A 72,089-nucleotide genomic window follows, 5' to 3' on the forward strand; every position below is an offset into this window, starting at 1 on the left:
GTGGGGAGACATGGACTGAATGCAGTTTTTGTCCCAGAAAAGTGATCCGGGCAGAAGATTCATTCTTCAACAGCACGTATAATCAGGTAATGGCCTACTTCTTCTTCTGACTATATAATCATACAACTGTGAGTTGAAGTGTTTGAGGGCTAACTTTAAACGTTTGAATCACATACAATTTGGAAGAATTAACAGATATCCTCGTGGGGAAACGAGAGACCGTTTAATCAAAAGGGTCCTTGCGCAACTGTCATTTCAATTTGGTACGAAGGGCCTTGAAAACACTTCTTCAATGGGTTTTGAGGAGAAAGAATATTTAATACAATGGCCAAGTACACGTCACGCTAGCAGAAACACAATGATGGCATTTTACTAAATGACAAAACCGCTAGACCTAGGAATCTTTGAAGGTGACAAAGCCTGTCTCTGTCCAAAATGAGTTTACAGTGTAGAGGGGAAGATTGTACCCTTGTAGCATTGGGCAATATGAGCCCACATATTCAAAATTCAGGGACAGCACAGGACTCTGGGTTTCAAGAACATTATAACAGAATTGTTGGACACATTTCCTGCCCACAATGAGTTTACAGTCCGGAAGGGCAGAGACATTAAAATGAATTATGGCTAAGTACATAAATGCTGTGGGCTGAATAAAGGGTACAAACCCAGATGCAAGGGTGAGGCAGATGGGAGAAAGAGTTGGGGAACTGAGGGCTTAAGCCATGGAAGGCCTCTTGGAAGAGACAGTAATAATAAAAATGGCAATTTGTTAAGCGCTTACTATGTGTCAATGACTGTTCTAAGTGCTGGGGGGGATACAAGGTAATCAGGTTGTCCCACATGGGCCTCAGTCTTAATCCCCATTTGACAGATAAGGTAACTGAGGCAGAGAAGTGAAGTGACTTGCCCAAAGTCACACAACTGACAAGTGGCGGAGCCGGAATTAGAACCCGTGACCTCTGATTCCCAAGCTCGTGCTCTTTCCCCTGAGCCACACTGCTTCATCGGCTTTAATAAGGGTTTGAAGGTCATCTGTCAGATATGAAGGGGGACTTCCAAGCCAGAGGTGGGATGTGGGCGAGGGGTGGGAGGCAAGATGGAGGTACAGAAGAAGGTTGGTGTTAGAGGGTGGGAGTGCGGGGCTGTAGTAAATCAACAAGGTAAGATAGGAGGGGTCAGAGTGATTGTTTTAAAGCATTCAATGGTAAGGCGTTTCTCTTTGATGTGGAGGTGGATGGGCAACCTCATGTAACCCGTTAGCCTGCTGTCACTCGGCAGCATTGTGTTGAACCTGCTATGTGGTTAATCACTCACCTCTCCAGTGTTTCATTCATTCATTCAATCGTATTTATTGAGTGTGGTGTGCAGAGCACTGTACTAAGAGCTTGGGAAGTACAAGTTGGCAACATACAGAGACAGTCCCTACCCAACAGTGGGCTCACAGTCTAGAAGGGGGAGACAGAGAACAAAACAAAACGTATTAACAAAATAAAATAGAATATGTACAAATAAACCAGAGTAATAAATACGTACAAACATATATACAGGTGCTGTGGGGAGGGGAAGGAGGTAAGGCGGGTGGAATGGGGAGGGGAAGGCTCAGTCTTGGAAGGCCTCCTGGAGGAGGTGAGCTCTCAGTAGGGCCTTGAAGGGAGGAAGAGAGCTAGCTTGGCGGATGGGCAGAGGGAGGGCATTCCAGGCCAGGGGTCGACAGCGGGACAGGAGAGAACAAGGCACCGTGAGGAGATTAGCGGCAGAAGAGCGGAGGGTGCTGCTGGGCTGGAGAAGGAGAGAAGGGAGGTGAGGTAGGAGGGGGCCAGGTGATGGACAGCCTTGAAGCCCAGGGTGAGGAGTTTTTGCCTGATGTATAGGTTGATTGGTAGCCACTGGAGATTTTTGAGGAGGGGAATAAAACCAGTGCAGTCTTGGCACAAAGCTCCTAGATAATGACCTGCAGGAGTTTCAGTGATGCTCTTAACCCAGAGGCAGGCCAGAAACCCACGATGAAGCAAGTTGAAGACCTGCACACAAACCCTCTCAGTAGTGTCAGTGAGAGACAGTTACATCTGGAGGAAACAACATGGGATTGAGGGCTAGCGATCTAGTCCCAACTCTGCAACGTGCTTGCCGTGTGATCTTAACCAAGTCACCTAAATCTCCTTTTGCCCCAGTTTCCTCCTTTATACCGTTTTGATAAAATATCTGTTCTCCCTTTTAGATGGTGAATCATATGAGAGACAGGGAATATAACCAATCTGATTACCTTGTATCGACTCCAGCGCTTGGCAAGTAGCAGGTGCTTACTTAATACCACAATAACAACTCTGGTATTGTACGCTTACTACGGGCCAAGCAATGTTCTAAGCGCTGGGGGGATACAAGGTAACCGGGTTGTCCCACATGGGGCTCACAATCTTAATCCCCATTTTACAGATGAAGGGACTGCGGCACAGAAAAGTGACTTGCCCCAAGTCACACAGCTGACAAGTGGCGGAGCCTGGATTCGACCCACGACCTCTGACTCCCAAGCCTGGGCTCTTTCCACTGAGCCATTCTGTTTCTTTAAGAAACGCCTCTCTTTCAACCTACACACAAGCAGTGTGGCCTTATGAATAGAGCTTGGGCATCTACCATTTATTAACTGAAGAAGGTGGGTACGACTAGAGTGCTGGAATCCATTCACAGGACCAGGCCCCATTTCCTTAGGACTTCGGGGAAACTGGGTACGAGTCACGTAATAACAATAACAGAATTTATTACTGAATTAATTATCGTGAAGCAGCGTGGCTCAGTGGAAAGAGCACAGGCTTTGGAGTCAGAGATCATGGGTTCAAATCCCAACTCCGCCAGTTGTCAGCTGTGTGACTTTGGGCAAGTCACTTAACTTCTCTGGGCCTCAGTTACCTCATCTGTAAAATGGGGATGAAGACTGTGAGCCCCCAGTGGGACAACCTGATCACCTTGTAACCTCCCCAGCGCTTACAACAGTGCTTGGCACATACTAAGCGCTTACTAAATGCCATCATTATTATTATTACTTGCTAAGCACTTACTATGTGTCAGGCACTGTACTAAGAACTGGGATAGACACAAGATAATTGGGTTGGACACAGTTCTTGTCTCACATGGTGCTCTCAGTCTTAATCTCCATTTTAAAGATGAAGGAACTGAAGCCCATAGAAGAGAACTGACTTTTCCAAGGTCACTCAGCAGACACGTGGCAGAGCCAGAAACAGAACCCAGATCCTCCTGACATCCAGGCCCGTACATAGGACAGCATCATTCCTAATCAAGGCTGAAGAGAGCTAGGGGTGTCTGGAAAGGAGTAAGTGAGCTGGTTACAATTCTGCCCAGCTGGCCGATTTCAAAAATACCTGCAAGGATAGGCACTTTACTCCACGGGGCGAAAAGAGGTGAATGCCCCACAGCCTTGCCCGTTCCACCTCTGACAAGACCCGAGGGCTTCTGATCAGGACTAAGATGTTTCTGTTTGTTGTTGTATTATACTCACCCAAGTGCTCTGTACAGTACTCTGCACACAGTAAGTGCTCAATAAATACAACTGAATCATCATCAATCGTATTTATTGAGCGCTTACTGTGTGCACAGCACTGTACTAAGCACTTGGGAAGGACAAGTTGGCAACATATAGAGACAGTCCCTACTCAACAGTGGGTTCACAGTCTAAAAGAGTGGGCTCACAGTCTAAAAGGATGAAAGAAGATCCAAATTGGTGGTCTTCTGACTATTGGCGGAGTGAAGCCTTTCCCTTCCCACTCCAAATACCCACAAAAATACTCTGCCCTTCTCTCTCCCCCAGCCCCCAGTGAAAAGCGGGCACTGTCTGAAAGTCTAAATTAAGTCTATCATTTTACTGGGATGTAAGATGTAGCGTTTTGAAGCGGTTTACTATTCCAGATGTTACTGTCACAATTCCCTTACAGCAAGAGCATTCAAAGATGAATGCACATTTTACAAACCCCACTCAGCTTTCCAAATCTTACATTCGTTGAAGATTCATAAGAAGGAGTCCTGTTCAAGACCCTAAGAAAACTTAGCAGTCATGAAGAAATAAAAGAAAGGAACGGTGAGCTTAAAAATATCCCTCACTTCAGGGTTGAAGCATCTGAATTTTATTTCTAACAAACACCACTCTATGCTCGACTGACAGACTTTTATTTACATTTGTCTACAGCATTAGTTCTTCACGAAATGAACTAGTACAGTTTAGTTAAACCAATGAAACCAATCAGAAGTCTTTGTGATGTACTATTTGCAAAATTTATAAACTCGCACCTAAGTACAGCAAAAGTTTTAAGTTCACAAAGCACAAGAATAAACCAAGGGAAACATGTAGAATCTAGAAGAGCATCAAATCCCCACAATTTAGAATGCAGACTTTCAAGAAGTCGAGGCACAGTTACAAGAGACTAAATGTTCTTGTGCAAGCTATACTACACCTAGCAAAGAAAATTAACATAAAACATTGCAGATGTTTAGTTTTCTGCAGAAGGATTATCAAAGTAGTTCTACTTAAATTGTTTTGGTCAGTTTTATACTGCTCCAGAGGAAAATTTAAAACATTTCTCACTTTATTCAAATAAAGAATTGCATTTTCATCAACGTCAATTAGCTCCGCTTGTCTTTTGCAAATTAACGTTTAAAACTCTTCTTATTCAAATTGCTGTCTGACTAAAAAAAACAACCATCCAACCTACAAAAAAGCAATGGTTGATTTCCCTTTATACTTACCTTGTGCTGCCACTGAAGATACTGTTAAGAGAAACCCTTTTTTAAAAACCCAATAGACTAAACGGAGCTCAAACGACCAATTTTTTTGGGGGGGAAAAAATCCAAAAAATTCCTAAAAAAGCACTTTAAGCCATAAGCATATGCAAATGAAAAGGGGACACAAAGAACCATTCACTTGAACCTCAGAAGGACACTCCGTGCAGAGTGTCTGATCAGGGCTCCACGCTTGGCAAATTTCCCCTGAAGCTGATGGCCAGCAGTCAGGAGGCCATGCCTCCTAAATCTGCATGGTTGCAAGTTAGGCAGCAAGGACACTTTGGTTTAGCCAGAAGCATCCCTCTCAGAGACTAATATAATTCACATACGGGCAACTCAAGTTGCCACCTTGTCAAGAGTCAGTTGCCGTTCCCATTGGTAGCAATGGGAAATCCGGTTCCATCTCCAAACACCCTCCACAATAATGGAGAATAATGGAAAAGAGATGAACCTTGTTCAGTTAATCCTCTACACCCCAGTACCAACTAAGGGAGAAAGCGAGACAGTCCTGTCCCTTAGCAATTAGAACAAAGCCTATATACTATCCTGTTAGGTGAGAAAAGTTTTTTTTTTGTTTTTTGTTTTTGTTTTTAAAGCTAGCTCCCTCTACACAAAAGAAAAAGAACAGACTCCAGACGCTCCTCTGTAAAGAGTTTCAGAACAGAGTATCCTGTTTCTGAGCAGCTAGGGAAGTGATGCTATGCAGCAAAGCCTTGGCAGTGTGACCTTCATATTCGTAAAGGGAAATAGGCTGCCTGGTCTTTAGTAAGCTCATGAGGGGCCACCGGTGATGCTAGCCCATTGTTTAGCAGCAAGTTCAAGCTAGGACAGTCATAGATGACTTTGTTGACTGGAGCCCCCCCAATCCAAGTACTCACTTCCCAAGAGATACATTCTGAATAGAGGAAAAAATAGGGTCATACGTTGAAATGAAATTTGTTGGTAAACCAGAAAGAGACAGAACAAATATTTTCATTAATGAAACAAACATAACTATTCTGGGCATCTTATGGCTTAAAATGCTACTGTACTTTTACTTTCAAGAATGAACATGGCTGCAGCTTCTCAGAAAGCAACAATAGACATGCATTTCTATTAGCAGATTTAGCACTTCTGACCAAGACACCGATTTCTCAAAAATATGCTTCATGCACTATATCGGAATACTTTTTTTTTAAGTGTGAATTTTAATGCATTATTTCTTTTTAGAACTTGAACGGGAACCAGAATGGGATGATCCAGAAGATGACCTGCGGCGCCTGAAAGATAAAAACGGAGAAAGCGTGCGCGCTAGTAAGTTGCGGCTAACTTCAGGCATTCACTCACAAGACTCTAGTGGCATTAAAAAACGAAAAGCCTTGTGAATTGTAACAAAAGGCATTGTCTGGACCTCGAACTTTCAATTACAGTTCGGTTCCAATACAATTTTACCTATTTGGTAATTTGAGAATAGTTTTCCACTTCAAAATAGAGCTAACTCTTGATTATTCAGGATGATGGTGAAAAAGCCTCGGGATAGATTAGCAAAAACACAGATAATGTATCATTTGGAAGCATTATCAGAAAGAACAGCGTGACAGGCTACTAGGCAATATTCAACCTGGCCTTGTAAAAAAAAAAAAAAGGCCACAGAGGCCACTGCCCATAGATAGGACAGTGTGACAGGCATATAGAGATGTGACAAATGTAAATGATAGATATGCATCTTTACTTAAGTCAAGTTGACTGGTTGGAAGGTCATACGCCAAGAGTTATCAAAGGTTCAATGCCAAACTGAGACAAATGGTTATCTCATGGGGTCTCCTTAGTCCACCTTAGTCCCCTTGCTGTCCCACGATTCCATCAAGGACTGGATAAGGAACACACTGTTGACTAAACTAAATAATTTGCTCAATACAGTAACAGATAACCGGTATGTACATACGAGTTGGAAAAATGGTCAAAAGCAAAAATAATAGAGCTCAGTACGGTAAAGCTCAGGGCGGTCCTTCAATGGATAAAATCCAAATTCATTCATTCAATCGTATTTATTGAGCGCTTACTGTATGCAGAGCACTGTACTAAGTGATTGGATTGTACACAGTTAAGAAGATAAAGACGTCTGGGCGAGCTAAGGTTGCTGCAAGAAGTAGGCATAGTAATCGGGTAACAAACTAATGTTGAAAAAAAAAAAGTGTGATCAAAACAGAAGGACAGGGTGGCACCCAGGAATAACACTACAGAGTATTAATCATTAGAAAACTGTATCTAATTTGAGGCTCCACAATTGAAGATGGTTGTAGAAAGTTTGAAAAGTTTTCAGCTGCTACCTGTAACAGTGGCTAGTTTGGACTAAACCCAATGAAGACCTGGATATTTAGCCTAGAAAAGGCAAGGGTGAGGTAACTTAAACCTTTCCAAGTTTACGAAAGGATATTATATACAGCCTTAAGTTCTTCATCTCTACTGAGGACAGAGCAAGAGGAAATGGGTTTAACTGAAAGATGAGGGATCAGGTTCAATCCCTAAGATTGTAAATATTTCCAACAGTTCCTTGAGGACAGAGGCCGTGGCTTACTCTCCTCAAGTGCCCACTATAGTTATCTTTTCCTAGTACGCATTTAAAAACTATAGACAATAAAGATATTCAAAGAAATACATCATTGGGGAACACTGTGTAATTCCAAGAGTATTTTATGAATAGATTTGAGGAGCACTCAATAGATACTATTCGCAGCGTGGCTCAGTGGAAAGAGCACAGGCTTTGGAGTCAGAGGTCATGGGTTCAAATCCCACCTCTGCTAATTGCCAGCTGTGTGACTTTGTGCAAGTCACTTAACTTCTCTGTGCCTCGGTTACCTCACCTGTACAATGGGGACTGACTGCGAGCCCTCCGTGGGACAACCTGATCACTTTGTAGCCTCCCTTGTGCTTAGAACAGTGCTTTCCATATAGTAAGCGCTTAATAAATGCCAACATTATTATTATTATTATTATTATTATTTTTTAGCTCTGGCTCTACCTAGAGGCTTGGAGACAGACCTGAGAGCTAAGATCTCTTGAAACCCTATAATTAGTACAACATCTATTTAAAATCACTTACATTCGTAAGTGTAGAAATCAGCACCAGTGTGCACTACGGCCTGTAGAAACCTGCCGCACAAAACAGTCTTTGGCCCCCAATGGGGGTGGATTTCTCTATACCCTGCCTGACACCTTTAGTGATGCAGTTTACTAGCTGCTGTCGATATCCATGGACTATACCTAAATCCGCTAGTAGTAAGAGCCCGACAGGGGCCTGGCCTGCTGTGCCAGTCCCAAGCCCTCAAGGCCCGGCTGGACTAATACAGAGCCCAAATCGGAAAAATCCAGGTGCTCTTCCAGTTCCATCCCAGGCCATTCCAGTTTGGGCTGGGAGAGAGAGGCCACGTAGCAGAGCCCAGGGTCCGGCTGGCCCGGAGGTCGGCTTGAGCTGAATCTGAAGTGTTTGAGGCTTCGTTCCTAACGGATTCATGCTCTGCGTATCTGATGGTTTGACATAAATGACACTGCTCCCTGGCTCCTTTCACTTTGTCCCAGATGCATACTGAATGCCATCTAGCCAGGCATCTAGCCCATTTAGAGAGACCACTGGCCCAGGCCCAAGAACCAGCTGCCCAGGAGAGCAATTTAACGGAGATGAAATCCCAAATGTCCCATCTCTGGTCTAACCCCAGCTTCCTCCACCCTTCCCTGAAGTCCAGAGTGGTGAATCAGTTAAAGGAGCTGAGATGTCTCACCCATCCTCTCCTCACATGACAACTGGAAAGGATGTCACCATGCCACAGCTTAGGAACCACTGTCTCAAGAAATCCTTAGAGGGTCAAATTTATTTGCTGTTGTGCAAAGACTAATGCTCTGCTCAGAAGGCAGCACGTGAAAATTACTGGGCTTCCTCTCTCTTCCTCTCCCTAATAATCACGTGCAAGGTGTGGACAGTGAAATGGACAAACAGGCAGGAAGAGCAACAGGGAGCAGAAGCGAAGGACCCCAAATAACCGAGAGTCAGCTGCAATAATAATGAGGCATAATGCCTCACACAGAATATAAATGGCATGCTCAAAACTGGATTGACACCAAGGGCTGACCTTTCTCGAGCAATATCAAAAATTAGAGAATAGAATTGCACAGCCTTTAAAACAGAATTTTCATTAAGAATAATTGAAAAAAGGGAAGGGTGCATGGGGAAACAACAGTCCGTGTGTGTTGAAACAAAGTGATTCAACCCTTCCCCAGATCTCTAGTCAAAACATTTATAAAAACTTAAAATATACACCCATTCTTATTTCTACAGAAACCCAAACCTTTCGGGTGACCGTGATCTTGTTCGTCTTTTTTTGCGATCACCAGGGGAAGAAGATCTAGAATGACTTCGTTTTCTGGCTCTCTCGGGAGAAGATGATGAACGCGAACTTGAATAAGATCTTTTTCTTGGGGAGGAAGACCCCCTGTGGGACCTGGAGCTGGATCTTTATTGATTGAGAAATAAATCAAATATTTAATCAAATGACATACAAAGGGTAGTTTATTTAGCTTTTTGATCCAAGAATGTTCAAAAAGTATGTAAGACTGTTAAGTCTTACAAGACAAATTAAAAAAAATAATAATAATACTTACAGCTTACTCAAACAGAAGTCGTCTGGTTCAACCATGAAAATACTCAATTTAATGTAATGTACTTAAAATTTGGGTATTGCATTTTTTCAATTGATTTTAAATGTGCATTTCATACCTTTTCCTTTAGCTAATATTCCTCCTTTCAATTTCTATTAAAAATGAAATGAGGAGAGTGGCAGGGAAAAATGGAATGTACAAATAAACACTCTTAGGGAAAAGGACAATTGTACATTTCCATATCATCAGGATTTTTTGAACACCCTACGAGCAACCAAAAAATGAAAGCCTGACAGTTGAAACCTCAATATAACCAATTGAGTAACAACCTCAATATACCATGAGGAAATGAAGGTAGGAGGACAAAGGCCCTATATAACAAGATTTTTGGGGGATTTGATAAACTCACATTATATCAAGGTTTCACTTATGCTTCCCAGGAATAATAAATTCCATAAACTCACATGGAGAAAAAACGGGAAAGAAGAGGCAAGGAATGACAGAAAATAAATATATTGCTTATGTAATCACTAAATTTCATTTCAAAAATACAAAAACACTCTGCGAAATCGTTCTTCCATGAACGTCCACTAACGATTACTTTTACATAGTGACATTCAAATGAGAAAGTCCAAGTTTTGAAAAACCGCAGTTTTATTTTTTCATTCCTCACTCGCATAGTACGGCTGATGCAATTCAGCTCAAACTTCCCAAAAAATTCACCTTTGGGCTGTGACCAAGCATAGAAAGCCCAAAAGGAGAATTCTTTGGAAAGTTATGAGCAACCAAAAAAACAGGGGAAGTTGCTCTGTAACTTTAACAGTACTTGCTACTTGAATGCAACTTTATGGATTCTTCGTCACCACGCTAACCTAAAAAGATACTGACAAAAGGACTTTCGAACTATAACACTTGAGCAAGGAGCATACCACATCATTCAAAAACAACAGATTTGATTTTGAATGATTTAACTTCACACAGGTCTGCAATTCAGTCTTCTTACTGCGGTAGTTTTCAGTGTACTCTAAGAAATACTACTGGTTAGGCAGTAATGCCCATTTGAACAGTCACTGCATTCAAAAGTCTACGCTATACTTCAATTTTTGCAACACTGCACAAATACTGATTTCAACAGTTCTCAAAAAAACCTCGGGTGTCTTTGTGGGTTGGGGGGGGCTCAAGCTATTTAAACAGTTGAAAAGACAAAACAATCGGTTTTAGTACTTTACGTACTCGTTACCACAAATTTCCCATACGATAAAGGACCTTGTACAACTGTTTACAATGATCAACTCTCATTAAGCTACACAGGATGGACAGAAAAAAGTTTATAATTTTAATACTCTTAAGCTCTCTCTGGACCAGCTATCTCGCGTGAATTCTCCCCCCCCAAAACAATGAATTAAAGTATCGAACAGTTCTAGTAGGATTTTCGATTCGATCTCTGTAGTGCAGAGGTGTGCCTTCTGGCCTAAACTGTGTAATGTGATGACTTGGTACAGTTATTAAGGCCAAATCCAAACGTGGTCTCCGAATAGGAAAGATCTGGGGCTGGAACTGGCCACACGACTTATCTTGTTATCAACCAAAACAGTCTTGCGTGTTCCAAGTTAAAGCTGCTGTTTAAATTCAATCAGGGGAACTCTGTGGCACACTGAAAGCAATGGTAACACTTTGGGGTGAGAAAATCAAGCTCGGGCAAGAGTATTAGTTTTAGAATGCTAAAATAAATTTGACAAGGGGCCAAAAAAAAAAAAAAAAAAAAGGCAGCAAGTGCCCTCCGATGCCTTATATTTTCTCTCTCAGTAGAGAGAATGCTACCTCATTCACCTTGATTTCGACCCACGAGATCTCGAAAGTTCTCTGGAACTGGAACGAGATCTTGATCGGGAACTGGAAGAACTTCTTGTTCGGGACCTGAAACAACATGGAAGAATTTTTTTTCCAGTACCACTTGAATGACTTCACTGCATATGAACAATGCAGGAAGGATACGTATAAAAAATAAAACAGCACCTGGAAGATAATCTGCAAGGTTACCTTTCCCACAAGATCTGCAGCACAGTAATAACCCAAGGACAGTGTGTGAGTAGGTGTGCGCGCATATATTCACACATGACTGACGGTGAAGTTCACCATTAAGTACGCCTGTGGCTACCCAAAGACTACTGTGTAATCACAACGCGCTAATCATAAATTCTCTGACAATCAAAAAACAGGATGACTTCCCAATAGCAATAAAAACATTGAAAAACTTGGTTAAAATTACAAGGACATGGTAGAAATTACAGGTATAATTTTCCATAAATGTACAACGATGCTATCGTAGTATTTAACCAGACCTTCAGCAAGTGTGAACAACTGTTCTCACGAAGAAAAAACAGTCATCTTGGGATGATACAGTGTAAGAATAGGATTGTATTGTGCCCTTGTTTTATGAATTCTTTTGCTTGTCTTCCTAACCCCCATCCCTCCCCCACACTTTTTCTTTTTTTACATGAGAAATGGAAGGAAAATTAAAATGAGCTTTTTCTTTGAAGCTAAAATAAGGCAGGGAATCAAACAATTCAAACTGCCTTCTTACAGGTGATGACATTAAAATTATCAAATGGAAATAAGAAATGCCAATTATCTAAATTTAAAAATGTATAACAAAACCTCATAATTTGTACTTAAAATGAGTCACAGAACTCTAACATTACAATTTCTAAACTGTAAACTCATTATGGACAGGAAATGTGTCTGCTGATTCTGTTGCACTGTACTCTCCCAAGCACTTAATACAGTGCTCTGCACATAGTAAGTGCTCAATAAATATCACTGATTGATTATTTTTAAGAGCTGTGCATTCCAAGAATAACAGGCTTTTACTATGAAGAATCAGTCATTAACAAAACAACACATCAGTGAGATGGGTTTCCAACAAAGTAATTCATTAAGCACACTGAAGTCTTCAGAGGAAAATATACTAATTTACGGTGAGTTATTTTTCTACAGTACATTGAAATTATATTTTCAAATTAAAAAAAAATAATTGACACCTTATCTTCCACTAAAAAGCACCTGAATAACTCAGAACTGATTTAAACAAAATTACTTGAACGCTATATACTGGCAGTTATATGATTACATTCAGATTTCAACGGAAAGAATTTCTGCACCAAACAGCAAATTTTAGATGGAGATTTTCCTTTACATTTTTAGCTTTCTTAAAACGAATTCAAGCCAAATCCTTATTATTTGAATGAACCTTCCTTTTGTTTTGCTTGAAACTCAAAATGTATGCCTATTAAGAAGATATTACAACAGAACACTGTACCTGGAAATGATAAAAGCCATTCGATAAACACATCAGAATAAATATGCATCAAAACTGTGTCAAAATGCAGTAGTTATCACTTTGGGTTTTAGTGAAACATTTAATACATCCATGCAGATAAGGACAAAAAGATTTACTAGACCGTTCCACGTTTTAACCTGCCTATCTCCCTTGAATCAGTACCCAGGTAAATGATAAGGGTATTTATAATAATGATATGTGGACAGCACTGCACTAAGTGCTAGGACACAGCAATTAGGTCAGACATAGTTCCCATCCCACATGGGGCTCCCAATTTAGGGGGAAGGTATACGGGATTATACTCATAATCTCTGGATATACTGGATAATCCTCATTTTACAGAGAATGAAATGGAGCCACAGAAGTGACTTGCCCAAAGTAACACAATGGACTAGTGGCAGGCCCTTGACCTCTAGGCCCATGCTCTTTCTAGGGCACACCGATTCTTGAAAACTGTCAATAGCTTTTCATTCCACCCAGGATAATAATTATGGTGATGACTATGTTATCCGTTAAGTGCTTACTGTGAGTCAAGCACTGCACTACAAGATAAATCAGGTTAAATTTGATCCCTGGCCCACGTGGTGCTCACAGTCCCAGTCTAATGAGGAGTCATTATTGGCCCCAGACAGGCAAACTTAACAGATCTGTGTGGAGTTGATTCAAGACCCTCTTGTATGTCTCAGCAACTTCAATTTAAGAACACTGGAAAAACTTTTGGAACATTAAACTAAATGCTTAAGACGCAAGGACAATTTTTTCTGGAAAAAAAAATTCCCAAAATTGTAACAAGTAAGCCAAGCTTAAATAGCAATAGTGGAAAAAAGAGCCCATGGTCTACCCAAATAACTACACTAAATCACCTAGTGAAAAAACATGATGTGTCTTAAAAAGGCAAATAAATATACTTTCAAATAGGCTGTATTTTGAAACTTAAAATTACATTTAATGTTCCTATTTTTCTCCAGATGCGTAATTCTGGAGGGCGAAGACCAAAATATGAAAAATGAGGATTGGAAATCTTCCCAGTTAAGGCTCTTTATAATTCTGTGGTAAACCTTTAGGGTGATATGTACTCACAGTAACAGCACAAGAAATAATAGAATAAAACTAGAGACACGCATGATCTCAACGAAATGATTTGTTATAGTAGAAATAAGAAATCTTCAAGGAAATTGAAATCTTAATTCAGTCACGAAAAACCCCCAAATTTGTAAATGAAGAAGTTAGATACTGACATTTTGCCTGGTGTTACCCTTGACCTGGACCCGTTTACCTGGACCTAGACCTTGAGCTTGAGTGGGAAGATGAGCGAGATGAAGACCGTGAATGGGACGATCGAGATTTGGACCGACTGCGCCTGGTGGATTTCTTTTTATTACCATCTTCCTCTTCACTGGCATCAAGATTATATTTTGAGAGGTCAGCATCATCTTCATCTTCATCCTAATTCAAAAGGTCAAGAAACAATTATACTCCAGGCACCTGAGAATTACCACCTGTGCCTCACCTGGCTACTCTTCTACTCAGAACCGCGCACTGTGCTCCTCTAAAGCTAACCTTCTCACTGGACCTCGATCTCGTCTATCTCAATGCCGGCCCCTTGCCCACATCCTGCCTCTGGACTAGAACACCCTCCCTCCTCAAAACCGACAGAAAATTACTCCCCCGCCCCATTTAAAGACCTACTGAAGGCCTTCCCTCATTAAGCCCTCCTCTCCTCTTCTCCCACTCCCTTCTGCATCATCCTGACTTGCTCTCTTTATTCATCCCGACCCACGGCACATACATACATATCTGTAATTTTATTTATTTAATGTCTGCCTCCCCCTCTAGACTGTAAGCTTGTTGTGTGCAGGGAATGTGTCGTTATTGTTATATTGTACCCTCCCAAGTGCTTAATACCGATTTCTGTACACAGTAAGCGCTCACTAAATATGACTAAATGAATATATACTACTGTAAAATAACAGGCAGCACCTATCTAATGTGTAAAAAAATCTAGAAAGAAATTATGGTTTTACTGCTACATTTTCACTCTGAGCAGTCATGCCTGAACTTAAAAAAAAAACATACAAAAGGAGAAAATAAGACTTGCCCAAGATTACCTCATCTAATTTGTATTTAGAAAGATCTTCATCCTCATCCTCCTCTTCACCTTCCGATTCTTTATCTTCCACTTCTTTTAGGATAGACACAGGTCCAACTGCTTTCCCTCTGTACTTTTTCTTTTTGCGACCGAACTACAGAGAAATTTCAATGCGTAAGAATTTTACGATTTCTTTGTATTTTAAATAATTGACGTACATATTTTATTCTGATTTTCAGTCTTATAGTATTGAAGATATGCTTTCTACTTAAGTGCCTTAAACACAGTAAGGAACAAAAGTCAGGCCATACTGTAAAACTAAGATAAGCCGGATGTCTGTTCATAGGGTTATAAAAACCTGCGTTTTCTTGCCAGAATCATCAAACGAGATTCCACCAGTAATAAACTAAACTAACCTACAGTGATACTTAGTATACAGAACAAATTGGGGCTGCGGTTGGGACTGTGGACTCCAAATTATGAGGAGCCTGAAATTCTTCTGCTCCTCTAGCCACAGCACCCTACTGATGGTTGTTTTTCTCTTTATGTTGCCTTAGTGTTTTGTTTCATCTCTCCCTATGCATCTGTCTGATGTCTGTTAATTTGTCTTCTTTTTTTCAAGAGTGACCCCCCACCACCACACCCCTGACGGAAAGTGATGGTGTCTAATTCCCTCTTGTGTATTCTTTGCAGGACCCTTAATACAGTGTACTGTTTGCACCCAGTAAACATGCAATACTGCTACTATTATTTAAAAAGTGAGATGAGAAGTTTAAGTCTTCTGTGGTAATCTGTACCAGTCAGATTTGTATTATAGATTCTTCCAGTTTTGGTCACAGCATTAAAAAGAAATGGTCTGAGTTCAGAGAAATTAAGCAAAAATGACTACAGGGCTGGAAAAATAAGTCCTTAAGAGAGAAAGCTGCAATGATTTATCTAAGGAAATGAAGGCTTAGAATAACTTAATAGTGGTCTTCAAGAAAGCAAGGTTTGTAATAGTAAGTAGTTGTAGTACTTAAGTGCTTACTGTGTGCAAAGGACTGTACTAGGCACCGGGAAAGATTAACAATAATAATGGCGTTTATTAAGCGCTTACTATGTGCAAAGCACTGTTCTAAGCGCTGGGGAGGTTACAAGGTGATCAGGTTGCCCCACGGGGGGCTCACAGTCTTAATCCTCATTTTCCAGATGAGGTAACTGAGGCACAGAGAAGTTTAGTGACTCGCCCAAAGTCACACAGCTGACAAGTGGTGGAGCCAGGATTTGAACCCATGACCTCTGACTCCAAAGCCCGGGCTCTTTCCACTGAGCCACGCTGCTTCTCCATTACACAGATGAGAAGGATTTTGACCTGCTATTCTACAAGTCTGCTGACGGCCAAATAAGAGCGAGTGAGTTAAAAAGAAAGGATTTGAAAACTTGACTTTCAGGATAACACAGATGGGAATAAGCTATCCAAGAAAGCTGTGGAGCACACAGTTCTTATTCCCTGAATATCTTTAAGAGATACAGAGATACCATATGTTCACAGTACAGTCGGGGGGCCAGACTCTCTTTTAAGGTCTCTTTCAGTTCTAGGAATGATTTGCCAAGGGGTACTCCAAGGGCCACAGAAAATTAACGATGCCTAGCTGAGAAAATCCTGCTCTGTAAGTCTTTCATTATATATACCTGTTCAGGAATTGGTGCAGCGAGAGAGAGATTGGGGACAGAAAGTCTGAGTTTTATACAAAATTTATTGCGTGAGGAGAATTGAATCATTTGATTATTTTAGGCCCAGTGAATTGAACTTTTTGACTATTTAATGATATTAGAGCTTCTCTATCGGAGGATTATACATGAGTTACTCGCATGTGGCAAAACACCCAGGTCCCACCCAGGAGGAATTCACTTATGGTTTGTTTGCACGTGGTGAGACGGCTAGCTCCCACCCACGAGCCATTTCCCACTGGGGAGGAACCCACTTATGCGTTACCCATACATGGCGAAGTGCCTAGCTTCCACCCATGAGTACTATATAGATATGGGGGAGGAGGGGATGACACATGCACATGTATATATAGATACATGAATATTGTTGCCAGTTTCTCGTGTGGAAGTTGAATATATGTGAGTGTATATATATATATATATATATATATATAATATAATATAGTATATATATATATTTGCAGTTTGTAAAAGTGCTCTTCAGTTTGATGATGATGCTGTTGATGGAGACAACAATTTTTATCATGCAATTGTAAACTGAGCAAAATGCAAAAAGCTACTCTGAACTAGCCTCATTGCTTCTTGGTCCGCTGCCGTGACTGACAACCACATCTCAGGCTAAGTTGTAGGGGGCAAGAAAATGTTTGCAAGACCACCCAAAAAGGTAGTACAGGATTAGTTAGTGTCAGGGGCATGGAATCCAAAGTGTTATCCTAGAGCTTTATAAAGCAGAAACATGACTGGGCTGAACTCAGGGCCTGGCATATCCAAAGCGGACAAATGGGGCCTGGTTTGTCAGTGACTGCCGAACTTCATTCTAATGCATAATATTGTGCTTTCAGGGTATGGAATTAAATTTACCTCATCATATTCTCCATCAGATTCTTCGCGTTCTATATACTCCACATTTTCTCTTTCATTAAAACCTCCACCATATCCTAAGGGAAAAAACATAAATTATTGTCTGCATTTATATACGTGCTTAACAAATACCATTATTATTATTATATTTATATGGACATGAAACAACTCATCCTCCCTCCCTCCCTCCTAAATCTTCTTCTCCACCTAACTTTCCCCATCACTCTTGGCAACACCACAATCATGGCAGTTATTACCCTCGACTTCTTCAACTCCCATAGTCAGTCACTTCTGCAAAACATCTCTTTGTCCCTTCCTTTCCATCCAAACTGGAAAACTTAGCCACATTCCAAGTCCACTACTGCAAGTTTCATCACTGAGCTCCCAGCCTCTCAGCCCTTTCCAATCCACGCTTTACTCCGCTGACTGGATCACTTTTCTAAACCATCGTTTTTGTACGCGTCTCCCCACTCTTCAAAAACCTCCAGTGACGGCCAATTCCTTTCCACAAACAAAAACTGACCACTGGCTTTCAGGCACTCAACCAGCTCTCACACAATTTATCCTTGTTTCTCCCCCACTACAATCCAACTTGTCTACTTCACTACTCTCAAAGCAACATATTTACTGTACAACTCGTTCTCATTTCACTCACCATGGACGTCTTGCTCTCACCATCCCTTTTGTCTGAAATTCCTACCTCTTCATATCCTCTCCCTATCTGCAACGGTCTTCTAAATCACACCTCCTCCAGAAAGCCCTCCCTGATTAATCTATCACACCACCCCCTTTTCTCCTGTACTGCCTCCCCTCCAGTAGCCTTCTGTACATTTAAACTACACTGCTTATACTTAACCGCAATTTGAGTGTTTACCTTCTCAGCTAGACTGTAAGCTCCTTGAAAGCAGGGATAGAGTCTACTAACTCTATTGTACACTCCCAAGTGCTTAATATAACGCTCTGCATAAAGTGTTCAGTAAATTCAACTGATTGAACTAACATTGAATAACTTTAGATAAGAACTATTAGAACAGGAAAATAGAAGGAAACTGTGCATTTAAATAAGTGACACTAAACAGTGATTCTATTTCCACTGAGGATTCACTTACGAGGAGAAATTTGGATTTTCCAGGCCAGGAGTCCCAAAGGTGCTAACTCACTCCCAAAACTGTCTGAGTTACGTTTTGAGATTAACTGACTCCCTGAAAGCATCAAACCCACTGATTTCTCCAAGTGAGCCTATTTAAGCACCGACTCATATTGTGCTCTGCACATACTGCACATAGTAGGCACTCAATACCGCTGATTGACATAATATATCCAACTCACCTTCTTCCTATCTATGAATTACCATTCATCTCCCTTTCTAGATTATAAACTCCTTGAGTACAGGGGTTGTTATCTACTAACCCTACTAGTGAGAAGCATGGCCTAATGAGTTGGAGGGGGGGACGCGGAAGGTCGGGGTCCCTGCACTCCTGGGAACGTGCTCTATCTAACCCCGGCTCCTCAACTTGTCTGCTGTGTGACCCTGGGCAAGTCACTCCTCCGGGCCTCAGTTTCCTCATCTGGAAAATGGGGATTAAAACTGAGCCCCACGGGGGACAACCCGACTACCTTGTATCTGTGAACCCGTTGTTGGGTAGGGACCGTCTCTATATGTTGCCGACTTGTACTTCCCAAGCGCTTAGTACAGTGCTCTGCACACAGTAAGCGCTCAATAAATACGACAATGAATGAATAATAATAATAATAATGATGTCATTTATTAAGCCACTGTTCTAAGCGCTGGGGAGGTTACAAGATGATCAAGTTGTCCCACAGGGGGCTCACAGTCTTAATCCTCATTTTACAGATGAGGTCACTGAGGCACAGAGAAATTAAGTGACTTGCCCAAAGTCACACAGCTGACAATTGGCAGAGCCGGAATTTGAACCCATGACCTGACTCCAAAGCCCATGCTCTTTCCACTGAGCCACGCTGCATGGGCCTGGGAATCAGAAGAACCTGGGTTCTAGTTGCAGCACCTCTGCCACTTGTCTGCTGTGTGACCCTGGGTAAATCACTTCTCTGTGCCTCAGGACATAGGCGAGGGGTCGGTGGTCAGTTAGGTTGGCATTGGTGAGGCGAAGTGAGCATGCTGGAATGTGGTAGGCAATCAGCGAGTTGCAATTAATGGCAATGTAGCAAGTAATCCCATATTCTTATGGTACAAGAAAATAAACTATAATACAAACTCTCACTAAGAATGAGAAACGAGTGGACTGCTACAGAAACCATGCTTTTTTCACTCTCGTAATGCACAAGTCTCAACTAATGTTGACTTCGCCACACAAAACCATCACTACTGAATCTTTTCTGTCCCAGTTTAGCTTATTTTGTCTTCTTTCTGCCTTCTCCTGCAGTGCTTACTAACTACACAGTGCTGTGCACTGAGGAGGCGACAGGGAGAAAATGCACTTGTTGACCCCAGGAATGTATAGTAACTGTTTTTTTTTTTTTAAAAAAAAAAATAATGCAATTGCCTCTTACCTGTCCTTTCTTCTAGTTTAGCATACTTGGGAGTATTGCACATGTTACACTCTGATCTCCGGGCCCAATTCACATTACTGCAACTAATGGGGTGAAAAATATCAAGTTAGCTGAATGTAGGGCATTACAAAACACGGTTTTCTGTGAATAAAGTCTCTAGAAAATAAATCAAAGGGAAAGTAAATCTGAGCCAGTGACATCACTGAACAAAGTAGACGCACGCTTAATCTGCAAAAAGGAGACAATTGCGCTGAATCAGAAATGAATTGAGCCCCTTACAGTCCATCCTGCCTAGTATTTTGTTTCCAACACCACCATCAGAACGTGCTTAAAGGGCCTTTCTATTACCCTAATAATTGATGATGACCATGATGGTATTTGTTAAGCGCTTTACTATGTGCCCAGCGCTATACTAAGCACTGGGGTAGACCAGATAATCGAATTGGATACAGTCCCCGTTCCACTTGGGGCTCACGGTTTAAGTGGGATAGAAACCACGGTAATTCTAATAACCTGTAAGAGACTTATCTATAAAGTCAAGTCCTTATTAAGCCCACTGCTGGGTCCTGTCTCCACAATCAGTGGTATTTATTGAATGCTTCCTGGGTGCAGGACCCTGTACTAAGCGCTTGGGAGAGTACCACAGAGTTGGTAGACATGAGCTTAAGGTCCAGGGGACCTTCCTGGGGTAACAAATTGCACATCCTTAAGGGGGTGGGGGAGTGGCATGGTTTGAGAGGGAATTTGGAGTGGTGGGGACCCCCAACCCATTCTCCCTGAGGCGACCAAGAGTTAAGGGGCAGTTCACACCTCAGGCCCTGTGACCTAACTCGGATGAGTCTCCCCGACCGAAAAAGGCCGGATCAGCCAGTTCTGCTACCAACCGAAGCTTAAACTATTTCGTCACCTTCATGGATTCTTAGGGCAAACATTTTTCGCTGTTTAATAATATTCCATCACTGTGTTTCTGTTAGCATGAAGTGTACTTGGCCATTGTGTTAAACATTCTTTCTTATTAAAACCCGCTAAAGAAGCACTTCCCAGATTCTTTGCCCCAAATTGAAATTACAATTGAGCAAGACCCTTTTGATGAAACGGTCGCTCAATTTCCCACGAGGATATCGGTTAATTCTTCCAAAATTATGGTTGTGACTCAATCAAAAATTAAAGGCAGCCCTCAACTTTTCCAAGTCTACCAGTTGCATGATTGTGTACTTAGAAAAAGAGCGAGTACGTTGTTTTTTTGGTTACACAAGCTGTTGGAGAATGAACACAGAGTTGTATATACATATATATTTATATATACAAAAAAAAGCCCACATACGTTTTACACTGCCAGTCATTAGCACTAAACAGACCACGACTCTTTTCAGCAAGTGTTTTTCCTATTTCAGTTCCACCAGCTTTCATCATTTTGGCTTCAGTTGTTTTTTCTGAAAGGTGGAAGAAAAGGACACTGTATAAATTTGGAAAGATTCTCTGTGGATAGAACTAAGTCATCCGTTGCCTGAAATTTCCCCTGGGAAGGTATTTACCTCTACCACAGCGATTACAGCTGGTTCTTCTAGCAAAGTTTACATTTCCACATCTGAAAAAAAAGGGAGAATTTATTTAAATATAATTATTTGATATTCTTTTAAAAATCTCATGTACGTGAATTAAAGGTAATACTTTTGCTTGCGAGCACGTCTAAAAATTTGTTGCCGGTTTTCCAATCATCCCTTAAGAAACTTGACAGCGGATGGGAACTGGGAAGCAGTGTGGGAAGAGCACAAGGCTGGGAGTCAAGGGACCTGGATTCTAATTCCGGTTCTGCTACTTTCCTTCTGTGACCTGGGGCAAGTCACTTAACTTGTCTGAACCTCAGTATCCTCCTGCGGAAAATGGGAATTCACTACCTGTTCTCTCTCCCATTTTAGACTGTAAGCCCGACGTGGAACATTAACTGTGTCCAACCTGATTACCTTGTACGTCCTCCAGCACTTAATACAGCGCTGGGCACACAGTAAAACACTTACGTACCATCATTAGTGACAAGTACTCGTCGCTCTGTTTTTTCAATCATTAAAATGAGGTACCAGGATGTTAAATGATTCACTACTACCATCTAAGTCACTGGAGAAATTTGTAAACAGCAACCGGTTCTTCTAACTCCCAATATTATCCAGAAGGCAATTACATTTTAATGAATGACAAAATGTTAATACAACGACCTAATCGCATAATAGTAAAATCCTGTTTTGTGGGGATTCACATCAGTGGATTTCAGCATCAGCAAAATTGTAATGTATTAACAATTCTGTGACTTCCTTGTTAACACTGACAACGGCATAATGAAGCAAGAGCCGATTAAATGGGTTTTCCTTTTTCACTAATCAGTTGTGACAAAAGACAGCTGGTTTATGGTCTTGGCCTGAATATACGGTGCAGTGAAAATTGAGGAAAACCCCGATTTGGTGACTCTTTACCCCACCAAGACAAGTCCACACTACTAAAGTTGGAATTCAATAGTTTCTCAAAATACAATAAATGAAGTCGAAAGTCTTTCACTCCTCACACATTCTCTTCATAGGACTCTAAAATAACCCTCTGAGAGAATAAATTGTTTTTAAAAATCTCCCTGTGGTTTTTAGCTTGATATGATTTTCTCCAAGCCTCAAAGTGGCAGTGTTAACTAGAGGTCAAGAGAAGAAAAAAAAGCATCAGTAAAGGAGAGAGGTTTGTGTAATTGGTACGACTTCGTGATCACAAAAAGACATTCACCGATACGCACTCATACTTTCAAAACCCATTTCCTTCATGGCACCTCCAATCATTTTAAGAATATGAATTTTTTAAATAGGATGGAAAGGAAATGGAAGAAGTGAGATTCTCCTGTTTGTTACATAGAGAGGAAAATTTTCCAAGTTCCATTAGCAACAAGGCGCATTTTTTATATAAAAGCAAAAGATGTAGAGACAGACAACAATCTAGATTTAATAATTTCCTAAGTGTAACAGCACATCTTCCTATATATTCAGAGGTGGTTACACCTTTTCAATTGAACTGCATGACCTATTAACTAAATAGAAATGTTTACATCTGAGATTTGTCATTCACCTTCAAAATTTAATTCCCCCCGCCCCCATTTTACAATGCAGTAGAAAAAATGATCACCGAAGTAGGATTTCAATTGAAGACGTTGCTTTGTTATCACAAGATCGATTTGGGAAGCCAAGTTTTTTTTTTTTTAAAGATAAATAGAAGCACCCTGGAGAAACCAAAATTAGATAACCCCAGCGATTCTGTGGACAGGGAACCTGTCTACCTGCTGTTGTAGTATACTCCCCCAAGCGCTTAGTACGGTGCTCAATAAGTACCAATGATTGATTTTTAGATACATCTGGCTCCAAACTTCTATTGTGGAGATTAGGAAGAAATTGTCAAAAGAAAAGCCATACTCTAACCCACAAAACCTTTAGTGAAACAATCAGTACGTACTGGACAAATCGTAAGCAAATCACTGTACTACACTTGTGTATATTTATACATATTTACTACTCTAGTTATTTTATTAATGATGTGTACATAGCTATAATGCTATTTATTCTGATGGTATTGACACCTGTCTACTTGTTTTGTTTTCGGTCTCCCCCTTCTAGACTGTGAGCCCACTGTTGAGTAAGGAACGTCTCTATGTTGCCGATCTGTACTTCCCAAGCGCTTAGTACAGTGCTCTGCAAACAGTAAGCGTTACATAAATATGACTGAATGAATACAGTTTGGAGAGTATCACTGCACTAGGAGACCTGCCCTCCGGGAGTTTACAACTTGGACCCTACATCCCTCCCCCTACAACAGAATTAGACTGTGAGCCCGTTGTTGGGCAGAGACCGTCTCTACATGTTGCCGACTTGTACTTCCCAAGTGCTTACTACAGTGCTCTGCACCTAGTAAGCGATCAATAAATACGACCGAATGAATGAATGGACTCCAGTGCACTGCTGACACAGTAAGGAGGGAAATGGGAGTGGGAGATGCTAGATTAGTCAGTAAAGGCTTCCTGGAGGTGTGGTCCACCATTAAGCAGTAGGCACTTACTCTGTGCCTTGTACCGTATTAAGCGTTTGGCTGGTGGTGGAAAGGGATCGTGTCTACCAATGCTGTGAAAATGGGATCTTCCAGAGCTGAGCATAGCACACTGCACGCAGTAAACGCTCAATAAACTGCCTGATGCAATAGGGCCCACCAGAAGGTTACATAACCTGTTTCCTCTCTCCCAAATAAAACATCTGGCTGCTTTTCAGCTCCCTCTAGATTGTAAAACTCACTGTGGGCTGAGAATGTCTCTCCCAACTCCGTTGCACTGTACTCTCCCAAGTGCTTAGCACATAGCTGTGCACCCAGTAAGCGCTCGACAATCGACTGATTGATTTGGGGGCTTCTCCCTGCGACGCTAACCTGGCAGAGAGTCGGAGTGAACGCTTTGAGAGCCCTCTTCAATCATTCATTCAATTGCATTTCCTGAGCACTTCCTGCGTGCAGAGCACGGTACTAAACGCTTGAGAGAGTACAACGATAAACGGACACATTCCCCTCCCACAACGAGCTTAGAGTCTAGAGGTGGGGAGACAGACATTGATGTAAATAAGAAATTACAGATACATCAGTGTTGGGGAGGGCAGGGGAACAGCAAAGGGGACAAGTCAGGGTGACACAAGGGAATGGCAGACGAGGAAGGGGGAGGCAGCATGGCACAGTGGATGGAGCACGGGTCAGGTCATGGATTCTAATCCCAGCTCTGCCAAGTGTCTGCTGTGAGACCCTGGGTAAGTCACTTTGCTCCTCTGTGCGTCAGTTCCCTCATCTGTAAAATATGGATTGAGACTGTGAGCCACCCCACATGGGACTAGGATTGTGTCCAACTTGATTTGCTTGTAACCCCCTCAGTGCTTAGTACAGTACCCGGCACATAGTAAGTGCCTAACAAATACCATCATTATCATTATTAGTCATTCAACCGCATTTACAAAGTGCTTACTAGCTTTTCTAGACTGTGAGCCCACTGTTGGGTAGGGACTGTCTCTATATGTTGCCAACTTGTACTTCCCAAGCGCTTAGTACAGTGCTCTGCACACAGTAAGCGCTCAATAAATACGATTGATTGATTACTGTAATAATAATGGCATTTGTTAAGCGCTTACTATGTGCAAAGCACTGTTCTAAGTGCTGGGGAGGATACAAGGTGGTCAGGTTGTCCCACATGGGGCTCACGGTCTTAATCTCCATTTTACAGATGAGGGAAGTGAGGCCAATAGAAGTTAAGTGACATGCCCAAAGTCACACAGCTGACAAGTGGTGGAGCCGGAATCAGAACCCATGACCTGACTCCCAAGCCTGCGCTCTTTCCACTGAGCCACGCTGCTTCTGCATTACTATGTGCAGAGCTTAGGGGGGGAAGGCCTCTTGTAAGAGTTGTGCGTTCAGTAAGGCTGAGGGGGTGGGGGAGAGGGAGGGAAGGAGAGAGGAAGAGAGAGGGGGGAGGAGAGGGAGAGATTGATTGTGTGTGGGATTTCAGGAGGGTGAGGTGAGGAGACAACCTGGCCCTGGGCCACCTTCAAAGTGGGGCCAGAGAGCAAGAAGACCTGCTCCCCATGAGGTCAGGGGCTGGGGAAGGACCAGGGGAAGGAGAAGGGGTAGAGGAAAAAGATGGAGCAGGGGAAGAAGGAGGAAAGGGCAGGGGATGAAGAAGGAGTAAGGGATGAAGGGGAAGGGGGAGGAGGAGGAGGGGCAGAGAGAGGAGGAGGAGGGACAGAGAGAGGAGGAGGAGGGGCAGAGAGAGGAGGAGGAGGGGCAGGGGCAGAAGGAGGAGGGGGAGCAGGAGAAGGGGGAGAAGGAGAAGGGGCAGGGGAAGGAAAGAGAGCAGAAGGAAAAGGGTCAGGGGAAGGAGGAGAAAGGGAAGGAGAAGGGGCAGGGGGCAGGGGAAGGAGAATGAGAAGGGAAAGGAGCAAGGGAAGGAGAAGGAGCAGGGGAAGGAGAAGGAAAAGGAGCAGGGGCTGGAGAAGAGGCAGGGGGCAGAAGGGGAATGAGAAGGGGCAGGAGTGGCTTAGTGTGCGGAGAGTCTGGAAAGGAGCAAGGGAAGGAGAAGGAGCAGGGGCAGGAGAAGGGGCAAGGGAAGGAAAAGGAGCAGGTGCAGGAGAAGACGCAGGGGGCAGAAGGAGAATGAGAAGGGGCAGGAGAGGCTTAGTGCGTGGAGAGTCCGGAAAGGAGCAAGGGAAGGAGAAGGAGCGGGGGCAGAAGGGGCAGGGGAAGGAGAAGGCAAAGGAGCAGGGGCAGGGGGCAGAAGGAGAATGAGAAGAGGCAGGAGTGGCTTAGTGTGCAGAGAGTCCGGGGCGGTGGGCTTGGGCCGGGGGTGGGGGTGGGTGCTCAGTGTGGCCCCCTCCCCTCCGGGACACCCCACGGGGGGGGGGGGGGGGGGAGGGGGGGGGCCAACACCACCCTCCAAGGTTACAACAGCGCCGGCCCGCCGGCCGCACGGGGATGGGAGCTCGGCACCACACCACCGGGATCATAATAATAATGATGGCATTTATTAAGCGCTTCCTAGGTGCAAAGCACTGTTCTAAGTGCTGGGGAGGTTACAAGGCGATCAGGTTGTCCCACGGGGGGCTTACAGTCTTCATCCCCATTGTCCAGATGAGGGAACTGAGGCCCAGAGAAGTGAAGTGACTGGCCCAAAGGCACACAGCTGACCAATGGCAGCGTGGCTTAGTAGAAAGAGACCAGGCTTGGGAGTCAGAGGTCGTGGGTTCTTATCCCGGCCCCGCCATTTGTCAGCTGTGTGACTTTGGGCAAATCACATATATATATATACACGCGTATATATGTCCTGTATATATATATATATATATATATATATATATATGTTTGTATGTATTTATTACTCTATTTATTTTATTTGTACATATTTATTCTATTTATTTTATTTTGTTAATATGTTTTGTTTTGTTGTCTGTCTCCCCCTTCTAGACTGTGAGCCCGCTGTTGGGTAGGGACCGTCTCTATATGTTGCCAACTTGTACTTTCCAAGTGCGTAGTACAGTGCTCTGCACACAGTAAGCACTCAATAAATACGACAATGAATGAATGAACAATTTCTCTGTGCCTCAGTTCCCTCATCTGTATACAAAGGGGATGAAGACTGTGAGCCCCACGTGGGGCAACCTGTTCACCTTGTAACCTCCCCAGCGCTTAGAACAGTGCTTGGCACATAATAAGCACTTAAATGCTATATATATATATACATGTAAAAAAAATTTGGAAGAGTCAGAATTCGAACCCATAACCTCTGACTCCCAAGCCCAGGCTCTTTCTACTGAGCCACGCTGCTTCTCACTGACGATTGAGGAGGAGGGTGATGATGAGAAGTATCGTGGCTCAGTAGCAAGGGCCCGGGCTTGGGAGTCAGAGGTCATGGGTTCGAATCCCGGCTCCGCCAATCGTCAGCTGTGTGACGTTGGGCAAGTCACTTAGCTTCTCTGAGCCTCAGTTCCCTCATCTGTAAAATGGGGATGAAGACTGTGAGCCCCACTTGGGACAAGCTGATCACCCTGTATCCCCCTCCGGCACTTAGAACAGTGCTTGGCGCACAGTAAGCGGTTAACAAATACCATCACTATGATGATGATGATGATTCCTGACGGGGTGAGGGGCCCGCTCTGGGGAGGGAGGGGCAGTGCGGACACACATTCATTCATTCAATAGTATTTATTGGGCGCTTACTGTGTGCAGAACACTCTACTAAACACTCGGGAAGTACAAGTTGGCAATATATAGAGACGGTCCGTCCCCAGCAACGGCTCACAGTCTAAAAGGGGGAGACAGACAACAAAACAAAACATATTTATTGAGCGCTTACTGTGTGCAGAGCACTGTACTAAGCGCTTGGGAAGTACAAGTGGGCAACATATAGAGATGGTCCCTACCGAACATTCATTCATTCAATCGTATGTATAGAGCGCTTACTAAGCGTGAACAGCGGGCTCACAGTCTAGAAGGGGAAGACAGACAACAAAACAAAACATATAAACCAAACAAAATAAATAGAATAAATATGTACAAGTAAAACAAATAGAGTAATAAATCCGTACAAACGTATATACATATATACAGGTGCTGTGGAGAGGGGAAGGAGGTAAGGTGGGGGGGATGGAGAGGGGGAGAGGAAGGAGGGGGCTCGGTCTGGGAAGGCCTCCTGGAGCAGGTGAGCTCTCAGTAGGGCTTTGAAGGGAGGAAGAGAGGTCATTCATTCATTCTTTCAATCGTCTTTATTGGGCACTTACTGTGTGCACAGCACTGTACTAAGCGCTTGGGAAGTATAAGTTGGCAAGATATAAAGATGGACCCTACCCAACAGCGGGCTCACAGTCTAGAAGGGGGAGACAGATGACAAAACAAAACATATTAACAAAATAAAATAAATAGAATTCATTCATTCAGTCGTATTTATTGAGCGCTTACTGTGTGGAGAGCACTGGACTAAGTGCTTGGGAAGTACAAGTTGGCAACACATAGAGACGGTCCCTACCCAACAGTGGGCTCACAGTCTAGAGGGGGGAGAGAGACAACAAGACAAAAGAGATTAACAAGATAAAATGAATGGAATAAATATGTACAAATAAAATAAATGAATAGTGCAATAAATGTGTACAAACATATATATACAGGTGCTGTGGGGAGGGGAAGGAGGTAAGGCGGGGGGGGAGGGGGAGAGGAAGGAGGGGGCTCAGTGACTTGTACTTCCCAAGCGCTTAGTCCAGTGCTCTGCACACAGTAAGCGCTCAATAAATACGATTGAATGGATGAATGAATGCCAACTTGGACTTCCCATGCGCTTAGTCCAGTGCTCTGCACACAGTAAGTGCTCCATAAATACGACTGAATGAATGCCAACTGGGACTTCCCAGGCGATTAGTCTAGTGCTCTGCACACAGTAAGCGCTCCATAAATACGACTGAATGAATGCCAACTGGGACTTCCCAGGCGATTAGTCTAGTGCTCTGCACACAAAAAGCACTCCATAAATACGACTGAATGAATGCCAACTTGTCCTTCCCAGGCGCTTAGTCTAGTGCTCTGCACACAGTAAACGCTCAATAAAGCGTTGGCCCACGTCCTCCCCCTGGCCTGGAATGCCCTCCCTCCGCCCATCCGCCAAACTAGCTCTCTTCCTCCCTTCAAGGCCCTACTGAGAGCTCACCTCCTCCAGGAGGCCTTCCCAGACTGAGCCCCTTCCTTCCTCTCCCCCTCGTCCCCCTCTCCATCCACCCATCTTACCTCCTTCCCTTCCCCACAGCACCTGTATATATGTATATATGGTTGTACAGATTTATTACTCTATTTATTTTACTTGTACATATCTATTCTATTTATTTTACTTTGTTAGTATGTTTGTTTTGTTCTCTGTCTCCCCCTTTTAGACTGTGAGCCCACTGTTGGGTAGGGACTGTCTCTATATGTTGCCAACTTGTACTTCCCAAGCGCTTAGTACAGTGCTCTGCACACAGTAAGCGCTCAATAAATACGATAGATTAAAGATGATTGCATGAATGAATGAATGCCAACTTGGACTTTCCAGGCGCTTAGTCCAGCGCTCTGCACACAGTAAGCACCCACCAAATACAACTGAATGAATGCCAAATTATAATAATAACGATGGCATTTATTAAGCGCTTACTATTTGTAAAGCACTGTTCTTGTGCAGTAAGCGCTCAATAGACGATTGAATGAATGAATGAATGCCAACTTGGAATTCCCAGGAGCTTAGTCCAGCACTCTGCCCACAGTAAGCGCTCAATACGATTGAATGAATGAATCAATGCCAACCTGTACTTCCCAGGCGCTTAGTCCAGCACTCTGCACACAGTAAGCGCTCAATAAATATGACTGACTGAATGAATGAATGCCAAGTTGCACTTCCCAGGTGCGTAGTCCAGTGCTCTGCACACAGTAAGCGCTCAATAAATACAACTGAATGAATGAATGACAAGTTGGACTTCCCAGGCGCTTAGTCCAGCGCTCTGCACGGAGTAAGCACTCAATAAATACTACTGAATGAATGCCAAGTTGGACTTCCCAGGCAATTAGTCCAGCGCTCTGCACACAGTAAGCGCTCACTAAATATGACTGACTGAATGAATGCCAAATTGGACTTCCTAGGCGCTTAGTCCAGCGCTCTGCACACAGTTAAGCGCTCAATAAAGACGACTGAATGAATGCCAAGTTGGACTTCCCAGGCACTTAGTGCAGTGCTCTGCACACAGTAAGCGCTCAATAAAGACGACTGAATGAATGAATGCCAAGTTGGACTTCCCAGGCGCTTAGTCCAGCGCTCTGCACACTATAAGCCCTCAATAAAGACGACTGAATGAATGAATGATTGCCAACTTGGACTTCCAGGCGCTTAGTCCAGCGCTCTGCCCACAGTAAGCGCTCAATATGACTAACTGACCGAATGAATGCCAAGTTGGACTTCCCAGGTGCTTAGTCCAGCGCTCTGCACACAGTTAAGCGCTCAATAAAGACGACTGAATGAATGCCAAGTTGGACTTCCCAGGCAATTAGTCCAGCGCTCTGCACACAGTAAGCGCTCACTAAATATGACTGACTGAATGAATGCCAAATTGGACTTCCTAGGCGCTTAGTCCAGTGCTCTGCACACAGTAAGTGCTCAATAAATATGACTGACTGATTGAATAAATGCCAAGTTGGACTTCCCAGGCGCTTAGTCCAGCGCTCTGCACACAGTAAGCGTTCAATAAAGACAATTGAATGAATGCCAATTTGGACTTTCCAGGCTATTAGTCCAGTGCTCTGCACACTGTAAGCGCTCAATAAAGACGATTGAATGAATGAATGAATGCCAACTTGGACTTCCAGGCACTTAGTCCAGCGCTCTGCCCACAGTAAGCGCTCAATAAAGATGACTGAATGAATGATTGCCAAGTTGTACTTCCCAGGCGCTTAGCGCAGCGCTCTGCACACAGTAAGTGCTCAATAAAGACGATTGAATGAATGAATGATTACCAAGTTGTCCTTCCCAGGCGCTTAGTGCAGCGCTCTGCCCACAGTAAGCGCTCAATAAATATGACTGACTGAATGAATGCCAAGTTGGACTTCCCAGGCGCTTAGTCCAGCGCTCTGCACACAGTTAAGCGCTCAATAAAGACGACTGAATGAATGCCAACTTGGACTTCCCAGGCGCTTAGTCCAGCGCTCTGCACACAGTAAGCGCTCAATAAATATGACTGAGTGAATGAATGCCAAGTTGGACTTCCTAGGCGCTTAGTCCAGCGCTCTGCACACAGTAAGCGCTCCATAAAGACGACTGAATGAATGAATGATTGCCAAGTTGTACTTCCCAGGCGCTTAGTGCAGCGCTCTGCACACAGTTCTCTGTGCCTCAGTTACCTCATCTGTAAAATGGGATTAAGACTGTGAGCCCCACGTGGGACAACCTGATCACCCTGTATCCCCCAGCGCTTAGAACAGTGCTTTGCACATAGTAAGCACTTAATAAATGCCATTATTACTATTACTATTACAGTAAGCGCTCAATAAATATGACTAACTGACTGAATGAATGCCAAGTTGGACTTCCCAGGCGCTTAGTCCAGCGCTCTGCACACAGTAAGTGCTCAATAAATATGATTGACTGATTGAATGAATGCCAAGTTGGACTTCCCAGGCGCTTAGTCCAGCGCTCTGCACACAGTAAGCGCTCAATAAAGACGATGAATGAATGAATCCCAACTTGGACTTCCAGGCGCTTAGTCCAGCGCTCTGCACACTATAAGTCCTCAATAAAGACGACTGAATGAATGAATGATTGCCAACTTGGACTTCCAGGCGTTTAGTCCAGCGCTCTGCACGCTGTAAGCGCTCAATAAACGACTGAATGAATGAATGCCAAGTTGGATTCCCAGGCGCTTAGTCCAGCGCTCTGCACACAGTTAAGCGCTCAATAAAGACGACTGAATGAATGCCAACTTGGACTTCCCAGGCGCTTAGTCCAGCGCTCTGCACACAGTAAGCACTCAAAAAATGACTGATTGACTGAATGAATGCCAAGTTGGACTTCCTAGGCGCTTAGTCCAGCGCTCTGCACGCAGTAATTGCTCGATAAAGACGATTGAATGAATGAATGATTGCCAAGTTGTACTTCCCAGGCGCTTAGTCCAGCGCTCTGCACACAGTAAGCACTCCATAAAGACGACTGAATGAATGAATGATTGCCAAGTTGTACTTCCCAGGCGCTTAGTCCAGCGCTCTGCACACAGTAAGCACTCCATAAAGACGACTGAATGAATGAATGATTGCCAAGTTGTACTTCCCAGGAGCTTAGTCCAGCGCTCTGCACGCTGTAAGCGCTCAATAAAGACGATTGAATGACTGAATGAATGCCAACTTGGACTTCCAGGCGCTTAGTGCAGCGCTCTGCCCACAGTAAGCGCTCAATAAAAATGATTGAATGAATGAATGATTGCCAAGTTGTCCTTCCCAGGCGCTTAGTGCAGCGCTCTGCACACAGTAAGCGCTCCATAAAGACGACTGAATGAATGACAAGTTGGACTTCCCAGGCGCTTAGTCCAGCGCTCTGCATGCAGTAAGCGCTCAATAAAGACGACTGAATGAATGAATGCCAAGTTGGACTTCCCAGGCGCTTAGTCCAGTGCTCTGCACACAGTAAGTGCTCAATAAATATGACTGACTGACTGAATGAATGCCAAGTTGGACTTCCTAGACGCGTAGTCCAGCGCTCTGCCCACAGTAAGCACTCAATAAAGATGATTGAATGAATGAATGATTGCTAAGTTGTACTTCCCAGGCGCTTAGTGCAGCGCTCTGTACACAGTAAGCGCTCAATAAAGACGATTGAATGAATGAATGATTGCCAAGTTGGACTTCCAGGCGCTTAGTTCAGCGCTCTGCACACAGTAAGCGCTCAATAAATATGACTAACTGAATGAATGTCAAGTTGGACTTCCCAGGCGCTTAGTCCAGCGCTCTGCACACAGTTAAGCGCTCAATAAAGACGACTGAATGAATGCCAAGTTGGACTTCCCAGGCGCTTAGTCCAGCACTCTGCACACAGTTAAGCGCTCAATAAAGACGACTGACTGAATGAATGCCAACTTGGACTTCCAGGCGCTTAGTCCAGCGCTCTGCACACAGTTAAGCGCTCAATAAATATGACTGACTGAATGAATGTCAAGTTGGACTTCCTAGGCCCCTAGTCCAGCGCTCTGCACACAGTAAGTGCTCAATAAAGACAAGTGAATGAATGCATGATTGCCAAGTTGTACTTCCCAGGCTCTTAGTGCACCGCTCTGCACACAGTAAGCGCTCAATAAAGACGACTGAATGAATGCTAACTTGGACTTCCCAGGCGCTTAGTCCAGCGCTCTGCACACAGTTAAGCGCTCAATAAAGACGACTGAACGAATGAATGAATGCCAACTTGGACTTCCAGGCGCTTAGTCCAGCGCTCTGCCCACAGTAAACGCTCAATAAATATGACTGACTGAATGAATGAATGCCAAGTTGGACTTCCCAGGCGCTTAGTCCAGCGCTCTGCACGCTGTAAGCGCTCAATAAATATGACTGAATGAATGCCAAGTTGGACATCCTAGGCGCTTAGTCCAGCGCTCTGCACACAGTAAGCGCTCAATAAAGACGATTGAATGAATGAATGATTGCCAAGTTGGACTTCCCAGGCGCTTAGTCCAGCGCTCTGCACACAGTTAAGCGCTCCATAAATATGACTGACAGACTGAATGTCAAGTTGGACTTCCTAGGCGCTTAGTCCAGCGCTCTGCACACAGTTAAGCGCTCCATAAATATGACTGACTGACTGAATGCCAAGTTGGACTTCCTAGGCGCTTAGTCCAGCGCTCTGCACACAGTAAGCGCTCAATAAATATGATTGACTGATTGAATGAATGCCAAGTTGGACTTCCCAGGCGCTTAGTCCAGCGCTCTGCACACAGTAAGCGCTCAATAAAGACGACTGAATGAATGAATGAATGCCAACTTGGACTTCCAGGCGCTCAGTCCAGCGCTCTGCCCACAGTAAGCGCTCAATAAAGATGACTGACTGAATGAATGAATGCCAAGTTGGACTTCCCAGGCGCTTAGTGCAGCGCTCTGCACACAGTAAGCGCTCAATAAACGACTGAATGAATGAATGATTGCCAAGTTGGATTCCCAGGCGCTTAGTGCAGCGCTCTGCACACAGTAAGCGCTCAATAAATATGACTGACTGACTGAATGCCAAGTTGGACTTCCTAGGCGCTTAGTCCAGCGCTCTGCCCACAGTAAGCGCTCAATAAATACGATTGAATGAATGAATGAATGATTGCCAAGTTGTCCTTCCCAGGCTCTTAGTGCAGCGCTCTGCACACAGTAAGTGCTCAATAAATATGACTGACTGACTGAATGAATGCCAAATTGGACTTCCTAGGCGCTTAGTCCAGCGCTCTGCCCACAGTAAGCGCTCAATAAAGACGACTGAATGAATGAATGAATGCCAAGTTGAACTTCCCAGGCGCTTAGTCCAGCGCTCTGCACACAGTTAAGCGCTCAATAAAGACGATTGAATGAATGAATGAATGAATGCCAACTTGGACTTCCAGGCGCTTAGTGCAGCGCTCTGCACAGTTAAGCGCTCAATAAAGACGATTGAATGAATGAATGAATGCCAACTTGGACTTCCAGGCGCTTAGTCCAGCGCTCTGCCCACAGTAAGCGCTCAATAAACGACTGAATGAATGAATGATTGCCAAGTTGGATTCCCGGGCGCTTAGTGCAGCGCTGTGCCCACAGTAAGCGCTCAATAAATATGACTGACTGACTGAATGCCAAGTTGGACTTCCTAGGCGCTTAGTCCAGCGCTCTGCCCACAGTAAGCGCTCAATAAATACGATTGAATGAATGATTGCCAAGTTGTCCTTCCCAGGCTCTTAGTGCAGCGCTCTGCACACAGTAAGTGCTCAATAAATATGACTGACTGACTGAATGAATGCCAAATTGGACTTCCTAGGCGCTTAGTGCAGCGCTCTGCCCACAGTAAGCGCTCAATAAACGACTGAATGAATGAATGATTGCCAAGTTGGATTCCCGGGCGCTTAGTGCAGTGCTGTGCCCACAGTAAGCGCTCAATAAATATGACTGACTGACTGAATGCCAAGTTGGACTTCCTAGGCGCTTAGTCCAGCGCTCTGCCCACAGTAAGCGCTCAATAAATACGATTGAATGAATGAATGAATGATTGCCAAGTTGTCCTTCCCAGGCTCTTAGTGCAGCGCTCTGCACACAGTAAGTGCTCAATAAATATGACTGACTGACTGAATGAATGCCAAATTGGACTTCCTAGGCGCTTAGTCCAGCGCTCTGCCCACAGTAAGCGCTCAATAAACGACTGAATGAATGAATGATTGCCAAGTTGGATTCCCGGGCGCTTAGTGCAGCGCTGTGCCCACAGTAAGCGCTCAATAAATATGACTGACTGACTGAATGCCAAGTTGGACTTCCTAGGCGCTTAGTCCAGCGCTCTGCCCACAGTAAGCGCTCAATAAATACGATTGAATGAATGAATGAATGATTGCCAAGTTGTCCTTCCCAGGCTCTTAGTGCAGCGCTCTGCACACAGGAAGTGCTCAATAAATATGACTGACTGACTGAATGAATGCCAAATTGGACTTCCTAGGCGCTTAGTCCAGCGCTCTGCCCACAGTAAGCGCTCAATAAAGACGACTGAATGAATGAATGAATGCCAAGTTGGACTTCCCAGGCGCTTAGTCCAGCGCTCTGCACACAGTTAAGCGCTCAATAAAGACGATTGAATGAATGAATGAATGAATGAATGCCAACTTGGACTTCCAGGCGCTCAGTCCAGCGCTCTGCCCACAGTAAGCGCTCAATAAACGACTGAATGAATGAATGATAGCCAAGTTGGATTCCCGGGCGCTTAGTGCAGCGCTGTGCCCACAGTAAGCGCTCAATAAATATGACTGACTGACTGAATGCCAAGTTGGACTTCCTAGGCGCTTAGTCCAGCGCTCTGCCCACGGTAAGCGCTCAATAAATACGATTGAATGAATGAATGAATGATTGCCAAGTTGTCCTTCCCAGGCTCTTAGTGCAGCGCTCTGCACACAGTAAGTGCTCAATAAATATGACTGACTGACTGAATGAATGCCAAATTGGACTTCCTAGGCGCTTAGTCCAGCGCTCTGCCCACAGTAAGCGCTCAATAAAGACGACTGAATGAATGAATGAATGCCAAGTTGGACTTCCCAGGCGCTTAGTCCAGCGCTCTGCACAAAGTTAAGCGCTCAATAAAGACGATTGAATGAATGAATGAATGAATGAATGCCAACTTGGACTTCCAGGCGCTCAGTCCAGCGCTCTGCCCACAGTAAGCGCTCAATAAACGACTGAATGAATGAATGATAGCCAAGTTGGATTCCCGGGCGCTTAGTGCAGCGCTGTGCCCACAGTAAGCGCTCAATAAATATGACTGACTGACTGAATGCCAAGTTGGACTTCCTAGGCGCTTAGTCCAGCGCTCTGCCCACAGTAAGCGCTCAATAAATACGATTGAATGAATGAATGAATGATTGCCAAGTTGTCCTTCCCAGGCTCTTAGTGCAGCGCTCTGCACACAGTAAGCGCTCAATAAATATGACTGACTGACTGAATGAATGCCAAATTGGACTTCCCAGGCGCTTAGTCCAGCGCTCTGCCCACAGTAAGCGCTCTATAAACGACTGAATGAATGAATGATTGCCAAGTTGGATTCCCGGGCGCTTAGTGCAGCGCTGTGCCCACAGTAAGCGCTCAATAAATATGACTGACTGACTGAATGCCAAGTTGGACTTCCTAGGCGCTTAGTCCAGCGCTCTGCCCACAGTAAGCGCTCAATAAATACGATTGAATGAATGAATGAATGATTGCCAAGTTGTCCTTCCCAGGCTCTTAGTGCAGCGCTCTGCACACAGTAAGTGCTCAATAAATATGACTGACTGACTGAATGAATGCCAAATTGGACTTCCTAGGCGCTTAGTCCAGCGCTCTGCCCACAGTAAGCGCTCAATAAAGACGACTGAATGAATGAATGAATGCCAAGTTGGACTTCCCAGGCGCTTAGTCCAGCGCTCTGCACACAGTTAAGCGCTCAATAAAGACGATTGAATGAATGAATGAATGCCAACTTGGACTTCCAGGCGCTTAGTGCAGCGCTCTGCACACAGTTAAGCGCTCAATAAAGACGATTGAATGAATGAATGAATGCCAACTTGGACTTCCAGGCGCTTAGTCCAGCGCTCTGCGCACAGTAAGCGCTCAATAAACGACTGAATGAATGAATGAATGCCAAGTTGGATTCCCGGGCGCTTAGTGCAGCGCTGTGCCCACAGTAAGCGCTCAATAAATATGACTGACTGACTGACTGAATGCCAGCCTGTCCTTCCCAGGCGCTTAGTGCAGCGCTGTTCCCACAGTAAGCGGTCCACAAAGCCGCCTGACTGACTGACTGACTAGTGGCGGTTCCCGAAAGGCGGTTAGTAGGGCGCTGCTCCGGCAGCAGGCGCCCCGTAAACCGGGCTGAAGGAAAGGTGGGCGACTCACTTCTTGTCGGGGCAGATCCAGTCCCCGTCGCTGACTCGGAAATTCTTGGTGGCCATCTTGGCCGCCTTCTCCCTCCGAGCCGGGGGCCTCCCCTCAGCTCCGCGCCGCTCCGCTCCGCCCAGGGTTGCCCGACACGATGCCTGCCTGCCGGCCGGCCGACCTGCCTCAACCTGCCTATCACTCCGTCCGTCGTCCTCCTTCTTCTTCTTCCTCCACCTTCGTCGTCGTCGTCGTCGTGTCGGCGGCCGCCCTCCCGCGCGGGCTTCCCCTCAGAGCGTCTCCTCAGAGCGCGAGACGCCCGAGCGGCGGGCGGACGCGCACGCGCGCTCGCTGGGCACGAGGCACGGCCGCCCGGTGCGAGCGCCCCCCGGCGTCCGGAGGACCGACCTCCAGCCCCCGACGCCGCCGGGGACGCGGAGGGAGAGACCAACTCGGCGAAGAACACGGGGGTGGCGGCGGGGCGGAGCTGAGGCGGACCGGGCGATACCATCTGCGCGCCCAAACGGGGGGGAGCGACGGGAAGGAGGGGAGTTGAAACAAAGCATTCAGTCACTCATTCAGCAGGATTTAGTATTCATTCATCCATCCATCCATTCATTCATTCAATCATTCATTCGTTCATTCATTCATTCAATCATTCATTCATCCATCCATTCATTAAATCATTCATTCGTTCATTCATTCATTCATTCAGTCAATCATCCATCCATCCACCCATCCATTCATTCATTCATCCATCCATCCATTCATTCAATCATTCATTCGTTCATTCACTCATTCATTCAATCATTCATTCATCCATCCATTCATTCATCCATCCACTCATTAAATCATTCATTCGTTCATTCATTCATTCATTCATTCAGTCAGTCAATCATCCTTCCATCCACCCATCCATTCATTCATTCATCCATCCACTCATTCAATCATTCATTCGTTCATTCATTCATTCAATCATTCATTCATCCATCAATTCATTCATCCATCCATTCATTAAATCATTCATTCGTTCATTCATTCATTCAATCATCCATCCATCCATCCATCCATCCATCCATCCATCCACCCATCCACCCATCCATCCATCCATTCATTCATTCATTCATTCAGTCAATCATCCTTCCATCCACCCATCCATTCATTCATTCATCCATCCACTCATTCAATCATTCATTCGTTCATTCATTCATTCAATCATTCATTCATTCATCCATCAGTTCATTCATCCATCCATTCATTAAATCATTCATTCGTTCATTCATCCATTCAATCATCCATCCATCCATCCATCCACCCATCCACCCATCCATCCATCCATTCATTCATTCATTCATTCAATCATTCATTCTTCATTTATTCATTCAATCGTTTTTATTGAGCACTTACTGTGTGCACAGTGCAGGACTAAGAGCCTGGGAAGTCCAACTAGGCATTCATTCAATCATTCATTCAATCATTCCACCATCCATCAGTTCATTCATCCATCAATTCATTCATCCATCCATTCATTAAATCATTCATTTGTTCATTCATTCATTGATTCAATCATCCATCCAGCCAGCCATTCATCCATTCATTCAATCATTCATTCTTCATTTATTCATTCAATCACATTTATTGAGCACTAACTGTGTGCAGAGCGCTGGACTAAGCGCTCTGGGAAGTCCAACTTGGCATTCATTCAATCATATTCATTGAGCGCTTAATGTGTGCAGAGCACTGTATTAAGCGCCTGGGAAGTCCAAGTTGGCATTCATTCATTCATTCAATCGTCTTTATTGAGCGCTTACGGTGTGCAGAGCGCCGGACTAAGCTCCTGGGAAGTACAAGTTGGCATTCATTCATTCATTCAATCGTCTTTATTGAGCGCTTACTGTGTGCAGAGCGCCGGACTAAGCGCCTGGGAAGTACAAATTGGCATTCATTCATTCAATCGCATTTATTGAGTGCTTACTGTGTGCAGAGCACTGTACTAAGCGCTTGGGAAGTACAGGTTGGCAACATATAGAGACGGTCCCTACCCAACAACGGGCTCACAGTCCAGAAGGCCCAAACTGAGCCCCCTCCTTCCTCTCCCCCTCCTCCCTTTCCCCATCATTCATTTATGCATTCATTCATTCATTCATTCTTTCATTCAATCGTATTCATTGAGCTCTTACTGTGTGCAGAGCACTGTACTAAGCGTTTGGGAAGTACAAGTTGGCAACACATAGAGACGGTCCCTACCCAACAGTGGGCTCACAGTCTAGAAGGGGGAGACAGACAACAAAACAAAACATATGAACAAAATAAAAAAATATAGAATAAATACGTACAAATAAAATAAAAAATAAATAGAGTAATAAATACATACAAACATATATACATATATACAGGTGCTGTGGGGAGGGGAAGGAAGTAAGGCAGGGGGGATGGGGAGGGGGGAGAGAAGTACAAATTGGCAACATATAGAGACGGTCCCTTCCCAACAACGGTCTCACAGTCTAGAAGGGGGAGACAGACGACAAAACAAAACATGTGGACAGGCGTCAAGTCGTCAGAACAAATAGAATTAAAACTAAATGCACACGTTAAGTGCTTACTAAATGCCAGGCACTATTCTTTAAGCGTTGGGATAGTGACAAGCTAATCAGGCTGGACACAGTCCCTGGCGCTTGCTGTGTGCAGAGCACTGTACTAAGCGCTTGGGAAGTACAAGTTGGCAGCATACAGAAACGGTCCCTATCATAGTAATAATAATAATAATGGTGGCATTTATTATTATTACTATTAATAATAATAATAATAGTAACAATAATAATGGCATTTGTTAAGCGCTTACTATGTGCAAAGCACTGCTCTAAGCGCTGGAGTGGTTACAAGGTGATCAGAATGTCCCACGGGGGGCTCACAGTCTTCATCCCCATTTGACAGATGAGGGAACTGAGGCCCAGAGAAGTGAAGTGACTTGTCCAAAGTCACACAGCTGACAAGTCCAGTGCTTAGAACAGTGCTTTTCACACAGTAAGCGCTTAACAAGTACCATCATTATTAAGTGACGGAGCCGGGATTAGAACCCATGACCTCTGACTCCCAAGCCAGTGCTCTTTCCACCAAGCCATGCTGCTTCGCATAAATAATAATAATAATAATAATAATAATAATAATAATAATAATAATGGCATTTATTAAGTGCTTACTATGTGCAAAGCACTGTTCTAAGCGCTGGGGGGAATACAAGGTGATCTGGTTGTCCCACGGGGGGCTCACAGTCTTCATCCCCAATTTACAGATGAGGGAACTGAGGCCCAAAGAAGTTAATAGACCTGCCCAAAGCCATACAGCGGACAAGTGGAGAATCCGGGATTAGAACCCATGACCTCTGACTCCAAAGCCAGTGCTCTTTCCACCAAGCCATGCTGCTTCCCCTTCTAGACTGTGAGCCCACTGTTGGGTAGGGACTGTCTCTGTATGTTGCCAACTTGTACTTCCCAAGCGCTTAGTACAGTGCTCTGCACACAGTAAGCGCTCAATAAAGACTATTGAATGAATGAATGAAATAAATAATAATAATAATAATAATAATGGCATTTATTAAGCGCTTACTATGTGCAAAGCACTGTTCTAAGCACTGGGGAGGTTACAAGGTGATCAGGTTGTCCCACGAGGAGCTCAACACACACAGAGACACACACACAGACACACATCATCATCATCATCATCAATCGTATTTATTGAGCGCTTACTGTGTGCAGAGCACTGTACTAAGCGCTTGGGAAGTACAATTTGGCAACACACACACACAGTGCTTAGTACTCACCTCCTCCAGGAGGCCTTCCCAGACTGAGCCCCCCTTTTTCCTCCCCTCCTCCTTCTCTGCTTCCCAATGGCCCTACCGCCTTCCCCTCCCCAGAACACTTGTATGTATTTCTACATATTTTTCATTTTTTATTTATTTTTTATTTATTTATTTTTTTAATGGCATTTGTTAAGCGCTTACTATGTGCAAAGCACTGTTCTAAGTGCTGGGGGGATACAAGGTGATCAGGCTGTTTCGCGTGGGGCTCACAGTCATCACCCACATTTTACAGATGAGGTAACTGAGGCTCCGAGAAGTTAAGTGACTTGACCAAGGTCACACAGCAGACATGTGACAGAGCCAGGATTCGAACCCATGACCTCTGACTCCAAAGCCCGTGCTCTTTCCACTGAGCCACGCTGCTTCCCAATATTTATAACTCCTTATATTTATATTTATTATCACTCTCATTATTATTATTATATATAATTTCAACACAACAATATTAATTTTAATAATTAATTATTATGTCATTAATACATCAACAATAATGATATTAATTAATTATTAATATTAATATTAATTAATATATAATATTATTATATTACTCTTTATATTTATATTTATTATTTGTACAAATGTACCATTTTATTAATGACGTGTATATAGCTATAATTCTATTTATTCCCGATAGTATTGACACCTGTCCACTTGTTTTGTTCTCTGTCTCCCCCTTTTAGACTGTGAGCCTGTTGTTGGGTAGGGACCGTCTCTATATGTTGCCGACTTAAGAACAATAATAATAATAATGATGGTATTTGTTCATTCATTCATTCAGTTGTATTTATTGAGCGCTTACTGTGTGCAGAGCACTGTACTAAGCGCTTGGGAAGTACAAGTTGGCAACATAGAGAGACGGTCCCTACCCAACAGTGGGCTCATAGTCTAGAAGGGGGAGACAGACAACAAAACAAAACATATTAACAAAATGAAATAGAGTAAATATATAACATATAATATAATACAATACAATACAATACAATATAATATAAAATATAATATAATATAATATAATATAATATATATTATATATTATCATAATATATAATTATATAAACTATTATCATAATATATAAGTTATATGAACATAACTTATAACAACTTATTTGTTAAGCGCTTAATATGTGCAAAGCACTGTTCTAAGCACTGGGGAGGTTACAAGGTGATGAGATTGTCCCATGGGGGGCTCACAGTTTTAATCCCCATTTTACAGATGAGGGAACTGAGGCCCAGAGAAGTGAAGTGACTTGCCCAAAGTCACCCAGCTGACAGTTGGCGGAGCTGGGATTTGAACCCATGACCTCTGACTCCAAAGCCTGGGCTCTTTCCACTGAGCCATGCTGTGAGCACTTACTGTGTGCAGAGCATTCATTTATTCAATTGTATTTATTGAGCGCTTTCTATATGCAGAGCACTGGACTAAGCACTTGGGAAAGTATAATGCAACCATTCATTCATTCAATTCAATCGTATTTGCTGAGTGCTTACTGTGCGCAGAGCATTCATTCTTTCAATCACATTTATTGAGCACTTACTATATGCAGAGCACTGGACTAAGCGCTTGGGAAAGTACAATTCAACCATTCATTCATTCGATTCAATTGTATTTTTCTTAATGGCATTAAGTGCTTACTATGTGCAAAGCACTGTTCTAAGTGCTGAGGAGGTTACAAGGTAATCAGGTCGTCCCACGGGGGACTCACAGTCTCCATCCTTTTAGACTGTGAGCCCACTGTTGGGTAGGGACTGTCTCTATATGTTGCCAACTTGTACTTCCCAAGCGCTTAGTACAGTGCTCTGCACACAGTAAGCGCTCAATAAATACGATTGATGATGATGATGATCCCCATTTTACAGATGAGGGAACTGAGGCACAGAGAAGTGAAGTGACTTGCCCAAAGTCAAACAGCTGACAAGCGGCAGAGTCGGGATTTGAACCCATGACCTCAGACTCCAAAGCCAGGGCTCTTTCCACTGAGCTACGCTGTGAGCACTTACTGTGTGCCGAGCATTCATTCATTCATTCAATTGCTTTTATTGAGCGCTTACTACATGCAGAACACTGGACTAAGCGCTTGGGAAAGTACAATACAACCGCTCATTCATTCAATTCAATCGTATTTACTGAGCGCTTACTGTGTGCAGAGCATTCATTCATTCAATCCTATTTACTGAGCGCTTACTGTGTGCAGAGCATTCATTCATTCATTCAATCCTATTTATTGAGTGCTTACAGAGAAGCAGCGTGGCTCAGTGGAAAGATCACGGGCTTTGGAGTCAGAGGTCACGGGTTCAAATCCCAGCTCTGCCAACTGTCAGCTGTGTGACTTTGGGCAAGTCACTTAACTACTCTGAGCCTCAGTTACCTCATCTGTAAAATGGGGATTAAGACTGTGAGCCCCACATGGGACAACCTGATCACCTTGTATCCCCCCCAGCGCTTAGAACAGTGCTTTGCACATAGTAAGCACTTAAGAAATGTCATTATTATCATTATTATTATTATTATATGCAGAGCACTGGACTAAGCGCTTGGGAAAGTACAATTCAACAATTCATTCCATTCAATCATATTTACTGAGCACTTACTGTGTGCTCAGTGTACTGTGTATTTATTGAGCGCTTATTTGTATTATGTGTATTTATGTATTACTGTGTACTGTGTATTTATTGAGCGCTTACTATATGCAGCGCACTTGGGCAAGTACAATACAACCACTCATTCGATTCAGCCGTATTTACTGAGCACTTACTGTGTGCAGAGCACTGTACTAAGCGCCTGGGAAGTACAATTCGGCAACAGATAGGGACAGTCCCTACCCAACAACGGGCAATGAACAGCGACAGTCCCTGCCCACAACGAGCTCACAGTCTAAAACACCACTTTAGTTCAGGGAGAAACAGTGACATTGCCACCCTCAAAATGGCAGTAATAAAATTAAAATGAACAATAGAGCAGTTGAGATTATTCCCCCTTCTGATGATGATGGCACTTGTTAAGCGCTTACTATGTGCAAAGCACTGTTCCCACTGTTGGGTAGGGACTGTCTCTATATGTTGCCAACTTGTACTTCCCAAGCGCTTAGTACAGTGCTCTGCACACAGTAAGTGCTCAATAAATATGATTGATGATGATGATGATGATGATGATGAGTTCAAATCCCGGCTCTGCCGCTTGTCAGCTTGTCAACTGCGTGCCTTTGGGCAAGTCACTTAATTTCAATAAATACGATTGATTGATTGATTGATTGATTGATTGATTCTGAGTGCTGGGGAGGTTACAAGGTGATTAGGTTGTCCCATGGGGGGGGCTCACAGTTTTAATCCCCGTTTTACAGATGAGGTAACTGAGGACCGGAGAAGTGAAGTGACTTGCCCAAAGTCGCACAGCCGACAATTGACGGAGGCGGGATTTGAACCCATGACCACCAAAGCCCGGGCTCTTTCCACTGAGCCACGCTGCTTCTCCTGATCTTCTGATCTTCCTGAGAAATAGGGTGGCCCAGTGGATGGGATTTATTTCCAACTTCCATTTCCTGGTATTCTCTCGGGGACCGAGGCAGTCTTAAAAGCGTTCTGATCGCATTCCGATTCTGATCCCGTAACCACATTCTACCTTCTTTAGCTTTTCCGCTTCCATTAGACCAGATCAGTCAAGCAGTTTGAATAAAGGCTGCAAAATCCGTGTGCAAGGTTGATATAAAAGGGAGTGAGAATAGGGGAAATGAGGGCTTAGTCGGGGAAGGCCTCTTGGAGGAGATGTGATTTTAATAAGGCTTTGAAGGCGGGGAGAGGGATTGTTGGATATAAAGGAAAAGTAGTGTTGTCTAGTGGGTAGGGGCTGGGAGGTACACATATAGTGTTCGTGTGGGTGTATGTATATAGTCTCCATCCCACCGTCTTACCTCCTTCCCTTCCCCACAGCACCTGTATATATGTATATGTGTTTGTGCGTATTTATTACTCTATTTATTTTACTTGTACATATCTATTCTATTTATTTTATTTTGTTAATATGTTTGGTTTTGTTCTCTGTCTCCCCCTTCTAGACTGTGAGCCCACTGTTGGGTAGGGACTGTCTCTATACGTTGCCAACTTGTACTTCCCAAGCGCTTAGTACAGTGCTCTGCACACAGTAAGCGCTCAATAAATAAGATCGATTGATTGATTGACCTAGGTTCTAGTCCAGGCAATGCCACTTGTCTGTTATGTGATCTGCTAGGTGACTTGTCTGCTATGTGACTTCGCTTGTCCGGGCCTCAGTTACCTCATCTGTAAAATGGGGATTAAGATGGTGAACCTCACCTGGGAAAGGGACCGTGTCCACCTTGATTACCTTTTATCTACCTCAGAGCTTAGTATAGTGCCTGGCACGTAGTAAGCACCTCCCTTCTTTCCTTCTCCAGCCCAGCCCGCACCCTCCGCTCCTCTGCCGCTAATCTCCTCACCGTGCCTCGCTCTCGCCTGTCCCGCCGTTGACCCCCAGCCCACGTCCTCCCCCTGGCCTGGAATGCCCTCCCTCCCCACATCAATCAATCAATCATATTTATTGAGCGCTTACTGTGTGCAGAGCACTGTACTAAGCGCTTGGGAAGTACAAGTTGACATCATATAGAGACAGTCCCTACCCAACAGTGGGCTCACAGTCTCACGTCCGCCAAGCTAGCTCTCTTCCTCCCTTCAAAGCCCTACTGAGAGCTCACCTCCTCCAGGAAGCCTTCCCACACTGAGCCCCCTCCTTCCTCTCCCCCTCTCCATCCCCCCGCCCTACCTCCTTCCCCCCCCCCACAGCACCTGTACATATGTCTGTACAGATTTATTACTCTATTTTACTTGTACACATTTACTATTCTATTTATTTTATTTGTTAATATGTTTTGTTTTGTCGTCTGTTTCCCCATTCTAGACTGTGAGCCCGTTGTTGGGTAGGGACCATCTCTATATGTTGCCGACTTGTACTTCCCAAGCGCTTAGTACAGTGCTCTGCACACAGTAAGCACTCAATAAATATGATTGAATGAATGAATGAATGAACAAAGCAAAACAAAATGTTTGGAGAGCCTGTGAAAGGCATTTTGCCATGGTATTTCCTCCCATTTGTTACCAAAGCGCTTTCCAAGAGTGTCCTATGGCTTATTTCAATCCTGCTGGGGCTGGAATCCTGGTACAGGATATCAAATCAGGAAAAAAAAATTCATTTAAAAAGGATTAGAATACATCCTGTGCTTCTCTTTTCCCTGTACCAGTCACGCTTAAAAAGCCAAACAACTCAACTGGTTGAAGACCAAAGTGACACAAAATATGCAGGAAAATGTTTCAACCTCCCACTGGAAGTCAGTGTGATGTAGTAACATTGTCCCGTAATCCAATAAGAAGAAATGGCACCACCATCCTTCTTATTGCAGGAGCCCATAACCTTGGCATTATCTTCAACTCATGTCTTTCACTCAACCCACATATTCAATCTGTTCCCAAATCCTGTCAGTTCAATCTTCACAGCATCACTGAAATCCACCCTTTCCCTTCCTTCCTTCCTTCATTCATTCATTCAATTGTATTTATTGAGCGCTTACTGTGTGCAGAGCACTGTACTAAGCGCTTGGGAAGTACGAGTTGGCAAACTGCTTCCTTCCAAACTGCTACCACGTTAGTCCAAGCACTTATCCGTATTCATTCATTCAATCATATCTATTGAGTGCTTATTGTGTGCAGAGCACTGTACTAAGCACTTGGGAAGTACAAGTTGGCACACTGCTTCCTTCCAAACTGCTACCACGTTAGTCCAAGCACTTATCCGTATTCATTCATTCAATCATATCTATTGAGCGCTTACTGTGTGCAGAGCACTGTACTAAGCGCTTGGGAAAGTACAACACAGCAATAAGGAGAGGAAATCCCTGCCCACAGCGAGCTCACAATCTGGGGAGGGAGGGTGGAGACGCATCAGTACAAGTAAACAGACATCAATATAAATAAATAAAATGACAAATATATACATAAGTTCTGTGGGGCGGGGAGAGGGGGAAGAACATAGGGAGCAAGTCAGGATGATGCAGGAGGGAGTGGGAGATGAGGAAAAGTGGGGATTATCTGGGAAGGCCTCTTGGAGGAGACGGGCCGTCAGTAAGGCTTTAAAGCTTTTTGGGGGGAAGAGTAATTGTCTGGTGGATTTGAGGAGGAAGGGAATTGCAGGAGAGAGGCAGAACTTGGGTCAGGGGTAGGCAGCGAGACAGGTGAGATGGAGGCACAATGAGAAGGTTGACACCAGAGGAGCGGAGTATGAGGGCTGGGTTGTAGAAGGAGAGAAGCGATGTGAGGTAGGAGGGGGGCAAGGTGATGAAGGGCTTTAAATCAATCAATCAATCATATTTATTGATTTATAGACCTCCTCCAGGAGGCCTTCCCAGACTAAGCCCCCTCCTTCCTCTCCCCCTCGTCCCCCTCTCCATCCCCCCATCTTACCTCCTTCCCTTCCCCACAGCACCTGTATATATGTATATATGTTTGTACATATTTATTACTCTATTTATTCATTTATTTATTTTACTTGTACATATCTATTCTATTTATTTTATTTTGTTAGTATGTTTGGTTTTGTTCTCTGTCTCCCCATATTAGACTGTGAGCCCAATGTTGGGTAGGGACTGTCTCTATATGTTGCCAATTTGTACTTCCCAAGCGCTTAGTACAGTGCTCTGCACATAGTAAGCGCTCAATAAATACGATTGATTGATGATTGATGATTTATTGAGCACTTACTGTGTGCAGAGCACTGCACTAAGCGTTTGGGAAGTACAAGTTGGCAACATATAGAGACGGTCCCTACCCAAGAGTCGGCTCACAGTCTAGAAGACTTTAAAGCCAATGGTGAGGAGTTTTTGTTTGATGTGGACATGGATAGGCAACCACTGGAGATTTTTGAGGAGGGGGGTGACATGCCCTGAACGTTTCTGTAAAAAGATAATCCGGGCAATGGAGTGAAGTATGGACTGGAGTGGGCAGAGGCAGGAGGTGGGAGGTCAGAAAGGGGGCTGATGCAGTTTGCTAGGTGAGATATAATAATAATAATAATAATAATAATGGTATTTGTTAAGCGCTTACTATGTGCCAAGCGCTGTTCTAAGCATTGGGGTAGATACAGGGTAATCAGGTTGCCCCACACGGGGCTCATTCATTTCATTCAATCGTATTTATTGAGCGCTTACTGTGTGCAGAGCACTGTACTAAGCACTTGGGAAGTACAAGTTGGCACCATATAGAGACGGATCCTACCCAAAAGTGGGCTCACAGTCTAGAAGGGGGAGACAGACAACAAAACAAAACATATTAACAAAATAGAATAAATATGTACAAATGAAATAATTAAATAAATAGGGTAATAAATACATACGAACATATATACATATATACAGGTGCTGTAGGGAGGGGAAGGAGGTAAGGCGGGGGGATGGGGAGGGGTGGAGGGGGAGAGGGCTCACAATTTTAGACCCCATTTTACAGATGAGGTAACTGAGGCACAGAGAATAATAATAATAATAATAATAATGGCATTTATTAAGCACTTACTATGTGCAAAGCACCGTTCTAAGCGCTGGGGAGGTTACAAGGTGATCAGGGTTGAAGTTAAGTGACTTGCTCAAGGTCGCACAGCAGACAAGTGGCTGAGGCAGAATTAGAACCCATGTCCTCTGACTCCCAACCCCGTGCTCTTTCCATTAAGCCACGCTGCTTCTCTAAAAAGTGACGGCATTTGTTAAGCGCTTACTATGTGTCCAGCACTGTTCTAAACGCTGGGGGAAATATAAGGTAATCAGGTTGTCCCACATGGGACTCACAGTCTTAAATCCCCATTTTACAGATGAGGTAACTGAGGCACAGAGAAGTGAAGTGACTTTCCCAAAGTCACACAGCTGACAAGTGGCAGTGTTATCAATCAATCAATCAATCAATCAATCGTATTTATTGAGCGCATACTATGTGCAGAGCACTGTACTAAGCGCTTGGGAAGTACAAATTGGCATCACATAGAGACAGTCCCTACCCAACAGTGGGCTCACAGTCTAAAAGGGGGAGACAGAGAACAGAACCAAACATACCAACAAAATAAAATAAATAGGATAGAAATGTACAAGTAAAATAAATAAATAAATAAATAAATAGAGTAATAAATATGTACAACCATATATACATATATACAGGTGCTGTGGGGAAGGGAAGGAGGTAAGATGGGGGGATGGAGAGGGGGGCGAGGGGGAGAGGAAGGAAGGGGCTCAGTCTGGGAAGGCCTCCTGGAGGAGGTGAGCTCTCAGCAGGGCCTTGAAGGGAGGAAGAGAGCTAGCTTGGCGGAGGGGCAGAGGGAGGGCATTCCAGGCCCGGGGGATGACGTGGGCCGGGGGTCGACGGCGGGACAGGCGAGAACGAGGTACAGTGAGGAGATTAGCGGCGGAGGAGCGGAGGTTGCGGGCTGGGCTGTAGAAGGAGAGAAGGGAGGTGAGGTAGGAGGGGGCGAGGTGATGGACAGCCTTGAAGCCCAGGGTGAGGAGTTTCTGCCTGATGCGCAGATTGATTGGTAGCCACTGGACATTTTTGAGGAGGGGAGTAATATGCCCAGAGCGTTTCTGGACAAAGATAATCCGGGCAGCAGCATGAAGTATGGATTGAAGTGGAGAGAGACAGGAGGATGGGAAATCAGAGAGAAGGCTAGTGCAGTAGTCCAGACGGGATAGGATGAGAGCTTGAATGAGCAGGGTAGCAGTTTGGATGGAGAGGAAAGGGCGAATCTTGGCAATGTTGCGGAGCTGAAACCGGCAGGTTTTGGTGACGGCTTGGATGTGAGGGGTGAATGAGAGAGCGGAGTCGAGGATGACACCAAGTTTGCGGGCTTGTGAGACGGGAAGGATGGTAGTGCCGTCAACAGAGATGGGAAAGTCAGGGAGAGGACAAGGTTTGGGAGGGAAGACAAGGAGCTCAGTCTTCGACATGTTGAGCTTTAGGTGGCGGGCAGACATCCAGATGGAGATGTCCTGAAGGCAGGAGGAGATACGAGCCTGGAGGGAGGGGGAGAGAGCAGGGGCAGAGATGTAGATCTGGGTGTCATCAGCGTAGAGATGATAGTTGAAGCCATGGGAGCAAATGAGGTCACCAAGGGAGTGAGTGTAGATTGAGAACAGAAGGGGGCCAAGCACTGAACCTTGGGGAACTCCCACAGTAAGAGGATGGGAGGGGGAGGAGGAGCCTGCAAAAGAGACTGAGAAAGAACGACCGGAGAGATAAGAGGAGAACCAGGACAGGACGGAGTCTGTGAAGCCAAGGTCAGATAGCGTGTTGAGGAGAAGGGGGTGGTCCACAGTTTCAAAGGCAGCTGAGAGGTCGAGGAGGATTAGGACAGAATATGAGCCGTTGGATTTGGCAAGCAGGAGGTCATTGGTGACCTTTGAGAGGGCAGTTTCCGTGGAATGAAGGGGACGGAAGCCAGACTGGAGGGGGTCGAGGAGAGAGTTGTTGTTGAGGAATTCTAGGCAGCGCGTGTAGACAACTCGTTCAAGGAGTTTGGAAAGGAATGGTAGGAGGGATATGGGACGATAACTAGAAGGTGAGGTGGGGTCAAGAGAGGGCTTTTTTAGGATGGGAGAGACATGGGCATGTTTGAAGGCAGAGGGGAAGGAACCAGTGGAGAGTGAGCGGTTGAAGATGGAAGTTAAGGAGGGGAGAAGGGATGGAGCGAGAGATTTCATAAAATGAGAGGGAATGGGTCAGAAGCACAGGTGGCTGGAGTAGCACTTGAGAGGAGGGAGGAGAGTTCCTCTGAGGATACCGCTGGGAAGGATGGCAGAGTAGCAGAGAGTGTTGAGAGCCGGGGAGATGGAGAAAGGGGGGAAGAGACTTTGGGGAGTGTTGGGATTGGGATTGTTGGGATTAGTGTTGGGATTAGAACCCATGACCTCTGACTCCCAAGCCCGGGCTCTTTCCACTGAGTCACTCTGTGATTGTATTAATGAGGTAGCAGTTTGGATGGAGAGGAAAAGGCAGATTTTAGCGATGTTGTGAGGGTGAGACGGACAGGATTTGGTGACGGATCGGAAATGTCGGTTGAATGAGAGAAGCGGAGTCAAGGATAATGCCAAGGTTATGGGCTTGTGAGACGGGAAGGATGGTGGTGCTGTCTACAGTGATGGGAAAGCCCAGGAGAGGACAGGAAGATAAGGAGCTCCGTTTTGGACATGGTAAGGTTGAGGTGACGGGAGGACATCCAAGTAAAAATGTCTTGAAGGCAAGAGATGCGAGCCTGGAGAGAGGGAGAGAGATCAGGGGAGGGGATGTAGGTTTGGGTATCATCTGCATAGAGATGGTAGTTGAAGCCAAGGGAGTGAATGAGTTCTCCAAGGGAATGAGTTTAGATTGGAGAATAGAAGGGGACTGAGAACTGAACCTTGAGGGACCTCCAGAGTTAGGGGACGGGAGGGAGAGGAGGAGTCCGCAAAGGAGACAGAGAATGAACGGCCAGAGAAATAAGAGGAGAACCAGGAGAGGACAGAGTCAGTGAAGCCAACGTTGGATAATGTATCCAGGTGAAGGGGATGGTCCACAGTGTCAAAGGCAGCTTAGAAGTTGAGGAGGATTGGGATGGAGTAGAAGTCGTTGGATTTGGCAAGAAAGATCACTGGTGACCTTTGAGAGGGCAGTTTCAGTGGAATGAAGAGGAAGGAAGCCAGATTGAAGGGGGTCCAGGAGAAAGCTGGAGGAGAGGAATTTCATTCATTCATTCATTCAATCGTATTTATTGAGCGCTTACTGTGTGCAGAGCACTGTACTAAGCATTTGGGAAGTACAAGTTGGGAACATATAGAGACGGTCCCTAACCAACAGTGGGCTCACAGTCTAGATTTTGATGCAAGCGAGTGTAGACGACTCACTCAAGGAGTTTGGAGAGAAAACTAAGCCACGCTGTCTCACTCAATATATCTGGGCCTGCAGGAAAATTCAAAATATGGGACTTTGCTGGAAGAAAAAGCGAGCCAATTGCCTTCAGCCCTATTAGCAGGAATCCCAATGTCAATTCATCAATCCACTCAATCATATTTATTGAATCCACTCAATCATATTTATTGACCACCTAAAGTGTGCAAGCACTATGCTGTGTTTAGGATTATTCAATAGCGTTAGAAGATGTGACTTTACTCTTTTGACAGATAACACATCATGGCTATGAACTCAAGAGGGCTCTCACTGCATTAAAGAAATAAGACTCCTGTTATCTGGAAAATTTCCAAGCAATTAATCAGTCAATGATCAATGTTATTTACCAAGCGCCTTCTCTGTGCAAAGCACTGTGTTAAGCAGGGGGGAAAGTACGATGCAGCGGCGTTGGTCGATGTGATCCCTGCCTACAAGGAGCTTCCAGTCCTACTCCTTCTTGATTCCCTGGACTCCCCCAGTTTTTCAGCCCGCACCCTCCGCTCCTCTGCAGCTAACCTCCTCACTGTATCTTGTTCTCTCCTGTCCGGCCATTGACCCCCGGCCCACGTCCTTCTCCTGGCCTGGAATGCCCACCCTCCACACATCCGCCAAGCTAGCTCTCTTCCTCCCTTCAAAGCCCTACTGAGAGCTCACCTCCTCCAGGAGGCCTTCCCAGACTGAGCCCCCTTTTTCCTCTCCCCCTCCCCACCCCCCTCACCCTACCTCCTTCCCCTCCCTACAGCACTTGTATATATATTTATACAGATTTATTACTCTATTTATTTTACTTCTACATATTTACTATTCTATTTGTTTTGTTAATGATTTGCATATAGCTTTAATTCTATTTGTTCTGACAATTTTGACACCTGTCTACATGTATTGTTTTGTTGTCCATCTCCCCCTTCTAGATTGTGAGCCCGTTGTTGGGTAGGGACTGTCTCTATATGTTGCCGACTTGTACTTCCCAAGTGCTTAGTACAGTGCTCTGCACACAGTAAGCGCTCAATAAATATGATTGAATGAATGAATGAATGTGTCTGTATTCCAGTCATGTTTCCTGTATTATTCTCTGCATCCCCCTGTGGTTGCCCCACAACCTCTCCAGAAGAGGAGGTGTTTTCTTCTGAAGACAGTGTTTCTAGGATTAAACCACCCTGTCTTCAGGCCTGCAATAGATGATGATGATTGTAAAGACCTGCTAATGACCTAAAAATGTCCCTCTTCTTCCACGAAGAAAAGGTCAGTGGCAGAAGTTGAATTAGAGCGCACTTCCATCAGTTCCATGGTCCTGCAATAGGCCACAATAATTCCTATTTTCCCAGTGGTGTTTATTGGACATTAACTGTGTGCTAAGACTGTACTAGGTGCTTGGGAGAGAACAATACAGTAGAAGTGAGACACATTCCCTTTCCACAGGAAGCTTTATGGAATCAAATTATGGGTCTTTAAAAATACATCTTGGATGATTTGTTTTGTACAGCTGTGTTTTCTTCCACTTCTGCTCTACCTGCTCATTTTGAACAACACCCGTTGGTATTCTGGGAGCACGCAGTGAGAAGGAAAGGGTGAAGTTCATATGTACCCCTTGGGCCCCTAAATTTCTGGTTATTGACACAGCAAAAACTCCCCCTTTAGATCCTAGAAAACATTATATTTATTTGTTCTGCAGCAAGGCAAAGTCTAGCTAAGGGAAGAGCTTTATTAGTTCTGAAAATATGGAATTCCAACCTTAGCCGGGAACATTCATTTGTAGTAGCTTCTGAATCTCCAATACTGCAACCTCATTTCAGGTAAAGTTCCTGAAATACAGAAGTTCCTGTCAGCCTGGTGTCTTCTTTGTGCTACGAAATACCATGCTCTTGGTGAAAATCCCCACTCAGGTGTGCGAGGAGACTGGCAAAGTGGCAGGGAATGCCCTCTGAAGAGCCTAAAGGAGCTGCCAGTCTTCTTGAAGATTTATAATTGGCAGCTGCATACTGGGGTTGTCCCCTCCTGCTATGTTCCCAGAAGCCGTGTAGCCCAGTGGAAAAAGCATGAGCCTAGGGGGTCACAGGACCTGGGTCCTAATCTAACCTCTGTCACCTGCCTCCTGTGTGACCTTGGGAAAGTAATTTAATTTCTCTGTGCCTCAGTTTCCTCAACTGTAAAATGAGGATTCAATACTTTCATTCAATCGTATTTATTGAGCGCTTACTGTGTGCACAGCACAGTCCTAAGCACTTGGGTAAGTACAATATAACAATAAACAGACACATTCCCTGCCCACAGTGAGCTAAAAGTATAGAGGGGGAGGCAGACATTAATATAAGTAAGTAAATTACAGATGTGGACATAAGTGCTGTGGGGCTTGAAGGGGGGATGAATACAGGGAGCAAGTCAGGATGATGCAGAAGGGAGTGGGAGAAGGGGAAAGGAGGGCTTAGGGAGGGAAGCCCTCTTGGAGGAGATGTGCCTTCAATAAGGCTTTGAAGGAGGGGGAGAGTAATTGTCAGCTTTGAGGAGGAAGCCAGAGGCTGGACGTGGGTGAGGGCTGGCAGCAAGGTAGATGAGATTGAGGTACAGTGAGAAGGTTGGCATTAGAAGAGCAAAGTGAGCGGGTTGGGTTGTAAGTAGGAGAGTAGCGATGTGAGGTAGGAGGGGGCAAAGTGATTAAGTGCTTTAAAGCCAATGGTGTGGAGTTTTTATTTGACACAGAGGTAAATGGCCCAACACCGGAGTTTCCTGAGGAGTCGGGAAACATATTCTGAACATTTTGGTAGAAAAATGATCCCGGCAGCAGGGTGAAATATGGGCTGGAGTGGGGAGAGACAGGAGGCTGGGAGGTCTGCAAGGAGGCTGATAGGATGATAGGATCCCAGATAGGATGATAGGATCATGGCAGGATAGGGTAAGTGATTGTATTACCATGGAAGCAGTTTGGATGGCGAGGAAAGGGCAGATTTTAGTGATGCTGTGAAGGTGGAACCAACAGGATTTAGTGATGGATTGAATATAACAAAAAGCGTGGTATCTGTTAAGCACTTACTATGTGCCAGGCACTGTACTAAGAGCTGGGGTGGATACAAGCAAATCGGCTTGGACACAGTCCCTGTCTCAGATGAGGTTCACAGTCTCAATCCCCATTTTACAGATGAGGTAACTGAGGCACACAGTGAATTGAAATGATTTGCCCATGGTCAAGCAATAGACAAGTGGGAGCCGGGATTAGGACTCATTTATTCTTTCATTCAATTGTATTTATTGAGCACTTACTGTGCGCAGAGCACTGGACTAAGCACTTGGGAAGTACAAGTTGGAAGCACTTGGGAAGTACAAGTTTCACTCATGACCTTCTTACTCCAAGGCCTGTGCTCTTTCCACTATGTCATGCTGCTTCCCAATATATGGGTGGAATTGGGAGAGAGGAGTCATGGAAAACACCAAGGCTATGGGCTTGTGAGACAGGAAGGATGCTGGTGCCATATACAGTGAAGGGAAAGTCATGGGGAAAACAGGGTTTGGGTGGGAAGATGAGGAGTTCTGTTTTGGACATGTTAAACTTGAGATAATGGGAGGACACCCAAATAGAGATGTCTTGAAGGCAGGAGAAAATGCGAGCCTGCAAAGAGGGAGAGAGATCAGGTCTGGAGATGTAGATTTGGGTTTCATCTGCACAGAGGTGATAATTCATTTATTCATTCAAACATATTTATTGAGTGCTTGCTGTGTGCAGAGCACTGTATTAAGCACTTGGGAAGTACAAGTCGGTAACATATAGAGACGGTCCCTACCCAACAACGGGCTCACAGTCTAGGAGGGGGAGACGGATAACAAAGCAAAACATGTAGACAGGTGGCAAAATCATCAGAACAAATAGAATTAAAGCTATATGAAGCCATGGGAGCAAATTCATTCATTCAATCATATTTATTGAGTGCTTGCTGTGTGCAGAGCACTGTACTAAGTGCTTGGGAAGTCCAAGTTGGCAACATTATAGAGACGGTCCCTACCCAACAGCGGGCTCACAGTCTAGAAGGGGGAGACGGACAACAAAACAAAACATGTAGACAGGTGTCAAAATCATCAGAGCCCACTGCTGGGTAGGGACTGTCTCTATATGTTGCCAACTTGTACTTCCCAAGTGCTTAGTACAGTGCTCTGCACACAGTAAGCGCTCAATAAATATGATTGATGATGATCAGAACAAATAGAGTTAAAGCTATATGAAGCCATGGGAGCAAATGAGTTCTTCAAGGGTGTGGGTATAGATGGAGAATGGAAGGAGACCCAAAACTGAACCGAGGGACCCCCCCACCCCCCTCAAAAGTTAGGGGGTGGGAGGCAGAGGAGGAGCCTGAAAAAGAGACTGAGAATTAGTGGCCAGAAAAAACCAGGAGAGGATAGTGTCAGTGAAGCAGAGAACTCACAGTTAGTACTTAGCCTGTGAGCCCCATGTGAGCAGGGTCTGTGTCCAAACTGATTATCTTGTACCAACCTCAGAGCTTAGAACAGGGCTTGATACATAGTAATTGCTTAACAAAAAAACAAAACAAAACAAAAAACCCTTCAGCTCAGGCCTAGCAGTTGGAATTTCAAATCAGGCCAATGGGTGGAATTTCCTGGGCAGAAGATTAAGATTCCTATAAGAGGATGAAGACTGGGAGAGAGAATAGGAAGGAAAAAAGTGAGACAGGATTTTCAGGTAGGGATTATGTATTTGTTCTTAAGATTTCTGAAACTTTATATCCAACCAAACTTTCTACCACTATCCATCCACCCATGGCTGTTTTCTTCCCCACTCCCCCCACCACCCATTCACCCCTCTCCCAATCACTCACCACTCTTTCTCACCCCTCTCCTCTCTCTCATTCTCCCAGGGTTGCTTATAATCAAGCTCAGGGTAGGGTTTCAATTCTAAGATCCCAACTTCTTCCTCCAAAACGAAACCCTGCCTTGAAATAAATTTATTCTTCACGTATGCACTGAATGTTTACTAAAACCCCAGTAAAGGCAACTCAAGGAGGAGAGGAGCAAAGTAAAGGTAATGAAATATCAGCTGTCATATAAAATGTCATTAGGGGCATGGCTGAAGGTGAGAAGCCAGATATTGCAGCTGGTCTGATCCCGCATTTTTTATGATATTTGTTAAGTGCTTATTAGGTGTCAAGCACTGTTCTAGCACTGGTGGAAATGCGAGCTAATGAGGTTAGACACAGTCACTGTCCCACGTAGCCTTCACTCTACTAATTAATTAATTAATTAATTCAATTGTATTTATCGAGTGCTTACTGTGTGCAGAGCACTGTACTAAGTGCTTGGGAAGCACAAGTTGGGAACATATAGAGACAGTCCCTACCCAAGAATGGGTTCACAGTCTAGAAGGGGGAGACAGACAACAACACAAAACAAGGAGACAGGGTCTCAACAGTCCCTACCCAACAACGGGATCACAGTCTAGAATAATAATAATAATAATAATAATAATAATAATGGCATTCATCAAGTGCTTACTATGTGCAAAGCACTGTTCCAAGCACTGGGATGGTTACAAGGTGACGAGGTTGTCCCATTGGGGGCTCACAGTCTTAATCCCCATTCACAGTCTTAATCCCCATTAATTGGAGGGAGGATTTAATACTCATTCTGCAGATGAGATATCTGAGGCACAGAGAAGTGAAGTGATTTATCCAAGGCCACACACAGTGGGCAAGTGGCAGAGCTGGGATTAGAACCCAGGGCCTCTGACTCTTAGGCCCGTGCTCTTTCCACTAGGCTACATTGCTTTTGAACCTTAGTATGTCTGAGAGGGGTAATCTTTCAATTTTAGGCTGTTTCACTTGTATCACCAGGAATTTCCCCTATGCTTTGAGCATTGATGCAACACTACCCAGCCCAGTTCCATGACAGTCTGGAATCCTTTGCTCTATTAAAAAGATTTCAGGTGATATCTTTCAAGATGATATGACAATCTACGGCTTTTATGACTAACGTTTGATCCAGGATCTGCCTCGTAGGAGTGACCCAGGCTAAATTAAGCCAAGTCTGACTAGAACTTGTCATGCAGTGGTGAAACTGGACTCTTTTTCTCCCTCTTCCCCACACCGGTAGGGGAATGGCACCCAATGTTGTCTCAGTTCTTTACTTCCAGCTCACAAGACACATAGGTGCTGGCCTGGGTAGGGCCAGATAATCCAGGATAAAATGGCTCCCCAGGTGAGGAAGGGTGGAAATGTCTTTGCATTGGGCTGGGGAGTCTGTGATGGGAATGCGATTTGCCCAAGAGAAATGTTGTTGGTTTACGAAGTTGTCCGGGAATCCTATCAGTTCTACCAATCTCGACACAAAGGGGTAGAACTATGGTCCAACATGGTACTGTCTCCCTCCACTAGTCATATGGCATGATAGTCCCACTCATAATATTAATAACGGTGGTGTTCGTTGAGCACCTACCATGTGCCAAGCACCATATTAAGCTCTGGGGTGGCTACAAACAAACCTGGTTAGACACAGTTCCTGTCTCATATTCATTCATTCATTCATTCATTCAATCATATTTATAGAGCACTTGCTAACTGTGTGCAGAGCACTGTACTAAGCGCTTGGGATAGTGCAATATAACAATACACATACAGATTCAATAGAATCTGATACAATACACATACACTTTGCACCATTTTCCTGCCTGGAAGAGAGGGAAAAGGATCCCCCAACCCTGCACTCCCGTGTCTCTATACGTACATCCAGTTTGGTGGTGGCTGTGGTGGTATCAACAGTTCTCCACCTGTTCTGGCTCCCTTTTCTCCTGTAATGTTTTCTGCACTTCTGGCTGACAAGTGAGGAGGACCTCTAGGACCATAAAGCCTAATGAGGAGCTAATACAGAGCCGCTTTGGTTTGTGCCAGTTTGGTTTATCCCACAGTGACTGACAGACAATGACTCTCCTCCCACTTCAAAGCCTTATTGAGAAGCAGAGAAGCAGCATGGCTCAGTGGAAAGAGCACGGGCTTTGGAGTCAGAGGTCATGGGTTCAAATCCTGGCTCCGGCACTTGTCAGCTATGTGACTTTAGGCAAGTCACTTCAATCAATCAATCAATCAATCAATCAATCACATTTATTGAGCACTTATTGTGTGCAGAGCACTGTATTAAGCGCTTGGGAAGTATAAGTTGGCAACATATAGAGACAGTCCCTACCCAACAGTGGGCTCACAGTCTAGAACGGGGAGACAGAGAACAAAACCAAACATATTAACAAAATAAAATAAATAGAATAGATATGTACAAGTAAAATAAATAAATAGAGTAATAAATATGTACAAACATATATACATATATACAGGTGCTGTGGGGAAGGGAAGGAGTTAAGACGGGGGAATGGAGAGGGGGACGAGGGGGAGAGGAAGGAGGGGGCTCGGTCTGGGAAGGCCTCCTGGAGGAGGTGAGCTCTCAGTAGGGCCTTGAAGGGAGGAAGAGAGCTAGCTTGGCGGATGAACAGAGGGAGGGCATTCCAGGCCCGGGGGAGGACGTGGGCCGGGGGTCGACGGCGGGACAGGCGAGAACAAGGCACAGTGAGGAGATTAGCGGCAGAGGAGCGGAGGGTGCGGACTGGGCTGGAGAAGGAGAGAAGGGAGGTGAGGTAGGAGGGGGCGAGGTGATGGACAGCCTTGAAGCCCAGGGTGAGGAGTTTCTGCCTGATGCGCAGATTGATTGGTAGCCACTGGAGATTTTTGAGGAGGGGAGTAACATGCCCAGAGCGTTTCTGGACAAAGACAATCCGGGCAGCAGCATGAAGTATGGATTGAAGTGGGAAGAGACACAAGGATGGGAGATCAGAGAGAAGGCTGATGCAGTAGTCCAGACGGGATAGGATGAGAGCTTGAATGAGCAGGGTAGCGGTGTGGATGGAGAGGAAAGGGCGGATCTTGGCAATGTTGCTGAGCTGAGACCGGCAGATTTTGGTGACGGCTTGGATGTGACTTCACTTCCCTGTGCCTCAGTTCCCTCATCTGTAAAAGGGGATTAAGACCGTGAGCCCCATGTGGGACAACCTGTTCACCTTGTAACCCCCCCAGTGCTTAGAACAGTGCTTTGCACATAGTAAGCACTTAATAAATGCTATTATTATTATTATTATTATTGTTAAAGGCACATTTCCTCCAAGAGGCCTTCCCTCACTAAACCCTCCTTTCCTCTTCTCCTACTCCCTTCTACATCGCCGTGGCTTTCTCTCTTTATTCATCCCTCCTCCCAGCCCCACAGTACTTAGGTATATAACTGTAATTATTTATATTCATGTCCATCTCCCCCTCTAGGCCTTAAATTCATTGTAAACTGGGAATGTGTCCGTTATATTGTACTCTCCCAAGTGCTTAGTTCACTGCTCTGCACACAGTAAGTGCTCAGTAAATACGATTGAATGAATGAATACCACTTTCCTGCTATGAGAGGGGAGAAAAGGACCCCCTCCCTGAATGGGCCACATAGCACTTACCTTGTGCCGAGCATTGTTCTAAGCACTGGGCGAGATACACGGTAGAGAAGTAGCATGGCTCAGTGGAAAGAGCCCGAGCTTGGGAGTCAGAGGTCATGGGTTCTAGTCCCAGCTCCACTGCTTGTCAGCTGAGTGACTATGGGCGGGTCACTTCACTTCTCTGGGCCTCGGTTGCCTCATCTATAAAATGGGGATGAAGACTGTGGTGTGAGCCCCAGATGGGACAGCCTGGTAGCCTTGTATCTCCCCCAGTGCTTAGAAAAGTGGTGCTTAGAACAGTGCTTGGTACAAAATAAGCGCTTAACAAATAATAATGATGGTATTTAGGCACTTGCTATGTGCCAAGCACTATTCTAAGCACTGGCGTAGATGCAGGGTCATCAAGTTGTCCCAAGTGGGGCTCACAGTTTTAGTCCCCATTTTACAGATGAGGTGACTGAGGCACAGAGAAGTGAAGTGACTTGCCCACAGTCACACAGCTGACAAGTGGCGGAGCTGGAATTGGAACCCATGACCTCTGACCCCAAGCCTGGGCTTTTCACTAAGCCAAGCTGCTTCCTGTGAGCTCTTTAAACCAGTAGATATAAGGTAGGTTTCCACTAAGCCACGCTGTTTTCCGTGAGCTCTTTAAACCAGTAGATTTAAGGTACGTATTTAATGGACCAAACAGCTGGTCATTCAGCCCAAGATCCTGCCCTCGATAATGGTAACAGGATGCTTAGGGGAATCATGTGATTATTAACATCCTGGACATCCATTCTAATGCTGTATTGTACTTTCCAAATGCTTAATACAGTGCTCTGCACACAGTAAGTGCTCAATAAATACGATTGAATGAATGAATCCCACTGGTTGGTGGTGGAAGCAGTGCCATCAGCAGCTGCTCAGGAATTCTGGCTCCCTCTCCACCCACAGTGTTTTCCACGCTCCCAGCTGATGAGGGGGAGATGGATGTCAGGAAGCATGAACCCTGCCCTCCAGACTGGACTCTTTCCTGCCTCTGCTGCAAGGGTCACCTCCAAGTATACACAGCCACACACACAAATGCTTCGGTTTCCCGGGAAACCACATTCACTCCCTGGGTCAGCCTGGATTCATCAATCAATCGGTCCAAGGTGATTCAGTTACTGGCCAAACTGGATTTTCTCCAGACCCCAGAACCATGACCTGAGGTAGGAGGAGATGCCAAACTGACCAGCTGCAAGTATAATAATAATAATAATAATAATGATGATGGCATTTGTTAAGTGCTTACTTTGTGCGAAGCACTGTTCTAAGCGCTGGGGGGGATACAAAGTGATCAGGTTGTCCCACGTGGGGCTCACAGTTTTAAACCTCATTTTACAGATGAGGTAACTGAGGGCCAGAGAAGTTAAGTGACTTGCCCAAAGTCAGACAACTGACAAGTGGCGGAGCCGGGATTAAAATCCATGATCTCTGGCTCCCAAGCCTGTGCTCTTTCCACTAAGCCATGCTGCTCCTGTGGGTTTTAATGCCAGCTCCTTCACTTGGCTGCTGTGTGGCCTTGGGCAAATCACTTCACTTCTCAGCCTCAGTTCCCTCATCTGTAAAGTGGGGATTGAGGCGGTGAGCCTCACGAGGGACAGGGATTATGTCCAACCTGATGCTTGTATACATCCCCGTGCCTGGGACATAGTAAACACTTAACAAATGCCATAATTATTATCTCCAGCCCAGTTGGGTTTTGATTCACATCCAAACCAGAACCACACTGGAAACTTAGAAAGGAAACTGATGGTTTATCAGCAAATCACCAGGACTTGCTTATAAAGACTCCTCCCCTCCCCCTGGGGAATGGGCTGATCCAGGTCAATAAGTTATTCCTTACTAAATTCTCATAATCACCACAATGGATTTTAGTGCGCTGGTAGATAATTAAGACTGATATTTTAATTAAAGAGATGCGGCGTACATTGGCTGTAATAAGTAAGGGGTAAGTTTAGCAGTATATTCCCAACTAAATGATGCCTTGGAGGCTTGAAAAGTGAACCCAGTTTCCATGGTGCCCGTTACCCAGAGACCAAAGTTTAGACATAGAGAAACTGATTCAGAGTGAGACCAAGTCAGAAGATAGCTCTTACTACAATCCGGTTAATAGGTCTGCGCAGTTTAGCAAGCACCAAATCCAAGAATCCCAGTGTTTTTCATTCTCTGTCAAAAACACTTCGTATGATCAGAATAGAGTTTATTGTGTAATTTACACTGCAGTAAATTTCTACTAAAGTTATTTTGAGTTGTCAGAGGAAGGTCTCCAAAGATGGTTTAATATATATATTTAATCTGAAATGGAAAAACAAAAGCAAGTGTAAGAAGCAGGAAATATCAGTCATAATGGTCTGAGGTTGTGGTGGGAGCTTTTTTCTTTTTGGTTTTCAGAGAAGGGGGGAAGCGGCATGGCGCAGTGGATAGAGCACAGCCTTGGGAGTAGAAGGTCATGAATTCTAATCCCGGCTTCACCACTTCTGTAAAATGGGGATGAAGACTGTGAGCCCCCCGTGGGACAACCTGATCACCTTGTAACCTCCCCAGCACATAGAACAGTGCTTTGCACATAGTTAGCGGTACAGAAACTCTCTGGGCATGTAACTCCTCTCCTCAAAAATCTCCAGTGGCTACCAGTCAACCTACGCATCAGGCAAAAACTCCTCACTCTCGGTTTCAAGGCTGTCCATCACCTTGCCCCCTCCTACCTCACCTCCCTTCTCTCCTCTCCAGCCCAGCCCACATCCTCCGCTCCTCTGCTGCTAACCTCCCCACTGTGCCTTGTTCTTGCCTGTACCACCATCGACTCCTGGCCCACGTCCTCCCCCTGGCCTGGAATGCCCTCCCTCCGCACATCTTCCAAGCTAGCTCTCTTCCTCCCTTCAAAGCCCTACTGACAGCTCACCTCCTCCAGGAGGCCTTCCCACACTGAGCCCTCTCCTTCCTCTCCCCCTCTTCCCCTCCCCATCCCCCCTGCCCTACCTCCTTCCCCTCCCCACAGCACCTACATATATGTTTGTACAGATTTATTACTCTATTTATTTTGCTTGTACATATTTACTATTCTGTATATTTTGTTAATGATGTGCATCTAGCTTTACTTTTATTTATTCTGATGACTTGACACCTGTCCACATGTTTTGTTTTGTTGTCTGTCTCCCCCTTCTAGACTGTGAGCCCGTTGTTGGGTAGGGACCATCTCTATATGTTGCCAACTTGTACTTCCCAAGTGCTTAGTACAGTGCTCTGCACACAGTAAGTGCTCAATAAATACGATTGAATGAATGAATGAATGAATAAATGCCATTATTATTGTCTGTCATGTGGCCTTGGGCAAAGCACTTCACTTCTTTGTGTGCCTCGGTTACCTCATTCATTCATTCAATCGTATTTATTGAGCATTTACTGTGTGCAAAGCACTGTACTAAGTACTTGGGAGAGCATAATATAACAATAGTCACAGCCTTGCCCACAACATGCTCACAGTCTAGAGGGGAAGATAGACATTAATATAAATAAATTAATAGATGGACCAACAAATAAATAAATTAAACCCATAAACAGATATATACATATGTGCTGTGGGGGTGGGAGGGAGGATGAATGAAGGAGCGAGTAAGAGCGGAGCAGAATGGAGTGGGAGAAGAGGAGAGGAGGGCTTAGTCAGGGAAGGTTTCTTGAAGGAGAGGTGCCTTCAGTAAGGTTTTGAAGTAGGGGAGAGTAATTATCTGTCTGATATGAGGAAGGAGGGCGTTCCAGGCCAAAGGTTGGATGGGGGTGAGAGGGCGGTGGCAAGATAGACAAGATTGAGATACAGGGTGAAGGTGAGCATTAGAGGAACAAAGTGTGCGGGCTGGGTTGTTGTGGGAGAACAGCCAGAAGAGGTAGTAGAAGGCAAGGTGATTAAGTGCTTTAAAGCCAATGGTGAGGAGCTTTGGTTTGATGTGGAGGTGGATGGGCAACCACTGGAGTTTCTTGAGGAGTGGGGAAACATGGTCTGAACTCCTCATCCTCGGCTTCAAGGCTGTCCATCACCTCTCCCCCTCCTATCTCACCTTCCTTCTCTCCTTCTCCAGCCCAGCCTGCACCCTCCTCTTCTCTGTCGCTAATCTCCTCACCGTGCCTCGTTCTCGCCTGTCCCGACGTCGACCCCCGACCCACATCATCCCCCTGGCCTGGAATGCCCTCCCTCCCAACATCCACCAAGCTAGCTCTCTTCCTCCCTTCAAGGCCCTACTGAGAGCTCACCTCTTCCAGGAGGCCTTCCCACACTGAGCCCCCTCCTTCCTCTCCCCCTCGTCCTCCTCTCTACCCCCCCGTCTTACCTCCTTCCCTTCCCAAAAGCACCTGTATATATGGATATATGTTTGCACATATTTATTACTCCATTTATTTATTTATTTATTTATTTTACTTGTACATATCTATTCTATTTATTTTATTTTGTTAATATGTTCAGTTTTGTTCTCTGTCTCCCCCTTATAGACTGTGAGCCCACTGTTGGGTAGGGACTGTCTCTATATGTTGCCAACTTGTAGTACTTCCCAAGTGCTTAGTACAGTGCTCTGCACACAGTAAGTAGTCAATAAATGCGATTGATTGATTGATTGATTTTTTTGAAGGAAAATGATTTGGGTGGGAGAATGGAGTATGGACTGGAGTAGGGAGAGAAAAGAGGCAGGGAAGTCAACAAGGAGGCTGATACAATAATCAAGGTGGGATAGGATAAGGATAAGATAGGATAAGTGCTCATCCATAAAATGGGTATTAAGACTGCGAGCCCCATGTGGGACAGGTACTGTGTCCAACCCGATTCATTTGTATCCAGCCCAGCAGTTAGTACAGTACCTGGCACAAAGTAAGCGCTTAACAAAAAACAGAATTATTCTTATTATTCATTATTATTATTATGAATTAGTCCATTAGTTGATTGTGGTATTTGTTAAATGCTTACCATGTTCCAAGCACTGCACTAGGTACTGGGGTAGATATAAGATGATAAATTTGGACAGAACCCCTGTCCATGGGCTCGAGGTCAAAAGTCAGGAGAGGGGATGCATTTAATCTCATTTTACAGCTGAGGAAACTGAGGCATGGAGAAGTTAAATAACTTGCTGAAGATCACATAGCAGGCAATTGTCAGATCTGGGATTAGAACCCAGTTTTTCTGACTCCCAGACTCACGATCTTTCTACTAGACCCCACTGCTTATTTCTGTTTCCTGATTTTTGGTCTTCTAATAATCACCCAATCTGTTCAAGTAGTGGGGTTTAGTGAAAGGATCATGGGATGGGGAGCCAGGAGGCAAGAGTAGCAGTGTGGCTCAGTGGAAAGAGCAGGGGCTTTGGAGTCAGAGGTCATGGGTTCAAATCCCGACTCTGCCAATTGTCAGCTGTGTGACTTTGGGCAAGTCACTTAACTTCTCTATGCCTCAGTTACCACATCTGTAAAATGGGGATTAAGACTGTGAGCCCCCAGTGGGACAACCTGATCACCTTGTAACCTCCCCAGTGCTTAGAACAGTGCTTTGCACATAGTAAGTGCTTAATAAATGCTATTATTATTATTAAGAGTAGCAAACCCATCTCTACCACTGACCTGCTGAGTGATGTTGGACAAGTCACTTAACCGCTCTGAAGATTAGTTTCATGTTAGGTAAAATGGGGATAAGATTCCTGTTCTCCCAACATCTTAGATTGTGAACACTTAGTGGGCAGGAACTGGGTCTGATATGATTATTTTGTATCTTCCCCAGCACCTTGGAAGTCAATCAATCAGTCAGTGATATTTATTGAGCACTTACTGTATGCAGAGCATTGTACTTAAGTGCTTGGGAGAGTACAGTATAACAGTGTACGTAGGCACATTCCTTGCCAACAATGAGCTTACCATCTAAAGGGGGAGACAGACATTAATATAAAAATAAATTATGGATATGTACATAAGTTCTGCGGGGCTGAGGAATGAGTACATAAAGGGCACAAATCCAAATGAGTGCTTTGAAGCTTAACGTAAGGAGTTCCTGTTATGGAGGGCAACCACTGGAGGTTCTTGAGGAGTGGGGAAACACTGGACTAAACAGTTTTGTAGAAAAATGATCTGGGCAGCAGAGTGAAGTATGGACTGGAACAGGAAAGGCAGGAGGCCGGAAGGTCAGCAAGGAGTCCGAAGGAATAATCAAGGCAAGAGAGGATAAGTGGTTGGCTTGATGTGGCAGCAGTCTGGATGGAGAGGAAAGAGTGGAATATAGCAATGTGGTGAAGGTTGATCAGGCAAGATTTGGTGACAAATTCATTATGTGGATTGAATGAGACAGCTGAGACAAGGATAACACCAAGTTTGCAGGCTTGTGAGAAAGGAAAGATGATGTGGTTGGTGCTGTCTGCAGTGTTAGGAAAGTCAGGGGGAGGGCAGGGTTTGAGTTTGAAGATAAGGAGTTCTGTTTTGGACATGTTATGTTTTAGATGTTGGCTGGACATTCATTCATTCATTCAATCGTATTTATTGAGCGCTCACTGTGTGCAGAGCACTGTACTAAGTGCTTGGGAAGTACAAGTTGGTTAGAGACGGTCCCTACCCAACAGTGGGCTCACAGTCTAGAAGGGGGAGACAAGCTAAATCCAAGCTAAAGTGTCCCAAAGGCAGGAAGAAATGCAAGATAGCAGAGAGGGACAGAGATCAGGACTGGACATGTAGATTTGGGAATCATTCATTCTTTCATTCAATCTCATTCATTGAGTGATTACTGTCTGCAGAGCACTGTACTAAGTGCTTGGGGAGTACAAGTCGGCAACATGTAGAGACGGTCCCCACCCAACAATGGGCTCACAGTCTAGAAGGGAGAAACAGACAACAAAACAAAACAAAACATGTGGACAGGTGTCAAGTCATCAGAACAAATAGAATTAAAGCTAAATGCACATCATTAAAAAAATAAATGGAATAGTAAATATGTACAAGTAAAATAGAGTAATAAATCTGTGCAAACATATATACAGGTGCTGTGGGGAGGGGAAAGAGGTAGGGTGGGGTGGAGGGGGAGGAGGAGAGGGAAAAGGGGGCTCAGTCTGGGAAGACCTCTTGGAGGAGGTGAGCTCTCAGTAGGGCTTTGAAGGGAGGAAGAGAGCTAGCTTGGTGGATGTGTGGAGGGAGGGCATTCCAGGCTTATTGTGTACAGAGCACTGGGCTAAGCGCTTGGAAAGTACAATTCAGCAATAAAGAGAGACAATCCCTGCCCACAATGGGTTTACAGTCTAGAAGGGGGGAGACAGACATCAAAACAAGTAAACAGGCATTAATAGCATCAATATTAATAAATAGAATTATAGGTACATACTGTAGATGGTAATCGAAGCCATGGGAGCAAATGAGTTCTCCAAGGGAGTGGGTGTAGATAGAGAATAGAAGGGAAACCAGAACTGAGCCTTGATGGGACATCCATTATTAGGGGATGGAAGGTAGAGGAGGAGCCCATGAAAGAGACCGAGAATGAGTGGCCAAAGAGATAGGATGAGAACCAGGAGAGGACGGTGTCAGTGAAGCCAATTCTGGGTAATGTTTTCAGGAGAAGGGGGTGATCAACAGCGTCAAAGGCAGCTGAGGGGTTGAGGAGGATTAGAATGGAGTAGAGGCTTTTGGTTTGGGCAAGAAGGAGGCCACTGGAGACCTTTGAGAAGGAAGTTTCTGTGGAGTGAAGGGGGAAGAAGTCAGATTGGAAGGAGTCAATCAAAGTGAGATTTGGAAGAGAGGAAGTTGGAGACAGAGGGTATGGACAACTCTCTCAAGGAGTTTGGAGAGAAATGGTGGGGAGAAATGGAACAATAACTGGAAGGAGCCATGGAGTCAAAGGAGGGTGTTTTTTTAATAGGGGAGACATGAGCATGTTTGAGAGTCCTTAATAAATACGATAGTTATCATTATTATTACTATCATTATTCTTATGGTTATTTTTCAAAATTAATGAATCAGCGAGTTAATTTTCAGTATTTTTTATTAGGAATCTATCTATCTATCTATCTATCTATCTATCTATCTATCTATCTGAGATACTGTCCTTTGACTTTTTTTCGGAGTCACGGCATTCAGTTTCTTCACTACCTTTCTACACATCACACACACTGACACACACACAATCAACACACACCACTCACACACAATTGGAATAAACATTAAAGAACCTGTTCTGTGCACGAAACAATGGCACCTCTAGCGTACCATTAGAAAGTGTGGTAAAGAAGCATCCCCAAAATAGCTTTCTTCCAAATTGCTGATCCAAAGTCTGCGGAGAAAAAAGCTCTCTACTTGTTATGTATTTATTCTTAAACTTATAACTCTTGTCGATCCTGAAAATCCTGGGCATCTTTCCTAAGTTATAGCTGGAAGAGAGGCTAACCAAGGAGTTTTATACTCTAAGCAATATGGGAAGCAAACAGAAATAGAGAAAATATGATTCAAATGGTTACGTATTCAGACACATGCAGCATGTGTGTGTGTGTCTTTGTGTGTGAGTGAGAGAAAGAGAAAGAGAGAGAGAGGAGAAAAGCCGTGTGGCTTAGGGGAAAGAGGATGGGCTTTGAAGTCAGAGCACCTGGGTTCTAATCCTGCCTCTGCCACTGGCCTGCTGTGTGACCTTGGTCAAGTCACTTAACTTCTCTGTGCCTCAGTTTTCTCATATGGAAAATGTTCTCCCTCCTTCTTAGACTGTGAGTCCCATATGGGACAGGTACTGTGAATGACCTGATTATGTTGATCCTACCCCAGTGCTTGGCATAGAGTAAGTGCTTAAGAAATACCACAGTTATTATTTACAGAGTCACAAATGATACCACTTTTCCTGTTCTGGGAGTTTCTATCGGACCTAACCTGAGTATATGATACCTACTCAAAGGGGAGTCAAAAGACTTCAATATGTCATTTTGCATCTGGCTCTCTTTAATGAACTGGTCCCTTAGAAACCGGTGGCACTAGGTAAACTTTAAAGCCTCCATAAACCGACACTAATCTCAGGCTGGGATGTCTTCCCGGCACTACCAACAATCAATCTAACTCTCAAATGATGTAAAAGAATTTAGTAGCACTCTAATTAGTAGAAACAAATCTTCCTGGGTGTTCTTGGTAGCAAAAGAAAGAGACATAATGATAGGGAATGATTGGGAAAAAGAAAAGATAATATACTCAGTGACCAGTGTGGAAAACGATGTAGTGTACTGGGTGAAATAGTACAGTAGATGGCACTTTAGTAACATTCAATATCATTTTATGAAAGAAAATTCATTCTTATCCATTGTCATCTCAAAATATAGGGGAAAATATTTTTTAGCAATATACATTTATCGTCACATTCTTTGTGAAAAGTTAGGACCTGTCATCTCTACACTTGATCCTAGTTAGTTTTTGAAAGACAGAATTGACGTGAATGTTTCAAATAAAATAAAGCAAAACAAGAAAGCCAGATGCATTATACTTTTCCATTTTCCCACTATGTTTTGTTCCCATCCAAACAATGAACTGTATTTTGATGCATATACTATAGATTCGATATTTGCTGAACTGAAGAAAGGACTTGAGAATCTGTCTCACATAGAATAACACAAACAGACAATGGGATTCTCGGTAGATTACTGTGTAATTTCAGTATCTTATTCATATTTACTCTTTCTAGTTGGGAAAATATTGATAGCACACAATGAGGTAGGAGTGGGAAGTAGAAAGAAGTCAGTAAAGAGAGTCTCAGAGGGCAAGGGAGGGAATGAACTTTTGAAGAATTTTTACTGGCACGGATTTTGTATTGCTATCAATAGGACAAAAAGTCACATTATGATCAAGACCACTCAAAGATTCTGTCACTTGTTATATAGGATTCCTCAATGATCCAGAAACAGGACTATTCCACGGTTACTACCTTTTTTTTAAAGGTATTTGGTAAGCACTTACTTTATGCCAAGCACTATACTATGTGCTGGGATAGATACAGCTAATCACTATGGACACTCCCCCCAGCTCACATTAGGGCTCACAGTATAAGTAGGAGGGAGTAAGATTTTTAATACCCAATTTACGGATGAGGAAACTAAAACACAGAGAAGTGAAGTGACTTGCCCGAGGTCACACAGCAGACAAGTGGCAGAGGTGGGATTAGAACCTGCACCCTCTGACGCCCAGGGCCGGGCTCTTCCCATTAGGCTGCGCTGCTTCTCAGATGAAAGCAGACTATTCTTCATAAGTTAATAATAATAATAATGATGGCATTTATTAAGTGCTTACTATGTGCAAGGCACTGTTCTAAGCACTGAGGAGGTTACAAGGTGATCAGGTTGTCCCACGGAGGACTCACAGTCTTAATCCCCATTTTACAGATGAGGGAACTGAGGCACAGAGAAGTGAACTGACTTGCCCAAAGTCACACAGCTGACAATTAGCGGAGCTGGGATTTGAACCCATGACCTCTGACTCCAAAGTCCATGCTTTTTCCACTGAGCCTCGCTGCTTCTCTAAGTTGATATCAGATCATCAAAACATTTGATTTGGTTTAATTGAGCCTACATTACATTCTTCAGGGAGATGCCTTTTTCATGTTATGTGTATCCCTGAGCAGTAGGAGTTGACAGATTTCTCACGGATAGAAGCCATGCAGAGTGGTGTAATTTCCACGTGCGATGTGCTAACATTTGTAAAGCCCATAAGCAGGGTTTGTTGACTTATAATTTTCTAATGAAATAAAGCCCTCTGAGATGGCAGTGGAAGGCAGTTTTAAAAATACATCATATCATTTTAACTGTATTGGTCTGGCAACAGTTACTCTGATTTTCGAGTGTGACAGACATCCCGCAATAGAATTTTTCTAGCAGATGTTTAGTGATGGGTACTCAAATGTCACTCAATCTGACAAGATATAGAAAGAAATATTTTAACATTTTATCATTTGGAAAGGTGGATAATTAAGTTTCCTTTAATCAATGACAATTTAAAAGAATAAAGGGAAACAATTTAATTTATGTGTTCTTAATTCATGTGAACAAAACTTTCTCATAGTACTTAGAACATAAAAAAATCCAAATCCAGAATGCTGTTTCCATAATGAAAAACTCTCTCATCCTCTATGATATGACTGAAGTACTCTGGCCCAGCTACAAAGGATGAACTTGTGGCATTATTGAGAAGGTTTGGCTGGTATATATTTGTTTTACTAATTAACAGTTAT

At 44.3% G+C, this 72,089-nt stretch overlaps 1 protein-coding gene across 2 annotated transcripts; it reads right to left on the bottom strand.

Moving 5' to 3' along the window:
• Positions 1–4,110: 4,110 nt before the first annotated feature.
• Positions 4,111–37,911, bottom strand: ZRANB2 (zinc finger RANBP2-type containing 2). 2 transcript variants are annotated; one of them, XM_038744542.1, is made up of 10 exons: positions 37,620–37,911; positions 21,488–21,540; positions 21,277–21,385; positions 19,953–20,035; positions 17,421–17,497; positions 14,869–15,003; positions 14,037–14,206; positions 11,251–11,337; positions 9,111–9,275; positions 4,111–6,047 (listed from the first exon to the last, which is right to left on the bottom strand). In XM_038744542.1, exons 1-10 carry the CDS (start codon positions 37,673–37,675, stop codon positions 5,984–5,986), a joined length of 999 nt encoding a protein of 332 aa, XP_038600470.1. In that variant the 5' UTR covers positions 37,676–37,911; the 3' UTR covers positions 4,111–5,983. The 2 variants fall into 2 exon arrangements, with proteins under 2 accessions (XP_038600470.1, XP_038600471.1); XM_038744543.1 differs by lacking the exon at positions 9,111–9,275.
• Positions 37,912–72,089: the final 34,178 nt, after the last annotated feature.

The sequence above is a fragment of the Tachyglossus aculeatus genome, chromosome 4, assembly GCF_015852505.1.
Source record: "Tachyglossus aculeatus isolate mTacAcu1 chromosome 4, mTacAcu1.pri, whole genome shotgun sequence".
NCBI classification, from domain to species: Eukaryota; Metazoa; Chordata; class Mammalia; order Monotremata; family Tachyglossidae; genus Tachyglossus; species Tachyglossus aculeatus.

What these genes read in the sequence shown, in the direction of transcription:
- ZRANB2 (XM_038744542.1), bottom strand. Translation starts at nt 37,675, where the DNA reads ATGGCCACCAAGAATTTCCGAGTCAGCGACGGGGACTGGATCTGCCCC. An exon ending in TCTCGTGGGTCGAAATCAAG is followed by an intron (nt 9,276 to 11,250) that starts GTGAATGAGGTA and finishes CAATCAATAAAG; the next exon opens with ATCCAGCTCCAGGTCCCACA. An exon ending in AGATCACGGTCACCCGAAAG is followed by an intron (nt 6,048 to 9,110) that starts GTTTGGGTTTCT and finishes TTTATCTTTCAG; the next exon opens with GCGCCGCAGGTCATCTTCTG.